This window comes from Pan troglodytes, chromosome 14 (genome assembly GCF_028858775.2).
Source record: "Pan troglodytes isolate AG18354 chromosome 14, NHGRI_mPanTro3-v2.0_pri, whole genome shotgun sequence".
Lineage (NCBI taxonomy): Eukaryota > Metazoa > Chordata > Mammalia > Primates > Hominidae > Pan > Pan troglodytes.
Genome location: NC_072412.2, coordinates 45,189,917 through 45,250,864, shown reverse-complemented (window position 1 = coordinate 45,250,864; position 60,948 = coordinate 45,189,917). Strand labels below are relative to the sequence as shown.

Here is a 60,948-nt window from a genome sequence, read left to right as displayed (position 1 = left end):
TATTTTCCTGAATTGACTTAAGGAGTCTTCCTGTTGAATGAAGCATCCTTTTCTTTTCCTTGTCTTGCTAATGATCCTGCAGATGGTCCTGAAGAAGCGTGTATCATTTTTACCCACATTGCTCTGGCCAGAACTCAGTCTCATGGCCTCTGCCTAGCTCAAGGTGGGTGGGAGAGGCAGTCCACCCCTGGCTGGGCAGTGACTTCCCAGCAACATCTTCACATTATGGTGGGGTGGGAACATGCATCCTTGTTCAATAAACTGTCACTGATACAGTGCTAAATGCAGAAGGTCCTGGCACACAGAGGAGAAGGCTCATGGGATCATAGGAATTAAGGGGAAAGGAGAAAATGTTGGTTAATCTATCAAAAAAATTTTCTTGTTACAGTAAGAAAAGAGAACTCTCTGTCTCTAGCACCTGACCTCTTAGCCACTCTTGTAAATGAGTGCTTTTAAAGTCACCTGCCTGAGAGTAGTTAAAACACCACTTGTCAACCATTTGATTTCTTATTCCTTGTAAGCAGCATTTCAGTGCATTTAGGGACATAATCTACTGGATACAGTGGGACACACCAGTACAAAAGGGATTTTGAATCTAATAGGATTTGAAAGGTAAGTATATTTTTATTTTCATGTATCATGTGGGAAATTGATAGAAGGAGACATTTCAGGGTCTTGGCTCAAGCTTACATGGCAGATTAATAACTTGTCAGGGAACAGGACTCAGGAGTCCAGCAATCCCAACCACGGCTTGTGGGACCCATATACTACATGGGTAAACTACACTTTGCAGCTCCTGCAGTTAAATGCAGTGTTTTTGTTACTCTGGCCATGTGAGGAAATAAATATCTTCTGCTTTAATTCCCCTGCCCCACAACCTCCTGCCCAAACTTCTTTTCAGGTTGGGTGCATTAACCATAAAACTACTTTTGTGGGAAAACAACTTGCCATTGAACTGTGCTGTGTGATTGGAAATTATGAGACATCTTCTCCATTTAATTCCCTAGGAAAATGAGCAGTTGCTAGACCTGGAACCTGTAGCAGCAGGCAAAGGCAAGGTCTGGATTAGGTACAGACCTCCTGTTTCGCCTTCCTGGGGTCCCAGTGTTCACAATGTTTTGTATTCCTGGACATGATCCTTTTCTTCATGTCCTCCCTTTTCAGAATTGAGTTAAAATGGAATTTTCCTTAATGATGGTAGGTGAAAGCAGTTTTCGCAGAATCAATTTCAATTTTAAGAGCACCTTGAGGATTACCAGGAGTTTGTATGTTTTATTGTATTGAATTGTATTGGATTAATAGGCATTTCTGAAGCCAAGTTTCTAGAGTTCAGCCTGTCAATTTTTTTCCCCTCTTGCCTTCACTTCAATGATCATAATGGAGAGAACGATCTTTCAGTGAAACTTGTGAATGGCATGCCTTGTCAATGAATGGTGTCTGTGGAGATACAGTCTCCTTCAGCCGTTGTAATCTGATACCATTTTAAGTTGAGGGGCTGGCTTCCTGTGAAGCATTTTCAAGGAATCAGGTGTTTGTTTTGGAGCTATTGTATTTTCTACTCAGGGGGTAAAAGGACAATAATGAGTTCAAGTGTATAAAATGTATCCTTAGATTCAGCTGTCCTGTTATGCCCAGACCGTTTGTTCCCCAAAGAAGACCACCAGAGTCCAGAGTCAAAGCCAAGTGGCAAGGATCTTTACTACAAGTTCGAACCTGGTCCCTCCATTCCACAGCATACAAGAGGGCCCTGAACAATGCGAGTGTTTGCTTTTTATAGCCTGAAAGTTACAGGGGAACAAAGGAATTCTTTTGGTTCCCGCTCTTTCAGTAAAACTTTGAACGGCTGTCCCCTCATCTGTCCCCTTATCGGAGACTTTCCTGGTGGTGTTTGTACTGGGCTTGTTTGTTTTGAGCCCGGGGCTGAGGAATGCGCCCGGCTCTTTTCAGTCCTAGGGGTTGGTGCTTGAGGACAGAAAGTAACCCAATGTTTTCTTTGATAAGTGCCACTCCAGAGAGGACACTAGAATAGTACCAAATGCAGTTGCTTGCTTTATAGAAGATTCTTTCTTTCTTTTCTTCCTTCCTTCCTTTCTTCTTCTTTTTTTTTTTCAGACCGAGTTTCACTCTTGTTGCCCAGGCTGGAGTGCAATGGCATGATCTCGGCTCACTGCAACCTCCACCTCCTGGGTTCAAGTGATTCTCTTGCCTCAGCCTCCTGAGTAGCTGGAAATACAGGTGTGTGCCACCACGCCTGGCTAATTTTTCGTATTTTTAGTAGAGATGGGATTTTACCATGTTGGCCAGGCTGGTCTCGAACTCCTGACCTCAGACGATTCATCTGCTTCAACCTCCCAAAGTGCTGGCATTACAGGCATGAGCCACTATGCCCAACTAAGATGATATGGTCTTGTTGGGCCTAATCTTGTGGTGAGAAGGGATTGTGGGACCTGCTTTGAAATCTTCAAGGTCATTTGTGTGTCTCGTAAGGCCAGGTATTCCAAACGTGGTTGTGCTTTGGAATCATTTAAGATTTATTTTATTTTTATTTTTTTGGGGGGGTGGAGTTTCTTGTTGCCCAGCCCGGAGTGCAATGGCGCAATCTCGGCTCACCGCAACCTCTGCCTCCCGGTTCAAACGATTCTCCTGCCTCAGCCTCCCAAGTAGCTGGGATTACAGGCATGCGCCACCACACCCGGCTAATTTTTGTATTTTTAGTAGAGAGGGGGTTTCTCCATGTTGGTCAGGCTGGTCTCGAACTCCCGACATCAGGTGATCTGCCTGCCTCGGCCTCCCAAAGTGCTGGGATTACAGGCATGAGTCACTGTGCCTGGCCAAGATTTTTTTTTTTAACGTAAATTATTTAGGTCCCACCCCTGACATACTCTGAAATTGGGAGTGGGGGAGTCTGAGGAATTCATGTGTATATTTAAAATGTGCCTCAAGTCGATTCTGCTGTAATCAGTTTCTCACATTTGGGAACTGTGCTGGTTGTCTCCTATTTGCTCCTGGATCATCTCCTCTCCTCTCTTTGCTCCAGGACGCTGACTACATTGAGGAACTCTCTTCCCCTCTGGCTTCTTGGATTTGATCAGTGGGAACCCTCAACAGGAGATCAGAGGGTGGAAAGATGATGCAGTCATGGTACATATCTCGTGGCTCTCCCCACACTCCCCATGGTGTCTTCATGTCTGTGGGCTGGTTAAATGGGAGAGTTCCCTGATCCCCCTCCCAGGAGACCTGCTCCGTTGCCTCAAACCCCTTGCGGGAGGGGGAGCACTCAGATGGGCAGGTGCAGAGGCTGGGGTGGGTGCTTTGGGCTCTGGCCCCATGGTAGTGTCTTGGGGTGGGTGCCTGCAACCCCAATGTTACAATATTCTCTTAGCCCTGCCATCCGCAGATGGCTTTAAGTGTTAAACAGCTCAATGGACCCTCTGCCTTTTCTCAAGGGCAGAGGGCCAGTGTGACAGCTTTCTGTATCCTGAGCTCTTGCCCAGCGTCCCGGAAGCATCGGGTCACACACAGGCTTGAAGGATGAATGCGAGGTTTTAATGCACGGTGGAGGTGGCTCTCGGCAGGATGGATAGGGAGCTGGAAGGAGGGGAGATGGAGTAGGAAGATGATCTTCCCTTGGAGTGGGCTGTCCAGCAGCCAAACTCCTCTCTGACCACCCTGGCTGAATTCCTCTCGAGTTATCTCTGCTGCACTGTTCTGCATTGTCTGCTTGTCTCGTCTCCTCCTCTGCTGGTCTGAGCTGGAGCCTGGGGTTCAGGGTTTATATGGGTATAGGATAGGGGGTGTGGCATACCAAAAGACCACTTTTTGGGTGCAAAAACAGGAATGCCTGTTCTCATTTAGGGCCACAGGTGTCCAGGCTTGTGGGTGGGGCCTTTGTTGGGGAACCGCCCTCTTCTAGCATTTCTCTGTCTCCCGTCCATATCGCTGGCAGTAGCCTTTTACCTGAAGCCACTGCTTCTCTCAAGCCAGCACTGTCTTCTTTACTCTCTTCTTCCATTTTCTGATAGCCACTCCCTTTTCTTTGCTTTTTGAGCCAGGGTGGGAGCACAGGTCCATCAGCAGCCCAAAGGGGCTCACAGGTCAGCCTTCAGGGGCAGGGAAGGGCAGGGAGCTGCTCTGGAGGGGCAATCGGGAGATTGGGCCCAGATTCATAAAAAGCTACTTTCATTCATTTTTGAAACTTGTTCAAGATCTACATCTAAAGTAGTAGCTGAACCAGGCCAAATGCGTCTCCTACCCATCTCTCCAAAGCTGGAGTCTGCTTCTTGTCTTGCTAAACCCACTGAGATTGGGGCGGGGGTGGGGAGGGGGGCGGTGGTGAAGTGTCCCTCCTCTCAGGCCTGAGAAAACGACAGGACCATGAGGAAATCTGATTTTCCTGCAGGTATGGGAATGGGAGAGGAAAGCATGAAGCCATTTCCCTTTCTTAGAGTTCGTTCTGGATACTTCCTTTATCCTTAAGGAAACTCTTCTAAATGAACTGAGTCTTTGCTTCTTGGAAAAATATCCAAATCATGTCTCATCCTCCTTCTATCTGACATTTGCAGGCTCTGCACTGGTTTGTTGGCAGTTCCCCCTAATTCCATGGAGGCCTTGGTAACACGCAGCCTTCTCTGTGCAGTGTGTGGTTAGTAGTAAATCTTGAGCCATTCAGCGCAGCGTTCCTCCTGGGGTCCAATCAACTCACGCCACCTTTCAGAGGAAAATCACCCAGACACATGTGACTGGTGTTAAATTAATTTGCGGCGAGTACTGGCTAATGCATTTCAAATGATTTAGCTCTGGTTGCTTCACTGAACATGTTCTGCAGTTTGGGTTTCTGTGAATAATAAGAGAAAGGGATGTTTTAGAAATATGGTCCTATATTTAGGGACCTGCCTATGTTGATTAGCAGCCAAGTAATTTGGAGCTAGAAAATTTATGAGGGTCATTCACATTCCTGCCGCCACCTCAAATCTCAGTTTTACTGAGAAATGAAGGTCTTTTACCTTATGCTGACTTAGTGTTTCTGAAGAGGGAACGTTGCCTATTTTGTTGCTAAGTAAAACTCAAAAGTTTTCAGTTTCAGATAGAGTATTAAATAAAAAATAAAACTTAATTTCTAAATCATTTTCTCTTTTTTACATTTGGTGTGAAACTTTCCTAAGGAAAGAAGTTCAGGTTCCTAATCCACTTTGAATAGCCAATTTTACTAAGAAGGCCACAAAGACAGGTTAAAAATAAACTTTTTCTCAGTTAGGTTTTGACCAGCCTACAAAAACAACTTAATAGCAATTGCCCCAGGAAAGAAAATTAGCACAGTTTTCATTGGTTAATAGTCTATAGGAAAGCCTTTAAAGTTTAACAAGAGACAATTGCTTTTTAATGTTTTCTTTTTTAAGCGTAGGAACTCAACTTGATCTTTCATTCTTCTAGGAATTCTGTTTGCCCAGGAGCTGGGGCCAATCCTCATTCTGACATGGTAGCAGCTTTATTTGTCACCTTCTTTGACAGTGAAAAGGACTAGATCAGAGGGTGAGCCCTGAATGTGGGCTCCAAAGGATGCACAAGGTGATTCACTGATATGTGGAAGAAAATATTGTATCATCTCTACAAAAAGTGCAAAAATTAGCCAGGCATGGTGGTGCATACCTGTGGTCCCAGCTACTTAGGAGGCTGAGGCGGGAGGATTGCTTGAGCCGGGGATGTTGGGGCTGCAGTGAGCCAAGATCATGCCACTGCACTCCAGCCTGGGTGACAGAGTAAGACCCTGTTTCCAAAAAAAAAAAAAAAGAAAAAAAAGGAAATATTGTAAGTTCTGTTTATTTTCCCCAAAAAGTTAGAAAGACACTAAGCTCTAAAGTCTGCTAAAGTATAATGCATGGACAGGCACTGGCACCTTCATGTGGAGTGAATAGTGGTCCCATTTCTTGTTAGGGAAGGGGAGTGTCCTGAGAAAAACAAAATTCCACAAGAGGCTGAGGGTGCCACCTTTCCCTTGTTGCACATTGCAATGATGGATGGCAGTTTATACGTGTCAGGCAAAGTGGATTTATGGATGATGTTGTCTGGTCTTAACTCAGCAAGTCACTGCAAAATGGACACATGGTTTAAGACGATGTCAGCAAAGAGAGGGTGGGTTGAATGTAATGATAAGGCAAGCATGAGTAAACAAGAGAAAAGGCCACAGTGACAGTTTTGCTTTCAGAACTATCTCCTTTTCAGTGAAGTTGCTCAGTAGATGTATAAACACAAATTACAGCCATAATCATTAATGACGCCCCTCACCTAACTGTGTTACATCTTGATATACTGGCTAGCAAGAGTTGAAGCCATTATGCTTTGAAAAAGACAATAAAAATGTCTGCAATCTTTTTTAACTGACCTAAAATCATGTACTATTCAGTGCAGTATCTCTCAAAATGTTAATTAGTATAATGGAAAGTCCTTAAATGCCTCTTTTGAGGTTTCTTAGTAGTGAAGAAAAAAAGGGGCATATGACCATGGGAAATACTTGTTCTTCCTACTGCAATAAATACAGCTGAAATAATGCATGAAGAAATATACTGACGAGGCTTTTAATATACTGACAAGTCCTAAATTGTATTTCCATTCCAAACGCCTCCCCTGTAATGCCTGACTCTTACAAGCGACTGGTTTCTTGACACCTTCCCGGGATCTCTAGTCTTCTGCAGCTTCATGCATCCAAACTGAGTTCTTGATCATTGCTGCTTGTCTTTCCCTCAGTCTCCTCCTCCACAAGTGGCTCCTGCCTTCCTCAAGTGTTTACATTAAAAACCACATATGTAACTAACCTGCACATTGTGCACATGTACCCTAAAACTTAAAGTATAATTAAAAAAAAAAACAAAAACCATGTGTGTCCTATCTTCTTTCTCTCTTATTCTGTATCCAAAGCTGTCAGCTAATTTCATGGGTTCTATGTCAAAATATGTCCAAATCTTTCAATGTCCTACTCTCTCACCACTAGCATTTCAGTCCATCTCTCATCTGGACAATTGAAATTGGTCCCCTGTTCCTGTCCTGCCATGTTGCAGTCTTTTCTCCACAGTAGGCTGGAGAAATCTTAAACCTAAGTCAGACCGTGTTGTGCTCTGCTGAGTCCCCCACCCCGGCTTCCTGTCTTGCTCAGGATGAAATCCATCATCCTCACCCTAGCCCTCAAGGCCCTACATGACCTCTCCCAGGCTGCCTTCTGTCCTCTGGTCCTCCCAATTCCCCATCCCTCTCTGCTTCCAGACACACTGGCTTCCCGTGGGTCAGTCCCACCCAGGCAACTCCTGCCTGGGGGGTCCTTCCCCTGCTGCTGCTCCCTCTGCTGGATACAGATAATCTATAGCTTGCCCCTCCACATATTCAGGCCTTTGCTCAGACCTCACCTCCTTAGACAGGTCTTCGTCATCTGAAATGGCTCACCCTATCACTCTCTGTCCCAAGAACCAGTTGAACTTTTCTTTGGAGCACTTACCCCTGATATACGTTAGATTTTTTTAAAAAATTTGCTCATTGTCTGTTGTTCCTCATAGGAACATAGCTCCATGAAAACTTAATTTTGTTCATTACTTCCTCAGCACCTGTTAACAGTGACTAGCTCATACAAAATACTCAAAATATCCTTTTTGAATGATTGAATGAAAATACCTTTAGCCAGCAAATATTGCTGATAGATGCGGAGAACACTTTAAAGAAACAAGTATGGAAACAAATCAAGTAGTGCTTGCTTTACAGCTGGGTGAAGTACAAATGTAGCTTCTGCTTAGATAATAAAACATAACAAGTGCTGTTATTTGGTGAACCAGTTACAGAAAATATGCCAGAAAAGATGTGTTCTCAATTGTAAATAACTTCTCTACAAGAAACAATGTTCTCATGGAACAATTGTTTAAAATGACATTTGACGGAGTGGTAGCTTCCATTGGAATTAAAAGAGGATGCTGGATAGGATGTGGAGAGCATCACTTGGGAAATTGATTCGCTGGGTAGTAACTCACAAGCAAACTATTGCTGCAGAGCAGTTGAAGTCAGAAGTGCAGAATGAGCTACAGGAGATCACAGATGCAATTAATCTGATTTTGAAAAATGAGAGAGCTGGCTGGATATGACGGCTCATGCCTGTAATCCCAGCACTTTGGGAGGCCAGGGCAGAGGATCGCTTGAGCTCAGCAGTTTGAGACTAGCCTGGGCAACACAGCAAGATCTCATCTCTACTTAAATTCACAATAGATATGCTGTTATTATGCAAAAAATACTTTAAAACAGGTAAGATTGAAAGGATATCAAATATGTTTTACTTTACTCATTCCATTGAATAAATATATTATTCCTCACCAATAAATAAATAAATAAATAAATAAAATGAAATAAATTTTAAAAAATTAACTGGAAGTGGTGGTGCACACCTGTAGTCCCAGCTACCTCGGGGGCTGCGGCGGGAAGATCACTTGAGTCCAGTAAGTCGAGGCTGCAGTGAATCATGATTGTGCCATTGCACTCCAGCCTGGGTGACAGAGTGAGACCCTGTCTCAAGCAACAACAACTACAACAACAAAACCAGTGAGAGAGCCACATAAAATGAGAGGATCTTTGAAATACTTTGCACCAAGATAAATAATGATCATGAAGACCTCCTGTTTGCAGTCATCTGTTTTTACAAAAAGACAAGTGTTCTAAATTTGCTGACCTTTTCTTACGGTGCCAAGTGGCTGTTAACAGTCTCTTATTTAGGAGCCACTTTGAAGAGAAAAATAAGGCACATTACTTTTTTTCCTTCCTAGTAAAGATGGTGTTTTACCAATGAGGGAGGGAGTTAGGGTGTTTTTGGAAGAAACTTATTTAATAACAAGAATGTTTTGAAAATGGATGCTTAGAAACATTTCCATCATTCTATGCATTTATTGCCCAAATGATATAAGAAGTTAACCTATAAAAACGTTCATATCTTTATAGTGAAGAAAGTGGGAAAGATAAATTTCTAATCTGTTTTAAAATCTTCTAAAAAAACAGTTTCACTGGGTTTTGACCCATTTGTCAAAAATCTTCTGATGATTATTTAAAAAAGAGATATAATTTGCATATCAGAAAATCCCCCCCTTTTTGACACATGCGCACACATGTTTATAGCAGTACAATTTGCAATTGCAAAGATAGGAAACCAACCTAAGTGCCCATCAACCAAGCGGATGAAGAAAATGTGGTATATATACACCATGGAATACTACTTAGCCATACCAAGGAATGAAATAATGTCTTTTATAGCAACTTGGATGGAGTTGGAGGCCATTATTCTGCCATTATTCTAAGTGAAGTAACTCAGGAATGGAAAACCAAATATTGTATGTTCTCACTTATAAGTGAGGTTGCAAAGGCATAAGAATGATATAATGGACTTTGGAAACTCACAGGAGAAGGCTGGGAGGAGAGTGAGGGATAAAAGACTACATATTGGGTTCACTCCTCGGGTGATGGGTGCACCAAAATCAAAGAAATCACCACTAAAGAACTTATCCGTGTAACCAAACACCACCTATACCCCAAAAACTATTGAAATAAAAATAAAAATTAAAAATATCCCCCCTTTTAAACTGTACAACTTAGTGGTTTTTAGTCTATTCACAAATTTGTGCAGCCACCACCACTGTCTAATTCCAGAATGTCTTCAACATCTCAATCAATGAGTATTGAAGAATAACCATTGACAAGAGGAAAGATGGAAATTTTAGCAAAAACCTTTGCATTGTTTGAGGATGGGACTGTATATTGAGTATTGTGACTTAGAAATTGCAGTCAGTAATGTCTTTTCCATTTAAATCTACAGATCTCTGTGAGGTACCCTTTTCAGTGATAACAGACAGCCATTAAATCCAAAAATCCAGGGAAATTGAACTTAGAAGCTGACTTTTGGTTCACTGGGTTAAATTAAGATTTTAAGAGATAACCACAGTTAATTACACTGTATTCATTACAAATATTACTACTGACAATTTTTGTGAAAGCAAAAGATTTTTGTATTATTAATGAATAAGATAAATTTCATCTTTGTTTATCCTGTTAAAATTTCATTTTTGAGTATGCTTTATAACGTGTATAACTATGATAATATTAATAGGAAAAGCATCAAAATTTTAAATTAAGAAATATACCGGCTGGGCGCGGTGGCTCACACCTGTAATTCCAGCACTTTGGGAGGCCGAGGCGGGCGGATCACGAGGTCAGGAGATCAAGACCATCCTGGCTAACACAGTGAAACCCCGTCTCTACTAAAAATTACAAAAAATTAGCTGGGCGTGGTGGCGGGCACCTGTAGTCCCAGCTACTCGGGAGGCTGAGGCAGGAGAATGGCGTGAACCCAGGAGGTGGAGCTTGCAGTGAGCCGAGATCGCGCCACTGCACTCCAGCCTGGGTGACAGAGCAAGACTCCATCTCAAAAAAAAAAAAAAAATATATATATATATATATATATATGTAGGAATCTGTGCTCAAAATGTTGTGTTTTTTTTTCACAAAAGCATTTTTATTTGAGGTAAAGAGAAGTCTTGCTGAAAGGATTACAGTTCCAAGCATCAAAACTCAACTATTGGTGGCACTATTTTGACTTTGTACATTTTGCTTTTCCTTGGTCAGAAAAGGGTATTCAAGTTGTACTTTCCCCAGCTGGGCAAAAATAAGGGCAAAGAAAACTGGAAGAGACTTGTACTCTGTGGGTACTGCTCTCCAAACGCAACATCAAGCTAGGAAAGCCCTCAATGGTCTGTCTTCAGGTTGCTGTTCCACCTCTGAGTGACACAGGCCATATATATTTGTAAGAAAAAATGAGGTGGGAAAAACAGGTGTAGGTCACTTGTGGACAAGCAAGCCCACAGCCTCAAAATTCTTCATGGAAGAGGTAATCCTTGTGGAAGGCTCAGCTCACAAAGGCACAGACCCTCCAGTTCCTGCTGTAGCTGAGTAAGGTAGTCATATCCTGGCTGCCCAGTTCAAAGTTGAAGACCTTGAAGTTCCCAGCAATGTGTTTTGGTGTCACAGACTAGGGAATCACCACCAAGCTCCTCTGCATGGGGAACCGGATCAGAATCTGGGCTGTAGTTATATTCTGGTTGGCTGTGATTGCTTCGATCCTGGGATCTTCCAGTAGGGAAGGGTCCTTGGGCTTGGCCCGGGGTTTGTCAGGAGAGCCAAGGCAGCTACAGGCAGTCACTGTGATACCTTTGGACCGGCAGTACTGGCTAAACTTCTCCTGAGTTAGGTACGGGTGACACTGAATCTGGTTAACTGCCAGCTTACACTTTGAGTCAGGCTTGTTTAAGATCCTCTCGACCTGCAGATGGTTGAAGGTGGAGATGCCAATAGCGTTCGCCAGCTCTTCCATGGCTGCCCATGTGTCCACATGTCAGTGTTACTGGGAACCATGTTGCCTGATTCATCCAATGGGAAAAATTCCTTCCCAGGCTTAAAGCCAGTTGGCCAGTGAATAAGATAGAGGGCCATGTAGTCCAGCTTTAGGTTGCTGAATATCTTCTGGGAGGCTCCTTTTACCAGCCCCTTCTCATGGTATGTGCACCACAGCTTGTGACGATGAGGAGGTCCTCACGCTTCACCACCTGCTCCCTGAGCTTCTCCTGGGCCACGTGCACCTCATGCTTGTTCTGGTGTAGGTGCAGTCAGTGTGGTGGTACCCAATGCCAATCGCCATCTTCATAGCCTCGGTGACCTGGCCTGGAGGGGACTTCCAGGTGCCCAGCCTCAGGATGGGCATTTTGGCAGTGTTGTTGAGCTTGAGGTGGCTGGCCATGGCTGCTGAGCTTCCCAGACCCCCGCCTGGAACCATGCCCAAAATGTTTCATCTGTAAAATGTATTATGAAAAGATTTTATAGAGCACTGATTGTAGACTACGTTTGCTCATATGTAATTCCCTGATGCAGTGTTTGAAATAGTCCGAGTCAATCCATTGCAGAGAGGATCTGAAGCACATTCAGTGTCCAGGTTTTACCCAGAGAGCTTGGGGCATTTTTAGCTGGCAGAAGCTGTGGTATAAATGGCAAGGCAGATTCAAATGCATCTAAACTTTATTATATGCACAGCACATGCCAGCCATAATGCAAAGTACTCTCACTCAACTTATTTCATGATTACCATAAACTGTGCTGTGGAGAATGTGAACTCGTTTTACAGATGAGGAGTCTCCGAGTCTGAGGGGTAAAGTGATTTGCCTAGGGCTGCATAGATAGTATGAATGATTCAAATCCAGGACTTCTGATTCCCCCTTCCCCTCCATACAACAGGCAATATTAAGGGTGCAGAATTGAGGCTCATATCCTAGCTCTGGCACTTAATGAGTGACCTTAGGCAAGTTACTTAACTTGGTGCCTCAGTTTCTATCTGTAAAATAGGGCTAAAAGTCATAGTACTCTCTTTTAGGATTGTGAGGAGTTTAATGCATAAAGAGCTTATGCTAGTGCCTGACACATAGGAAAAAGCACTCAATAAATATTGGCTATTGTTATCATGATACCTGTTTCCCCCAACTTTTGCTGTCTAATTAGATTACAGTCCTTTTGAGTGCAAGGGATGATATCTGATTTCTTTTCCTCTCCTCTGCTACTTCCTTTTCCTCCCTTTCCTTCTTTATCTCCACGCCCAAGCATAGTGCCTTGCTCAGAGACAATGCTCAGGCGCTTATTAATAATGATACAGTTCAGGCCGGGCGCGGTGGCTCACGCCTGTAATCCTAGCATGTTGTGAGGCCGAGGTGGATAGATTGCCTGAGCTCAGGAGTTCATAGACCAGCCTGAGCAATACGGGGAAACCCCGTCTCTACTAAAATACAAAAAATTATCTGGGCATGGTGGTACGTGCCTGTGGTCCCAGCTACTTGGGAGGCTGAGGCATGAGAATTTCTTAAACCTGGCAAGCGGAGGTTGCAGTGAGCTGAGATCGTGCCACTGCACTCCAGCCTGAGCAATAGAGTGAGATTCCATCTCAAAAAAGAAAAAAAAAAGCAATAATGATAGAGTTCACCTAAAGTTTTCAATCAATCAATATATATTGACTACCTTGTGGGTGAAGCCTGCCTGCCACAGCTCTAAAGTCCTTCATTCCCTGTCTTATTTAATTTAGTCCTCACCACAACCTAAAATTGGAAAAACTATCATGCCCATTTAATCACCAAGAAACTGAGGCTTAGCAGAGGTCACACAGCTAGCTGGGGTTGGCAATAGGATTCCAGTATAGGAACCTTGACCTAGATTCTGTGTCTTTTCAACTACCTCTGCAATGGGGTCCAGGTGTGGAGGTGAGCATTCCTCTGACCTGGTCACCTGGAAAGTTTGTCCTTCCTTAGCATAACGCAAGTCCAATCTCAGACCCATTTTTCAAAGTCCTGACCATACTATAACTTATCAAGGAAACTGAGCAAATGGGACCCTTGTTAGTTCTTGAAGAAATGTTTTAATCAATTTATTTGGCACTATTCAGAGATCATATGCTATTTGGTAAGCATTTCATTATCATTAGGGAGCAACTAATTGACAATTAATTTACAGGATTACACACTTAACTAATCTGGTTATTTTTAATTTTGGTTAAATTGAAATGTACAGATGTGCATAAATCATGATTAGAGTTGTCCTAATAAACGAAGCCTTCAAGTTTGCTGCTATTGGTCGAAATGAAGTGGAGACCCACATGCCTCTTAATTTGGAAGTGTCCAATTCACTTCCATGGTTCCTGCCCTGCTGCGGACCCAAGGCCAGTTATCATCTCAGGATGGGGGAATGTGGAGGGGCTAGTGGAGGGGGGCAGAGACCCCCCTAGTCACCTCTTTTTTCTTTTTTCAAAATAAAAGACCATTTTTTAGAGACTGAATGTCTTTTTCATCGGCTGTCTTTTGATAGAGCCTCATTCTTGGATCAAGTAAACAAATTACCTAATATTGGGAGAATGTCAGAGCTTTAGGGCAATTTACAGCAGCTCCTGGATTCAGAAGGAAAAGTTTCATAAGGTCTTTCCTGAGTTCACCAAGAGATTTATTCTTCACCAAGATTTATTCTCGTGATTACCTCTGGAACTTGGGAGTGCCAACTGCCCTACTTTCTGACACTTTCCACCTCCATTGTTTCTTCTGACATTCCTGCAAATGTGAGTGACTCTTCTATCTTTTAACAACCACTCACCTTAGCCACGCTCCTGAGAGCTGCCATTCTATTTTTCTGCTTCCTTCCACTCTCAGACTCTTCCAACAGCTGGTCTTTACTTGTTGCCTGATAGACTCACCAGCATCCTCTCTTGCCCTTTGCTGACTCCTGCTTCCTCAGAAGGCAAGAGCTATCAGCCAGTCCTAAGAGCAGCTTGGCCCAAGACCTTGCTGTACTTGGGCTGCCCTTCCAGCTCCAGAGTAGAGCTACCCTCTGCCCTAGGTAGCAAAAATGACCTATGTTTTCAATTGTATCCTGCAATTTGGAGATGACAGGCATCCTGATGATTTGCTACACCCACCCACCTTCCCATCCCCTTTTCCACAAATGAGAATGAGAGAAGAGCCAGAGCATAGAGCCCACATCCACCTCTGACTCCTGTACCAAAAGCTACAGTTTCTGTGATTTTTCTAGGGAAAGGCAGGGAGCCCTGCACTCTGGAATGGGCCCTCCTGCTTGTTGAATTTCTGCTTGTGATTCATCATCAGACAGTTGCGGGTGGGAGAAGCCTGGAGAGTCTTGATGCAGGCTTGCCCTTTCCTTTGTCTCTGCTCTACGTGTCTGTTCAGATGAGAAACCTGTGAGGCATGTCTACCTCCCTGCTCTATGTAGCGCCCAATTGCAGATGCTCACGGAACGTGGATGATTGATGATGGTGTTAATCTCAGTAATAACAGGCATTTTGGGCATGATCTCAGGGAAGTTTCTCAGTACTGAGTTACAGATGCATGCCCTACAGAGGAGGAAGAAACCCAGCTAATGGGCAACTGCTGAGGTTGGGACCAGATTGGCCCAGTTTAAGATGCTCCTCCCTTTGAAAACAAAAAGGAAATAAATCAAGCAAGCAAACAAACAAGCCCTTACAGAAGCTGTAGTTTCAAGCCTTTTTAACAGAAGCACCAATTGTGTGTCAGCTGCCAGAGATTTTGAGTCAAAGGGTAATTTTGTACGACGGAGTCAAAACAATGAGTATTTATTGAGAGATTACTGTCAGCTTCTTTAGAATGCTATGTCAACTTAGATATAATTTCTCTACTTTGGAGAGGAGGGAACTGAGCTTTTGACAGGTGGGGTGACTTGCTCAAGTCATAAACTACTATGGACTGAATGTTTGTGTCCTTCTAAAATTTATATGTTGAGCTCTAACTCTCAATGTGGTAAATGTGAAGGTGGAGTCTTTAGGAGGTGATTAGGTTTTAGATGAGGTCGTGAGGGGCCCTCATCATGGGATTAGTGTCCTTATAAGAAGTGGAAGAGTAACCAGAACTCTGTCTCCCCACCATGAGAGACACAGTGAGAAGACATCATCTGCAAGTTAGGAAGTAAGCCCGGGAGTGTTGGCATCTTGATCTTGGACTTCCCAGTCCCCAGAGCTGTGAGAAATACATTTCTATAGTTTAAGCCACCCAGTCTGTGACATTTTGATATAGCAGCTGAGCTGATGAAGACATATAATAAGTAACTGTTTCTTGGCTTCCAGCTTTGCACATGGGTCTGCTGATGTACAGTGGCCATGACCTTGCTCTCTGTAGCCTCATTTATTCTTCTTTTTTTCTTCAACTTTTATTTTAAGTTCTGAAGTACATGTGTAGGATGTGCAGATTTGTTACATGGTTTGCTGCACAGATAAACCCATCACCCAGGAATTAAGCCCAGCATCCATGAGCTATTCTTCCTGTTGCTTTCCCTACCCCAATTCCCCCCTACCCCGACAGGCCCCAGTGTGTGTTGTTCCCCTGCCAGTGTCCATGTGTTCTCATCATTCAGCTTCCACTTATAAGTGAGAACATGTGATGTTTGGTTTTCTGTTCCTGCGTTAGTTTGCTGAGGGTAACAACTTCCAGCTCCTTTCATGTCCCTGCAAAGGACATGATTTCATTCTTTTTTATGGCTGCGTAGTTTTTCCACAGCCTCGTTTTTTTCTTATCAGTACCCTTCCTTTGGGTTCAGTAAAAGGAGCTCTTTTTACACCAATGTGTCAGGACAATTTGTGTGTCCATCTGGGCCTTCCTTATCTCCTTTAGCACTCTCCTTGCAGAACGGGATAGAAAGGGTCTTTAATCAGATCAGATGGTGAGTCTCTGTCATGCTGTGAGAGCCATCACTATCAGCCAGAGATACAGTGGTGCTGACCATGTTCCACTGTGAGACCCAGAAGGATCTGGGCTGCCCCTCTACCTGGAGCAAGGTCTCTAGCGAGAAAAAGGCAAAGGACTGTGGCAGAAGGGAGGAGGAAGGGAGATCACAAAGAGAAGGGCCTCCTGGAGGACTCTGTGGGACTGACTGGTGATGCAATTGGAAAAAAACAATTTGCACTGTGGGTCCAGACCAGTTTTCATGGTACTCTACTAGCAAGACTTCCTTTCTAGGAGCGGACTGTGCTACAGGCTTCCCCTGATATCATGGATATAACTTTGGGGTCATGCTAGAAAACCACAGAGGGACTTCAATGGGGTGGGGTGTATCTTCCTTCAGATAGAGCCTTCAGAACAGAGCCAGGGTTGGGTTTTTACTACACTGGAACTAGCCACCAGACAAACAAAAGTGTGGAGAGGCAGAGGGACTAAGAGTAGGCAAAATAACATAGCAGAAATAATAATAAATATGAATGACATAACATGTAGTAGTAATGCAGGCATACCAGGATACTAGCAGATTTCTTTGTTCATGTGGATCGTTCCAGAGTAGAGCTTGTGCACTGGAGACCTCTCCTATGGGAGGAAGTGGCTCAACTGAACCTGCTGGGGATAGGCCAGGGTGATGGGTTTAGGGACCCCAAGGGTGGGGCTATATCCCAAGAGTGGTGGGGCCTGCATACATGTCAGGAACTCAGATTTAAGTGAAACAACCACGTAAACTAGCACAGGACAAGCGCTCACTATGCTTTGAGTTAATGTTAGCTTCTATTATGGGTTGAATTATGTCTCCCCAAAAAGATGTATTGAAGTCCTACCAGGAGACCTAATTTGGAAATAGGATCATTTCAGATGTAACTAGTTAAGATGAGGTCCGACTACAGACTAGTGGCCCTCAATCCAATATGACTGGTGTCCTTATAAGAAGAGGATACCAGATACAGACACACGAGGGTAGAATACTATTCAATAAGAGAGGCAGAGATTGAAGTGCTGCAGCACAAGTCAGAGAATAGGATTGCTGATGACCACCAGAAGCTGGGAGAGAGGCAGGGAAGGACCCTCCCCTCTGATGTCAGAGGGAGCGTGGCTCTGCCAGCACCTTGGTTTTGGATTTCTGGCCTCCAGAACTGTGAGATGATACATTTCTGTTGCTTAAGTCAAAAAGTTCATGGTCCTTTGTTACAGAAGCCCTAGGAAATGAATATAGCTGCGTACCTCTCTATTAAGTCTCCCTTGCTCAGCCCCAGCGGGCGGCAAGCCCAGAGACTTGTACAGCTCCTTCTAGGCCTCCCTGCTTTGGTGACATCCGCATTTCCCTTGTGCTGTTCATAGCTCCTCTTCCATAACTCAGTGGATGTGCAGGTGCTTCTAAGAGGTGTGCGTGTAAAGGAAAATGGAATTCTGTTTTCAGGCAGTATGGGACTTAACCACTTTTATAAAAACCTTTTTTTTTTTTGACACAGAGTCTCTGTGTCACTCTGTTGCCTAGGCTGGAGGGCAGTGGCATGATCTCGGCTCACTGCAAACTCTGCTTCCCAGGTTGAAGTGATTCTTCTGGATCAGCCTCCCAAATAGCTAGGATTACAAGTGTGTACCACCACACCTGGCTAATTTTGTATTTTTACTAGAGATGGGGTTTCACTATGCTGGCCAGCCTGGTCTCAAACTCCTGACCTCAAGTGATCTACCTGCCTTGGCCTCACAAAGTGCTGGGATTACAGGCGTGAGCCACCATGCTTGGCCAAAAAATCCTTTGGAAAAATAGAAAATAAGTATTGCTGAGCATGCAGAGAAATTGAAATCCTTCTGTTGGAGGGAATGTAAAATCATGCAGCTGATTTGGAAAACAGTGTGGGGGTGCCTCAGAAAATGTAAAATAGTATTACAGTGATCCAGCTATCTCACTTTTGGGTACATATCCAAAAGAATTCAAAGCAAGATCTCAGAGGTATTATTCGCATACCCATGTTCATTGTAGCACTACTTACAATAGCCAAGAGCTGGAAACAACCCAAATATTAATCAACCAATGAATGAATAAATAAAATGTAGTATATATATATAATAAAATATTATTCATCCTTTAATAAGAAGGAAGTTCTGTCATAGGTTAAAACGTAGATGAATCTTGATGCCAGTATGCTAAATGAAATAAGCTAGTCACGAAAGGACAAATATATTGATTCTACTCATACGCAATATCTAAACTAGTCAAAATCATAGAAACAGAAAGCAGAAGTGTGGCTGCCAAAGGCTGAGGGGAGTGGAAAGGGGGAATTAGTATTTAATGTGCATAGAGTTTCAGTTTTGCAAGATGAAAACGTTCTAGAGATGAGTTGCACAACAATGCGAATATACTCACCACTACTGGTACATTTGAAAATGTTAAAATGATAAATTTAATGTTATATGTTTGTAACCACAATTTAAAAATTAAAAAAAAAATGAACCCTTGGAGAAGTTTCTTTGTAAAATGAAGAAACCTTTGGTAATGTAACTAATCACCTTTTTGGTTTTCCCATAAGTATATCTTTGAATTTTTGTATATTGGATTTTCTTCAAGCGAAGCTTCCTTGTAATGTGGGTGTGGGAGATGCAAGTGGGCAGTTATAGTGTCTGCGGATCTACTGACCCTGGTCTACCACTCCCTTCCCATCACAAAAGCATAGTCATGTGGAACCGGGGCTGTCTGGCTCATAAAAGTCTTGAGATACACAAAAAGGCTGCCATTAAAAGTCTCAAGAGGTGAATAATCTGACAGAATTGAGACCAGAGGAACTGAGCCTTGTGGTCTTGATGCAGTTTGTACATTGGTATAATAAAAACATATATTTGGCCTTTGTCCCTGGTTCCTGAAAGAGAGCTCCTACAATCCTTGAAATTTCCTGAGTGATGGGACTCTCTTTCTTTATTCATAACGAGGCCCTTTGGAACACAACTGAGTTTAAGCTACTGCGATGACTGTTGGAGGTGGGAGTGTGGTTGCCAGAGGAACCCACCGTAGAATTAGATTAGAGAGTTGGAACTTTCAGACCCTCCACCTCTGGGAAAGGGAGAGGGGCTGGAGACTGAGTTCAGTTATCAATGGTCAATGATTAAATAAACCATGTTTATGTAATGAAAACTCCACAAAAACCCTTTAAACAATGGGGCTCAAAGAGCTTCTGGATTGATGAACACTTTGAGATGCTGGGAGGGTGAATGCCCAGAGAGGTATGGAAGCTCCATGCCTCCCCATCCTCCATATCTTGTCCTATGCATCTCTCCTATTCAGCCGTTCCTGAGCTGTATCCTTTATAGTAAAACTGTAATAATGTAAAATATTTTCCTGAGTTCTGCGAGCCATTCTAGCAAATTATTGGACCCAAGGAGGGAATTGTGGAAACCCCTGATGTGTATAGCTGATCAATCAGAAGTACAGGAGGCTCAGATTTGTGATTGGCATCTGAAGTGAGGTGGGATTGTGGGACTGAGCCCCTAACTTATGGGATCTGATGCTAATGTTATTGAGCAAAAGAGGCTTGATGCCTGATGCGCTAGAAGCCAATACTATGACACTGGGCTTTTGACAAAAGAAAAGCTTTATGTTGAAAGTGAACTCCAAGAGATAGACCAGAGTCAGCAGATCCACAAACACTATCACTTCCTGCTTGCAGTCTCACACCCACATTACAAGCCAGCTTTTAATGAAGAAAATCCACTTATGGTAAAACCAAGAAGATGATTAATTACATTACCAAAGATTTTTTTCATTTGAGTCAAGGAGTCTCTCTGTGCTGTCATTAAGGCAGTATTTTTATTAGAAAAAGTTCAAGGGGTGGATTCTGAGATTAGTAGGTGATTGGTGCAAGGAAAGGGGAGGTCTGGAAAGTCCTTGGGCATGCACAGTTATTTCTTCATGTTAACTCCTGAGTTGCATGTGCAAATTCAGGGAGAGTTAGTACAAAACATGTGGTGGAAATTCGGGCTGTGACATCAGCAAGCTTATTCTGTGCAAACTCCAGTTAGCCATCTTGGTTCCAACCAATTTCAGCCAGGTTTTTCTTGATCTCACAAGTGGAGAGAGTTTCAGCAGCTTGTTTCTTTTCTTATCTGTTATCTGGCAAACTCAAGAATTTCTGTTAGTTACTGATTTCTTATTTTGTGGGGCACAGCTTCAGTTTCAGCTTTTCAGCAAGCTATTTTCTTGTCTGTTATCCTGTAAGTCCAAGAATTTAACCACTGATTTCTTTAACTCTTTGGGGCATGGTTTCAATTCCCCCTGTTCTATGTAAATTCCTCAATTGTGAAGGACGAGGGGTGACAACTACTCTAACTTCTTCCTGCTGACTAGGGATACAAGTCTGGGCCTCAGAAATGAAATTGTTTTGCATTAGGTTGAAGATGTTCTCTAACATCTGGTTTAATATTAACATTTGGTATTACTAGTACGTTGGTTTCTCTTTTTTTTTTTTTTTCTGTTGCCCAGGCTGGAGTGCAGTGGCACCATCTGGGCTCACTGCAAGCTCCGCCTCCTGGATTCATGACATTCTCCTGCCTCAGCCTCCCGAGTAGCTGGGACTACAGGCACCTGCCACCACACCCGGCTAATTTTTGTATTTTTAGTAGTAACGGGGTTTCACCGTGTTAGCCAGGATGATCTCGATCTCCTGACCTCATGATCCGCCCACCTCATAGCATTGGAGACAGAATTTGATTACCAGATATCCGGCAATAAGTATTAGAAATAGAGAAAGTCCCATTTTTAGTACAACCCTGGAGCATATATTGGATTCAGTGTGAGATCCAGGAAACTAAACCTAAGAACCAGTTGGCACCTTGTTCTTCTCTAGAAATGTGTTGTAATCAGTCAACTTACTATCTTATTTTTCTACATGTATTTCAACTTCAGGAGATGTCTTCATGTAAATACAACATGATATGTTAGCTACTATCCAAACTTCTCCCTGGTCTGCCAATATGTAGTCTAAGGTTATTCTGTTATCCATTATGATCCTGGCTGAAGAGCCTAAAGATTTTTGTTGGTTGGCTGTGGCTTCAACTGCTTCATTTGCTAAGTTACCTAGAGTGATTGACAGATTTCTAATCATATGTTCATGATTGTCTACTCCCCACCATGGCAAGAGAGTCCTGCCAAACATAGGCCAAAATCCATCTCCTTGGTTTGCAGGTAGGGTTTGTCTAGTCCAGGAAAATAATTTTAAGGAAAATAGTCCTGTCTTGAGTAACACTTGCAATATAAATAGAAAAGGAAGTAGTTAGATAACCTAATATACAAATACCTCTCATACACCAGCTGCCAGCACATTCATAAGCCCGTGGGTGGTTGACACATTGAAAAAAAAAAAGTATATCCAGGAGGTGCACATAGGGTCCCTGACAAATTCTGAAAGTTAAGGCTTTGGCCTACTGGTCAGAGACAGGTGTGTTATATATAGTTTTCTTTTGAACATAATTTCTCTCTCTCCAGTCCCCCATTTTTACCAAAGACGAATCATTGTAGGACCAATTTGTATATAAAATAAGTTCTAGTCTTATTATACCTGGCCTGATTATTTGCATAAAGTACAGCAGGAATAATGATTCACCATATAGGCTTTCGTTTTTAAATAGGCTTTGCTGGGCCTTTTAAAATAAGGAATTTCTGACTTTTAAAAGCCTTGAGATCAGTCAAGCCAAGGATTTGCCATCAGATTGTGCCTGTAATGCCTACATGAATGGTTGTATTATTCCTCTCTTCTCAGGGTCCCAAAATAGGTTGCTGGACCTGTCAGAAAGTGACATTCTTTACTTACTGCAAGGACAGAAACTTTGTAAAGGAACCTTATAGACAAGCTACCAGGCCAGTCTTTTTAAGGGGGTTTTTTATTGGTGCTTTAAAGTTAACTTCCATTCTGGTCATACCTAAAAACGTGTCATTCCAGTCAAAGCCTTAGTGAAATAACCAGTGTCTCCAATTGTGCTCTATTACAAAAGGAAATAGATTTTTATTGAAAACTAATACAAATAATATATTGCCATAAATTGAGAATACTCACAAACAGCTTCCAAATTCTGGAGAAATCAGAGAGAAAGGTAAATGCCTCAAATTTTTGTTCACAAAACTATATTTTATCTAATGTGTTGTAAGTTAAAAATGGTTCAAAAGGAAAATGTTTTCAGGAAAACAAAACATAAAGAGATCATCAATGTTTCAAATAAAAATGTCATCAAAGATCTTTTTAGTCCTCTCTCAGTTCAGTCCCATGTAACTAATTCTTGTTCGGCTTGATGTTGGGTTAGCAATTCTCATGTAACTTTTTAATCAGAGTCCTGGAAGACTTTTCCTAGTCTCATGGCATTATCTCCAAAGTTATCAGAAATCTGTATTTAAGAGTACTTGTCAGAGTCCTTTCCATGAAAAGTAATTTGGGTTGTAGCTAATTGGAAAGCTTTTTAGAGAAGAATTCAAAACAATAACTGTGGATTACAAAAACTTAGCCATGGTTAAAATCTGATAAAAGTTCTCAATTGTCAAGAAAATTAAGTTACTTCTATTATATAGAGCATTTTAAGATAACAACCAGAACCATGACTGACAGCATCACATCAAGACCATCTGATTTTTATAATAAAGTAATCTTAAGAATATTTGTATTAATTATATATCTGTACAAATATAACTTTTAAAAAGATTTAACATATCAAAATTATGACTGATAGCATATGAGATTTTTATAAATTTATGTAATTCTTAGAACATTTATATCAATAGCATACCCATAAACATAACCAAAAGAAGATCTAGTATTATTTAGCATTTGATAGTGTCTCCCATAGAGTTTTACCAAATAAATCCTACCAAAGATGTTAAAAAGTTCAAAACATTTGATCAAAACAGAACTACAGGTCATTTAAAAATAACAGTTATTCATTTAACTAGCATGACAGTCAAAAGACCTCAAAAGTAATACAGAAAGTTACATGGGAGGTTTCCCGGTTATATGAAATAATTCAGACATATCATAAGGCCAAGAGTATAAAATTATATTACATTTGAGGAAAACATTGCTTTTCTAAACTTTTAAGATAAATATTTTAGCATTATGCCATAAGAACAGCATTAGGACTGGGGTAAAAAATTGTAAGAGTTGATGAACAAGTTGAAGAGGAGAGTTATCATTCCAGCCAAGCAAAAAGATATTTTTTTTTTCAAGGGGGAAAAAACAGAAGATAATGAATGTGATCTGCAACTTATATGTAACAAGGTGCAGGAAAAGTTGAACTTCTGAGATATAAATCTGACGTTTTAATTTTAGAATTTAAACTCAATATTTCTTGCAATATCATTGAGAGCAAATCAATACTTCAAAAAATTTTGTTGCTTTAACCAAAATTTTTAGTTTTGTATTAGCGCATTTTTAATATTACAGCTAATTTTAATAAGACCTTATAAACAAATCTATTCAATCTCAATTTGTTTTGACTGCAAGGTAAGATTTCCATAAACCTTTTATAACCTCTTACAATTTGTTTTATTTTCATTCTTTCTCAACTTTCTATATTTATTTAGTTTTATCTACACTTTTTAAATTCCTTCAATTTAAAACAATCCTTTAGAACCTCTAAACTAGGCAAAATTACTTGCCCTTAAACGAAAATCATATTCCTGTCTTCTTGTGTGTTTACCAAAAACACATCCTATTTTTCATATACATTCTGCAAATAGAATTGTTTCTCTTGTATCTAGTAGTTTCAATTACATATATAAGTTACAATATTAACTCTTAGTAATCCTTATTTTAGGGATTTTAGGGAAGAACCTAGGAAGTAAGAAATCTTGAATTGTCTGCAATATATCAGTATTTTAAGATAAAATATTATAAGTCTTTCATGTATTTTAAAACCATGTTTTAATCTTTAGAAACATTTCCTTATACATTTCTAAATTGGAAGTGACCCAGCTGCTCAGTAAGTAAAGTATGATAGTAAGTATCATAACTTTAAGATTTTGAAAAACATAAGAATTTCATTTACACACATTTGTCCCATTTACATTTATCTAATTTATTTGTTTTTAACAGTTTATCTAGATTAGTTATGAGAATAGAGATATTAGACAAAGCTAGTCATCATTTTAAGTTATTTCCTTGTTAACCATTTTACAGCTTGTGAATATCAGGTGTTCACCTAAGCAAGAACTTTAAAGTGAAATACACAGATATTTTGCTGATAAATCAGAGGATTTCATTGTTTTCATTAAACCAACAATATTAAATTAGTCTTATTTATCAAAAGAATCACATAAACAAAGATTATTCTGTTTTGGCCGGGTTTGTAATTTCATAACTTTTTGCCAAACCTGGACATCTTAAAATAACTAGCAGATGCACATATCAGCTGACCAGTAAACACAGGCAAAAATACATGCTGACAATTCTGAAGACATATCTATTTTTATTTTATCAATAATTTTTTTTATTTTCCAAAGATTATTAAAGTCAAATGAACTTGAAAGCATTTGGACTTATTTATTTAATTTATCAGTACTCTTTTATTTATAAGCTAATTTGGTACCATATAGACACAACATATAACATAATGCATGTATATGCATAAACAAGACAGTTGGATCAAACTTATTTTCCTGATAAAACTGGAATCTGTTCATATGGCTAAATTTTATTTGCCCTGATGAGCAAAGCAGTTTCCATGGCACTTTGATTTTAAAAGACCTCTTTCCTTTTTTTTTCTTTAGCCAGTAACCTGAAACTAGTAATACCATGAACAGTAAGTTTTATTTCAACACCAGCAGAAAAGTCAGCAGATTCATAGTAGTCAGGAAGAAAAAATAGGCAAAGAACTTAGAAGATTACATGGTAACTCTTTAAGGACAGAAGAAGAAAGAGGGATTGACTTGTTTTACATGTGCCATTTTTCTTCAGGTTTTCTAGTTTATGGAGTTGCTTTGTTCTAATTGAGTGTGCAGGAGTCTGGAGATCTCATAAGGCTTCTGCTGTAGCCATCACAGTCTTTAACCTCTGTTAAGCCAAATATTGCTACACAGACCAAAAATACAGACAGACCAACAAAAATCAGAACCAGACTAGATTATCTTAGTGGCTGTAGTTTTTAGTATCGCCTTAATTCTTTGGGACTTAAACATACACCAGATTTAGGACTCTGAACTGACCAGAATCCCCCTTGGGTAGGACTCAAATCCACAATCCTAGACAAGGTTGGGACTCTCATCCATAATCCTAAACCACAGGGTGGGACTTGAACCCACAGTCGTTATGATGAGTTCAAAGACAATTGAAAGTACAGGTGCATATTAACAAGGTACTCACCAGAAAGATGTCTAATCCAGAAGCAATTTATTTTCCCAAAAGAGAAGTGCCAAGGGAGCCTGAAGTGCCATGGTGGAGAAGAAGGAACCCTATAGTCGAGCCTCTGGACACCCTGGTCTAGGTGGCCACTCAGGATCAGTGCAGGGGGCCTGCACACCACTAGGGGCAACAGTACCTTGGACAGGCTGTTCGTCTCACCTGGGGTTCTAGTTTGTTATCAAGCAAAAGGGGCTCACTGCCCAATGTGCTAGAAGCCAACACTGACACCAAATTTTTGAAAAAAAAGAAAAGCTTTATATTAAAAGTCACCTCTGAAGGAGACAGGAGTCAAGCTCAAATTTGTCTCTCTGTGCTGGCATTAAGGCAGTATTTTTATTAGAAAAGGTTCAGGGGGTGGATTCTGAGATTAGTAGGTGATTTGTGCAAGGAAAAGGGAGGTCTGGAAAGTCCTTGGGCATGCACAGTTATTTCTTCATGTTAACTCCTGAGTTGCATGGCAAATTCAGGGAGAGTTAGTATGAAACATGTGGTGGAAATTCAGGCTATGACATCAGCAAGCTTATTCTGTGCAAGCTCCAGTTAGCCATCTTGGTTCCAACCAGTTTCAGCCAGGTTTTTCTTGATCTCACGAGTGGAGGGAGTTTCAGCGGCTTAAGTTTCTTTTCTTATCTGCTATCTTGAAACTCAAAAATTTCTGTTAGTTACTGGTTTCTTACTCTTTGGGACTTTCCAGACCTCCCATTTCCATCCACCAATCACCTACTAATCTCAGAATCCACCCCCTGAATCTTTTCTAATAAAAATACTACCTTAATGTCAGCACAGAGAGACAGATTTGAGCTTGACTCTTGTCTCCTTGGGAGTTGACTTTCAATATACAAGTTTTTCTTTTTTAAAGAACTTAGTGTTTTAGTATTGGCTTCTATTGCATTGGGTAGTGAGCCGCTTCAGCTCTGTAACACTAACTCTGGTAGATAGCATCAGGATGAAATTGAATTGTAGGGCACACAGTTGGTGTCAGAGAATTAAGGAATTGAGTAGTGTCAGAAAACACCTCAGACTACACTTTCTCCCTTGGTATGGGAAGAGTTCAGTTTGTGTTTCTTTCTTCTTGAGTGACCCGACTCCAAGAAGATGCCACTTCTGGAGAGAGAATAGGGATCTCAACTTAGCCTGGCAGTGAGAATACGAATGGCAGCTGGAATGACCCAACAGGGGGCTAATGTTTGGGCTATTGTGTGTGTCACACTGACCCTGACCAGCCAAGTAGTCACAGCACCCACAAGCTCTTCCTGCCTGTCAGATGCCTCATTCCCACCTGTGATGCTCAGAGAGAAACCATGAGCCCTGAAAAACACCATATTGTTTTGTGATGTCACCTCTGGAATGTTCTGAGTGTTTTGGTGACCAACTTCTGCATAGGACCTATACCTGGCAACTCACATTGGTATGGCTTTTTACTTGAGATAGAAATAATCATCTTAGACAGGGAAGCAGGTACAGCTATCTCCACTTCAAAGACTTTCAAAAGCCTTTTACATCAACTATAATATCTAGCTTAATATCTGTTCAGAGATTGATAAACCATCATGCCAGATATCATCTACACGTTCTTTCAGACTCAGACTTTCATAATTGTACATAATTGACAAGAGAGAAATAAATGAGTAGAAAGTTCTGTGTTTTTTAGGCGAGCAATTGAGGCCCAGAGGATGAGCTGGGAAGCAGTAATCTTCTTTTCTCGTTTCCACAGCACTCAAGGCCAAATTATACAAGAAAAAGAGATACCAGATCTGAAAGCCTAGAAATTCCAATCAATGTGGTTCTACCTCAGGTAGGGATAATCACAGAAGGATGTAACCTATCAGTGTTAGCCAGAATAACCCCCCATCTCCTCCTTCAAAACTCTAGCAAGATGTTGTAGAATAAGCAGAGATAGTCAGGGCTTCAGATTATAGTTTGGGTTGAGTGCCAGCAGGCTGTGTGCTGGGGAAGGCCACATAGCCCCTCTGGGCCTTGGGTTCTTTTTCCCACGAATGAGGTGGCTGGGTCAGATGATCTGGTAAGAATTTCCAGTCCTAACATTCCAAGTTTCTATGATACACTGAAGTAACCCAGCCTTCTCAAAACGAGATCTTTTGGTGCTTAGTGTTGTGCAATCACTCTGGATTTCTGGGGGAGAATTAGAACTGGGACTTGGAATCAAATGCATAAGAATGAATCCATGAGAAGAAAACCTCATCCGTGGACAAAGGGGTACAGAGTTATTTGGAGCTGTCAAGAGAATTAAGCCCTGCTATGCACCAAAGACAGATGTAGGGGCCACGGGCATAGATGCTTTTTCAGTCAATGAATTGGTGAAGTCCTCACAGGCTATAGAGTCTCAGGTCTCCTCCTGCCTGCAATCAGCTGTTTCCTTAGTGGAGTCCTCTTGATTGAATTGTTTCTACTGCTGCTATGTCACAAAGGGGTGGCTTTGCTTTCTCCAGAGTCACCTAAGTCCTCATTGGAAGACCAGGGCCATGCAACCAGAGGGGTTGAAATGTAGGATGGAGGAATCCAATGCAGAGGTAACTATCTGAGAGCTCTGTCCAGGGATGTGTAGGAGGAGGATTGACCACTGGTGGGCATTCCATATATATAATTGTAACAATCTAGGCAAGTATGTCCAGCGGGAGGCAAAACTATGGAAGAAGAAAACATCCTGGATGTTTATTTTCACATTATCTTTATAACTTTGTAATGAACAGTCACTTTTCTATTACTTTTAGCCCATGAATCTTAGCCAGAATATAAGATAACTTCCCCTGATCATTCAACAGGATAACAAGCTGTAGGAATCATTTTGGGCCTGATTCTTTCCACCTGAAATACGCAGGGAGTTGTGTTAGCCACTACTCCCCCGAGAGTGGGTGTTACTGCTGTGATTCCTCATAGCCCATATAAACCAATCTTTTCTTCCAGAATCCTGGGGCCCCTCAACTTTACATGCTTTGAAAGTACCTCAGATGGCTGAATGTTCTCTGATAGTAACCCTCGGTAATGTTAGCAAAGTTGGTGTTTAAGAAACTTGGTCAGGCAGAGGATGCCAACCTAGGGGTGGGTGTGAAGGAGGGGGTAGGATTTGAAAGAGTAGTGGTCATGTGATAGAGAAATTGGAATGATGTTTCCATCAACACCCACCGCAACTTTCCCTCCCCAGCTCCCAGAAACAGCCCAACAATCAAGGAGAAGAGAAGGTGGTTTAAGACAGCTCAAGCTTGTCTTGGGGGCTGCCTGCTTCCTGTGCTGGAGGACCTGGTGCTGCTGCTGGGGTCTTGTGGGGCAGAGTGGGTGAAGAATGAGAGGATATCTCCTGTCTGGGCACGTGTACCTCACAAGGGCAGATGCAGCTTCGTGCGTACACCTGCCAAGAGGGCACAAGCCATGCACCAGGTTTTGGACACCTGTCAGGATGCTCAAGACTGGCACTCTGGGGGATGGGTGTGGGTGTCTACAACTAGATGATCTGAACCAAAATACCACCAGGCCTGCGAGAGGGACCAGTGTGCTCACTCTACCTCCCTAAATGAGATGGCACATGGCTTAGGGGACAGGGTTGATCTGGGAAGCAAGGAGAGGAAGAAATATTGACTGAATGTTGGTGCGATCATGCGTCGGGCATGGGGCCAAGCAAGTGTGAGGTAGAGATTTTACAGGTACAGGAACTGGCAACCCCAGGAACCCCACTAGTAATGGCAGAGCTCGAGGAAGGGGCTTGAACTCAAATCAGTGCCCATGTTCTCCGCTATACTAGGGCACATGCCACTAAGCTGGGCCATGCTGCATGTTAGCTCCATGGTTCTTCTGTTGCTTTTTGGAGATGGAGTCTTCTCCCTGCATCTTAACCATTCATCTCTGGGCTTCTTATTTTGTATTTGCCAAAAGCTGCTCTATTCTAGGACGGAGTCCACTTTCCATTTGTTTCAGAAAGGACTTGTGGCAGCAGCTCTGTCTCCAGAGACTGCCTCTGGCTCCCAGCTGCCAGTCCTGCTGTGCGTTTGGGCTTCTCAATTACATTGGAAATGCCTGTGATCACTACATGTTATCACCCTTAGGTCTTTTCAGGACTCATTGATTTCCTGTTTTTCTTCCTCACATTAAATATTTGTGTTTTCTGATCTCTTTCCCTCCAGCACATTAACTTGCAAGCCATCAGTGTCATTTCCAGCCCAAGCTAGCTGATCTCCTGGTTCCTTTTGTACGTAATGATTCAGTTCTCACAGACTTTCGCGTTTCCCCAATGAACGTGCTCTGTGAATTTCATTAAGGCATTGTTTACTCCTAGATCATTAATGAAAGAACTACACCAGGTCAGACTGAGCTCCAATAGCACCCTCCGGTGCCTCCTTCATCCTTCCCAATTGCCTTTTCTCCTTCCCCTTTGTTTGTGCTTGTTCCTCAGAAGCAGTGAATTCCTGCTGACAGCACCCGCCAATTTGAATTCCCAGAAAGATTTCAGGAGACTCTCTGTTAAACAGTATGCAAACATACTACATATGACATCTTCTTTATCCTCTTTGCTGTTAACGTTGTAATTCTGTCAACATCAATCACATTTACCTTGTGAATTATCCTTTTACCATTTAGTATTTATTAAAACCACCATTGACTTTGCCATGGTACCAGGGAGCTGAATTAATTTAAAATAATGATAATGAGACTCAGCCTTGTCATCTCATATGAAAATCAGTATCATATTTGGCTTTTCCTTCCAGAATCCTGGGTCCTCTCAACTTTACATGCTTTAATAGTACCTCAGATGGCTGAGTGTTCTCTGATAGTAACCCTCAGTAATGTTGGCAAAGTTGGTGTTTAAGAAACTTGGTCAGCAGGCTTGGACTCTATCAGCAGTGTTTGGACATCTCTTCTGGGCTGTGGTAGCCACATTTTTCCAGGGGTGGAGAGACATCAGTGTGTGTCAGCTAAGCCTGGCTAGTTGCTGTTCAATCCCATCCCCAAACTCTTTGGATGGGAAACCACACCCCCAGTAATTCTACCCCAGAAGGTCCCACCCAGAGAGACCTGTTGCTACAAGTCCTGTAGCACTAGTAAGAGATCTTGGTCCTTTCACTTCCCCTTTTCCCTTTGCCCTTTGGCCTTTGCATTTTGCCTCCCTTCTTTCAATTGTCCCCTTCCCCCATGTTCTTCACTTGCCACCAGGTTGGTGATCTGACAAAGACACAGTTGTTGGCAGATTTCAGGCATTTTCCTTCCAGGACCACTTATATTTACCAAGGAGGGCACCAGACCTAATGCTAAGGAAGAATTCCAATCCACAGATGGGACTTCAGGCTTCTGTGAGGGCGATGTTCGTGCCCACGGCCCTTCCTGGATCCCTGTCACTAATGCATCATTGGGTTACAGCTATGAGCACATTTCCCCTGAGGACAGAGTCTCTTGGCACCTTTCTAGCACCCGACGGGAAGGCATGATGAGCCCATGACCAACTTATTCCCCTTCTGCATCAGCTTCATATCCCATTCCTCCATGAAGAAGCCAACCTTTTTCTTTCCTACCTACTGGATCTCTATGTGAGGGCATTTCCTAGAGACCAGGAAAGAGACAATCTTTTATTTTCATGGTCAGTTGCACCATGCTACACAGGCTGTACCACCCAGGCTTAGGAGAACATTACTGGGGTGTTCTTGGGGCTTCGTATTGGCATAGACCTCTTGTCAAGGGCTAAAGGATATCAGGGCAGGTTAGCTTGGCCCATGAAACCAATCCAGTGATACCACTGGTCGAGGAGTCCTACTGAGAAGGAACTGGCTTCTAACATAGGCCAAGGAGGTCTGGAATCCTGGAACTGCATATGTTCGCTGAGCTCAGATGCTTAGTTTTTGGGTAGCCCTTTTGTAAAGAAATATACTCCACGTTGCATAGCGCTTTAGGCCGGGTATGTTTAAACCTTACCAGTAGAACTGACCATCTGTTTAGTCTTTATGACAGCTTGCCTACCACTTTCTTGTCCTCTGGCAACCCCAGGAAGTAGGCAGAGCAGCCATGTTTAGGCTTATTTTAGAGGTGACATTCTGAGAGGCAAAATGACTTTCTCAAGAGCAGTCAAAGGAAGGACTTTTGAGCCCAAAGTTACTGGAAATTTAGGGCCTTTACCCTCGTTGGATTATATATTCAAGATGATGAAAGGGACCACTAGCGTGCTTGTGTGCAGGGGGTGGTGGGACCTTCCTCTAAGGGGGTACATGGATGAACCTAGGGGTTTGTGGAATTCACATGAGGAAAACTCCATGCTTATAGATTTTACATCATACCATAACAGCTTTGCCCTGGGACTATATTAAAGTCTTAAAATGTGAATGGAAATGAGGATATAGCTCATCAAATACACTAACTATATTAAGACAAAAGAAATGGCCATTTTTGTAGGCCAAACATGGTAAAATGTTAACAGTTTCTTACGGTTCAACCTAGTATTTCCTCCCAATCTTTCAGTGTATTTTGGTTGATTCAGTTATTGCCAAGGACTCATTAAGCTTCCACCGCATGTGAAATTTGCTTTCTAATTCCCAAGACTTGGGATGTCACAAAAACAAGGGATAGGTCACTGTGCTTAGATAATTGCAACTTACTCATATGGGGAGAGGAGAGGCCTGGTTGTAAGAGAACCATTGCAAAGTAATGATATTAGCACATGCAAAATAAAATGTCTGAGCATTGTGAAGTGCTAGAATAAACATGGAGTTTGGAGTCAAATATCCTCATTTTAAACCCTGGTTCCACTCCTTTACCAGCTATGTAATCTTATGCAGAATCATGCCAGTTCTTTGGGTAAGATATTACATATGAATACAGAAATCAATTAGCATATAACCTGACACATTATAGTCACTTAGTGTTATTTTTTTTCTTGTTCTATATAATCTTTCTCTAAAGAAATGCTAAGCAATGTCTCTTCTAAAAGCCCTTCTTGCATGTCTGCAGCTCTTTATAAACAAAGAAAATGTTCCGAGTCTCCTTTTATTTCTGAACAACGAACCCTCTGAGAGAAGTAGGGCAGATGTTGGTGAGGTCATTATAGAAGGTTGTACAGGTTGTGCCCTGCAGTAACAGTGAATAGCGCCTTTTAGAGTTGGGCATTTCAAAAATATATGGGTTGGCCCTGATTCATTCATGTCAACATCCACATTTTCTAGGAACTAAGGCACAGAAATGAAGTGACTTTGTAAAGGTCATGCACTCATATAGTGCAGAGCCAGAATTCTCTGGAGATGTTATCATTTCTAGTCCCCTATTCCCCACACCGTGCTGCCTGCGTTAATGTTTCCTGCATTTTGACTTCTCTCATTTGCATCAAGAAGTAATTGGTGCTATTCACTGATTCTTCAAATCAACTGGAAATTCCCTGAGGGCAGGCTCTGTGAGCTTGGAACACAGTACATGCCAAATTAATGTTAGTTGATTCACTGACACTAATGTAGGGGAAAAATTGGTGCAATAACATCCTGAGTGGGTACATGACTAGGGTGAAGAATTTTCACAAGGCCAAGAGCTTTCCTTTAAGGATTAAATCCAGCTAGCTCTGATCAGAATCAGAGAAATGCCACAGGAAAAAACAAGTTTGTTCTGGATCAATGTTTTCCCGAAGTTCAATCATGATCCTTGTCATGTCTAAAAATGCCTGTATATTTAATATAGGTATGTTTTCCCATTACTCATTAAAATAAATATATGACTACTGAAAAATTTTTAAATGTTCTAAGAAATTAAGCCATGAGGAAACACTGGACTTGACCACTTTCTTGGTCCTGTCTGAGGATAGGGGGAAAGATAATAGGACTCAGTCATTGGAGAAGAATTTGGTTTCCTGCTGAGAAAGTAAAGGGGACTTATTAGTCCATCAGCATTTCCTGGATTAGGTGCTGTGGGCATGGAACAAGAGAAGGCACAAAGCCTGCTTGGGAAGAGTTGGCCATTTAGGGGAGAGGACGAGATGCCAACTAGGTTGGTAAAAGAGGGCTACTGGGGCCATAGTGGTGCCAATTTACAAATGCGAATCCACTGGACCAGAGACAGTTAGGCCAAGAGAGCACTTAGAGATAATGACTCTTACCCTTCATTTTACAGAAGTGAAAAAAAAAATAAAGAAGTGGAAACTAAGGTCAGAAAGTGAGTGGATATGAGCAAGATCACCTGAATGTGTGAATAAAGACCAGGGCACAAACACCCAGGTTGTCCGTGGCTAGGGATCCACCATATGTTAAGGTTTTGTTTAGTGTATTTCTGTTGAGGGGATGACAGAATGTTCCTTGGGTACCCAGTGTGGAAGGTGGATGTAGAACACAGGCAGCTGAATGCCGTGGGTTAAAAGCCATCATGGCCAAATACGGACAGGTAGAAAGCATCCATGATTCCTCTTTGGACCCTTAGTTGGATCAAGAAGATTGCCTCTCTGGCTGAAACAAAACGATCGTTAAAAAGAAATGAGAATTGGGGAAATTTGAACATGGGCTCAGTATTCGCAGATATTGAGGGATAATTGTTAAATGTTAAAGGGGTGATAATGGTATTGTGATTCTGTTAAGGAGACACATATTTATATATTTGTGGATAAGATGACACAATGTCACTTTGCTTTAAGATAACCTAGCGGTAGGGGAGTGGTTGTGGAATCAGGTTGAGGCCTGGTGAAACAAGTGTGGCCTTGATTTGATACTTGGTGAAGCTGAGTGATGGGTACATGGACATTTGTTAGACTATTCTCTCTCTTTTTGTGTATGTTTGAAATTTTCCATCATATAAATTGAAGGAAAAGACATCGTGTTCCCCAAAGTACTGCAGGACTTTTGATAAATCCATGGTGGTTTCCCATGTGTGTACTTCACACATAGAAGGTCAGGGAGCCAGAAGTGGGTTTGTGTCTTAGTGAAGGAGCTAGTGCTGGTTATTTAACATCTCTGAGTTTCAGTTTCTCCATCTGTAAAATAAGAATAGTAATAATATCTTATATGTCAGTGTGGTGAGGATAAAATGAATTTAGTATGTAGAATGCTCAGCTCAGGGCCTAGCATGAAATTGAGGCTTAATATTTGTTTCCTTCTTCCAGTTTCTTCTCAGGACTGGGATGCACATGTTGACTAAAACCACATTTTTCCATGTTGATAGCTTCTGGAGTCAAATCCTGCTGAGATAAAGTATTAGTTCTAGTGCAAGGATGGAGAGGACCTCTTAAGATTCACTCCTGCCAGGCACGGTGGCTCATGCCTATAATCCTAGCACTTTGGGAGGCAGAGGCAGGCAGATCACAAGGTCAAGAGATCGAGACCATCCTGGCCAACATGATGAAACCCCGTCTCTACTAAAATACAAAAAATTAGCCAGGCGTGGTAGCACGCGCCTGTAGTCCCAGCTATTCTGGAGGCTGAGGCAGGAGAATCGCTTGAACCCGGGAGGCAGAGGTTGCAGTGAGCCGAGATCGTACCACTGCACTCCAGCCTGGGCGACAGAGTGAGCCTCCGTCTCAAAACAACAACAACAACAAAAACCACCACCACAACAAAACATTCACGTCTTTGGCTTTGACCAGTCTTCCCAGAAATCCTGGATCTCAGGACCTTAAACCTATCAGAAAATGGTCCAGGTTATCCACAGTGAGGTTCATTCTGATCACAGACAGCTACAGGAGCCAATCTGCTTTCCCAGTTGAGAAATGTGAAAACCAGGGAGGCTGAACTTTTTTAAACTAAATAAAATTCCGCTTGCAGAATGCCCTCATACCCTTTCTATCTGGAAGATTGAGCATATCCTTACAAAGTTAATGACATGTGCTTATTGCAAAGTTAATGGCATAGAACTGCATCTTCTATTTATCTAGCCCTTTAAGTTTTAAAGAATTCTAACCAACTTTATATACCATGCAAATTGTATTTCTCTCTCTACATACACCCACACACATATATATAATGTAGTTAGCCTGACTTGTTTTTTATTTTCTCTATCTGTACGGTTGTGAAAGTAACCTAAGACATAAGGAATTGATATCTGGAGAGCATTTTGATATACTTGGATGAAGTACTTTTGGTGTATTTGGAAGTAGCTATCATGATCTGTTTACTTAAATTCATTGCTGCAATCATCACCTCTTCTCCAGTGTGCATTCCACTTGCTCACTTCTTTTTGAATACATCTTATAATTCTTGCATTAGTGAAATCTACTCTTCTTGATAATAATACCTTATGGTTCTTTGGCACTGTTGGTTTTAAAAATATTGTTGCATTCATTATCTCATTTAATCCTCACAACAGTGTTGTGAACTAAGCAGGGCACATATTATTTCTATTTTACAGGTATATTTCATTGACTTTTCAATGTTGGAAGGTGCCTTTAAGATCATGGAGCCCGACTCCCTCTTTTTCAGTCGTGAAAAGTCTGGGTCTCAAAGAGGATAAGAGAGCTCTCTGGTTTCAAAGTGCCCATCAGTGACAAAATCAGGATGAGAATTCTTGTGACCTTTCAGTCTGTAATGCTGGTGCAATCCTCACTTAAGCAAATTGCCTATTCTACTTGACTTAGATCTGTCCTAACCACCTGCAGCCAGGATCACCTGAAGGAGCTGGTTAGAAATGCAGATTCCTGGGCCACACCCCAGTCTGAGTAAATCAGACTCACAATGGGAGGCTCAGAAATCTGCATTTAAAACTCACTGGAGTTATTTTTCTGTACTGGGATGTGTGAAAGCTACCAGCTCATTGGAGTTAAGCTCTGTGGATCTGAGCCCCGTTTTATGCTGTGGTCTTGAGGTCTATGGCCACCATCATGAATTCCTCAGGGTCCTTGACTGGCTTTATCACCACATGTTGAACGCTCATTGCTCAGTGATATGTCTGGGATGGTTTTTCTTTCTTTCCAAAATTATTAGTTAGACTCTGCTTTGAGTCTAGCATTGCATTAGAAGCTGGGGTGAATGTTTAAGGGGCTGCTAGCAGAAAAGACTCAAGGGTGGCTAAGAGTGAAGGATATGCCCAGATGGGCAAGAGAGAAGGCTGGGCTGACCAACGGCACCGCCATTTTGGACACAGCAATTTGGGTGGCTGTTTGGATGATTCATGCTGCTTCTCTGCTCATGCTAAGTGTGAGTACACATCTGTGGGTGGTGGCCCTTGAGAACAGTGTTTGTTCCTCCTTTAGGGTGACAGAATGTGCCAGAGCCCATGCTTAGTGCTTTTGTACATTGCCTTTTTTAATCCTAAAAATGTCTCTATGAGGCAAGGAGTAAATGCAATTATCCCAATTTGAAAATGTGGAAATTAAAGCTCAAATAACTTGCTCAAATTCTTGTTAATTGGTAAGTAGTGAGGCAAAGACTCAAAATATTTGGTTGACTCTAAAATGAATGCCTTTGACCACCATAATATATAACTGTTTCTTATTATTCATGGATTCCATATTTGTGAATTTGCCTACTTGCTAAAATGTGTATCCACCAAATCAATACTTGTAGCACTTTTATGGTAATTCTCAGACATGCACGGAGAGGTGAAAATTTGAGTTGTGTGAAGTTGACTCCCCAGACAAGGAGCCTTCTTGTTTCAGCTCTCAGGCTAGAAAATAGTGTCCATTGCGCAGTCTATCTAGTGCCACTTTTTTTGTTTTGCCTTCTTGTGCATTTTGTTGGTGATTTTGCTGTTAAAAATGGCTTCCGTACCATTCCAAGTCAAGTGCTGTCTAGCATTCCCAATCACAAGAAGGCTATGCTGTGCCACATGGAGAAAACACATGTGTTAGAGAAGTTTTGTTTGGGCATGCGTGACAGTGCTGCTGACGTGAATTCGATGTTAATGAATCAACAATACGCACTAAATGAGGTTATGTATTGCTTGGTTGACGAAACTGTGACCACAGGCTCACAGGAACATAGCCCTCTAGTTCCTGCAGGAGCAGTGGTTCTATATTTGGTAATTCAGTATTGGAACTGACTTCATAGAACAGAACTCACTGGAATGACAAGGATCGGCCACATTTCCTTGTGAGGACCCCAAGAAGCAAAAGCGCCCACTGTGGCCAGGCCAGACAATCAGACGGGGCTTATTTGGGGATGTCCTGGCCCCTTACTTTGTCAGCCAGCCCCAAGTGTGTCAGTCCCATCGTTAACGCTGGGCTTTCCCATTCTCTCCCGCAGAGGGGCACAGCCGAACCCTTCCCGAGGCTCCACAACTTGTACAGCACCCCTCGCTGCGCGCAGCAGGCCGCCCTGCCCCGGCTGAGCCGCAGGATGGCGAGCCAGCACTCCTACCCGCTGAACCGCTTCTCCTCCGTGCCTTTAGACCCCATGGAGCGCCCCATGTCCCAGGCCGACCTGGAGCTGGACTACAACCCGCCGCGGGTGCAGCTCAGCGACGAGATGTTCGTGTTCCAGGACGGGCGCTGGGTAAATGAGAACTGCCGCCTGCAGTCTCCCTACTTCTCCCCATCCGCCTCCTTCCACCATAAGCCGCACCACAAGAGGCTGGCCAAGGAGTGCATGCTGCAGGAGGAGAACAAGTCTCTGCGGGAGGAGAACAAGGCCCTGCGCGAGGAGAACAGGATGCTCCGCAAGGAGAACAAGATCCTGCAGGTCTTCTGGGAGGAGCACAAGGCCTCGCTGGGCCGGGAGGAGAGCCGGGCCCCCTCGCCACTGCTGCACAAGGACAGCGCGTCCCTGGAGGTGGTGAAGAAGGACCACGTCGCCCTGCAGGTGCCCCGTGGCAAGGAGGACAGCACCCTGCAGCTCCTCCGGGAGGAGAATCGCGCGCTGCAGAAGCTGCTGGAGCAGAAACAGGCCTACTGGGCCCAGGCAGAGGACACGGCCGCCCCTGCCGAGGAAAGCAAGCCCGCCCCCTCACCCCACGAGGAGCCCTGCAGCCCCGGGCTGCTGCGGGACCAGGGCTCCGGCCTCTCCTCCCGCTTCGAGGAGCCCAAAGGGCCCCCGGCCCGGCAGGAGGACTCCAAGGAGCTGCGCGCCCTGTGGGAGATGGTCAGCAACATGTCCGGGCCCTCCGGGGAGGAGGAGGCCAAGGTGGGCCCGGGCCTGCCCGACGGCTGCCAGCCCCTGCAGCTGCTGAGAGAGATGAGGCAGGCGCTGCAGGCCCTGCTCAAGGAGAACCGGCTCCTGCAGGAGGAGAACAGGACCCTGCAGGTGCTACGGGCGGAGCACAGGGGCTTCCAGGAGGAGAACAAGGCCCTGTGGGAGAACAACAAGCTGAAGCTGCAGCAGAAGCTGGTCATTGACACCGTGACCGAGGTCACCGCGCGCATGGAGATGCTTATCGAGGAGCTCTACGCCTTCATGCCGGCCAGGAGCCAGGACCCCAAGAAGCCTAGCAGGGTCTGAGGCCTCGGCCTTGCACCGGGACGCCGAGTTTGGGACACCGAACACTCGGCAAAAGAGAATCCCCTGCCTTCCTTTGTCGTCCTCGCCTTCCCCAACCAGTTCGTACCTATTGAAAAGCAGCGTTAGCAGCCTTCCTAAACTCAGAGTTTTAATAAAGGTGTGAGGAGGCTGGGGCCAGTTGACACCAGCATGCTGCCTTTTTCTTTCTTTCTTTCTTTCTTTCTTTTTTTAAATAAAAGATAGACAATATTTTAGAGCAGTTTTGGGTTCACAGCTAACTGAGCAGAAAGTACAGGGAGTTCCCATAGACTCCCGTCCCACAAATGCATAATCTCCCGCATTATCACCATCCCTCCAGAGTGGTACACTAGTGACAGTCTTTGAACCTACATTGACACATAATTATTCCAAAGTCCGTAAGTTTGTATTAGGGTTTGCTGCTGGTGTTGTACATTCTGTGGGTTTGATCAAATGCATAGTGACATGTAGCCACCATTGTAGTACCATATAGAGTATTATAGAGTATATGTAGTACCATATAGAGTATTTTCATTGCGCTAAAAATCCTCTGTGCTCTGCCTGTTCATCCCTCCCTCCCCCTCCAGCCTCTGGCCACCACTTATCTTTTTTACAGTCTTCATAGTTTTGCTTTTTCCAGAATGTCATATAGTTGGAATCGCCAAGTGTGGAGCCTTTTCAGGTTGGCTTCTTTCACTTGGATATGCATTTAAGTTTCCTCCATGTCTTTTCATAGATTCAGAGACTGCTCATTTCTTTTTAGCACTGAATAAAATTCCATTGTCTGGATAGATCACAGTTTATCCTTTCATCTACTAAAGAACATCTTGGTTGCTCTCAAGACAATTATGAATCTGGCTTCTTCTCTCCTTTTTTCCCCTGGTCTCTTCTTTACCTCTGCCTTCATTATTGTCTCTGTTTTTCTCCTTCAGTTCTTCCTTTTTTTCCTTAGTTTTTTCTTCCTCCTCTTCTCTTTCTCCTATCCTTCTTGCTCCCTCATCACCTCCAATTTCTGAGGCTATGGGGGTGGGGGTAGGTCTATGGGGGAAGAGATCACCCTAAGCCAGGGCTTTTCGATTGTGCCTTTATTATTCGGGGCTGGATAAGTCTGTGCTGGGGGCTGTCCTGTGCATTGCACAATGTTTACCAGCATCCCTGGCCTCTACCCACTCGATGCCAGTAACAGCCACCTGGCTCCCAGCTGTGACAACCAAGTATGTCTCCAGACATTGCTGAATGTCCCCTGGGGGACAAATTTCAACACTACTATATGTTTCTCCAAGTACCATTGATTGAAACACAAGTCCTAGAAATACACTGAGAAAAATAAAGATTTGCACGAGGAAATGCTGCTAGAATCCCCTCGGGCAGATTCATAATCATACTCTGACTTAAAGGTCCTAACAAGTCCTACAGTGAAGTAATCTGCTTCTCCTGGGTGAACCCCTAATTACCCAATTTTATGTGATCTTGAAATCTTTTTCTGTGTTTTCTCTGTTATTCACCCAGTTTGGGAAGGAGTGCCCTGTGCTCTCCCCAACCCCAGGCTCACTTCCCTACCCCTGGATTCCCTCTACTTACTCATGGTTCACACTTACCAGTTGGCTGCAAGAGATGAGGGTGGTTGGCTGTCGGGCATACTGGGGGCAGGTGCAGAGGCTCAAGATTTGTTGTCCTGGGCTTCAATGCCCATTTCAAAGTTGGACATACTTTAGAGCCAAGAAATTGAAAGGTACTCCTAGGTGACTATAAAAGGGAGTTGGGCAGTGGTTCCTAAACTTTGCTGTATAGTGGAATCACCTGAGGGTCTTTGACAAGTATTGACACCTGGACCCCAGCTTAGACATTATGATTTAATTGATATTGGCTGTGACTGGGCAGTGGTGCATGTAAAAGCTCCCCAGGTGATTCCAATATGTAGCAAAGTTTAGGAATCACTGTAGTAGGACAGTTAAGCCTTCTGATTCTCAATGTAATGCTCCATTCACTAGTAATGAAAATAAGTGAGTAGGCACATGTTAAGGAAAGAAGTTTACCCATTTTGCTGATGGAAAACTGATCTTTGTATTGAGACAGACAAGGGTTTGGGACTGGAATATCCTCACTCCTCATCCATTGTTCATGCTGGCTAAATTTCTGAGACTTGAACAAGCCAAAGGCAGTCACCCGCACCCACAGAACTCTTTGCACACCACTTTTCACTTGATATGACCTCCAGTAATCATCAGAGCCCTGTAAGGAAGGCAGTATCATTTCTTCCACAGATATGGAAACAGGAACTCCAAGGGATTTGCAGAGGTTAGCCAGCTAATAAGAGCCAAACAGGGAATTCAGTGTAGACCAAATGACTGCAGATCTCAAATTCCTTCTATGAGATCAGATTGCCAAGTAACTCTGGTCTCTGAAAATTAAGTTTAAAAGTGGCTTTGGGGCCAGGAGTGGTGGTTCACACCTGTAATTCCAGCACTTTGGGAGGCTGAGGTGGGTGGATTACTTGATCCCAGGAATTTGAGACCAGCCTGGGCAACATGGTGAAACCCCGTCTCTACAAAAAATATATAAAAATTAGCTGGGCACTGTGGCATGTGCCTGTAGTCCCAGCTACTCGGGAGGCAGAGGTGGGAGGATCTCTTGAACCAAGGAGGTTGAGGCTGTGGTGAGCTGAGATCACACCACTGCACTCCAGCCTAGGTGACAGAGTCTCAAAAAAAAAAAATTGTTTTGGTGTCTGTTTCTCAGATTTAGGAACTTGTCAAGTCTTACTCAAAATAGCATCAGAAATTCCAAAGGAGGGAGAACAAAATGACAGGAGTATTTCCTCTTGCTGACTACACACCTAATTTTCATACAGGGCAGAAGGTGACCGATGTCTACACAAAGGCTAAATCATTTATCCTCTGTTGCCACCAAAATCTGAAAAATGGGAAGTTGTTGTTGATAGGCCTCTGGCCCTTTGCTGTTTTTTGCCCTCCTATATTTGGTAAATTAATCATTCAGGGCATCATGACGTACCATACTTTGTTTAAGTCAGTATAATAACCCTGGAGTGTAGGGTTCTTTTTGTTTTTTTGATGAAACCAAATTGACTTATGGGATTCTAGACAGAAGACAAAAGGCACACTCCCCATGTTTGTGTTACAAATATTTAACTTGGATTAATGTATATAACAGCAGTTGGATGTTTTCTCACAAGCTGACAGAACTCAGAGAACATAATACTATTTAACAGTGTCAACTTTTTCTGTCAGGCAGAATCTAAATGGGTGAAAAATTAGCAAGACGAGCCATAAAATATCATTTTTATGGAGTGGGGGAGATTTACTTCAAAACAATGTTTCATTGTGTAATGCAATCTGTCATAGATTAGCTAGCAATCTAGCAGGATCTAACCTCTTGTGGAATAGAATGAAATTTCATTCTTCAAGGAGAGTATCCTTTAAGCATCTAGGTTCCTTTCTCAGCTTTTTCTTTGTCTGCCTCCTGGTCTAACCTTAAGTCCTTCTTTAGGAACCAAAGTTGTTTCCTCTTGCAGGGCAGGTCTTGGCTTCATTCTAAACATTCAGCTGTTCCTGTCTTCTTCCATTTGGCCCTTGACTTGACTGGCTTTCTTGGTTGCTGGATTAAATCCTCCTGCTGCATTGGCTGAATCCTGTTAATAGGTCTATCTGGTGCCCTAAGTTGTGGATCAGGTCAAATAAAGAGGAACATTCACATCCTAAAACAACTAGCTAGTGTACAACAAAAATAAAATCCTAAGCCCCCCAGCCGACTGAATAGGCCTCCCCTTCTTGGCTAAGGAGACCTGAGAGGAACCTGAAAAACTGAATTTCCAGCCACGATGGGAAGGGAGGTCAGATGTGCCTCATAATACTGCCCCCTTTTGGAGTTTAGGCAGAACTGACCAGCATTAACATTGAATAGAGATCGCAAGACCGACAACACAGACGTTCTGCGGCAGTAAGATACCAAGTTCCAACCTTCTGGCATAGCATCATATGACAGCAGACCCCAAAAGAAATAAAAATATTTTACCCCAAAATATATTTCTTTGACATATTTTGAAATGGCCTGAAAAACTGTCTCTTGAGGGGAGGTGGGAGAATTTGCATCTACAGAGAATTTTCATTAATGCAACTAGGCCTTCCCTTTCTAGGTCTTTCCCAGATCTAGGAGAGATTAAATGATAACCTGACACCTTTAAGGTCTGAAAAGAGACATTTATTATCTATTCTTGCTGAAGTCTGCTACCGGAATCTTCACCTACATAATAAAAACCTTGGTCTTCACAATACCTCCTTAACGCAAGCATTCTTTCTACTGATTTGAATTTAGACAAAGCATAACTTTTTCAACCAGTTGCCAATCAGAAAATCTTTGAATCCACTTGTGACCTGTAAGCATCACTCCCATCCTACCTTTCACGTCACACCCCCCCGCCAGGTGTATATGGGATGTATACCTTCCATGTATTGATTTATGATTTTACCTATAATTTCTGTCTCCCTAAAATGCATAAAACCCAAATTGTAACCCGACTGCCTTGGGCACACTTTCTCAGGACCTCTTGAGACTGTTCCCTGGCTGTGGTCACTTATATTGGCTCAGAATAAACCTCTTTAAATATTTTACAGAGTGTGGTTTTTCTGTTAACACTAGTTAATGGAATCTCCAGAATTAGTTTGGGGAGGAAATTTCAATAGGGAAATCATTTATGCAAGGATGGTCATCCAGAGCTTAGCAGAGAGTGCCAACAATAGGAAACAGAATCAAAACAACTCTGAAGGAAATCCTGTTGGTTTCTGTATGTCTCAGATTCCATTCTTGAACTCTTCCCTTTCTGAGGAATTTCCATAAAATAGGGTGACCTCAGTCTTCATGTTGTCAACGCTTGCTGGAGTCCAGTGTTAAGCTGGGCAGAGCAGGAAGCAGCTGAAAGGAGGGTAAACTGACACAATGTATCTGATAGAGGAAGTCGAGACTCCTAAATCCTCCTTAGTCTCTGTCAGCATATTGTCCTCCATATTGAATTTCTGATTCATAATGAGAAACATCTTTTACTGGGGAGCCATGTCATTTTTAGAATATTCTGGATATACCAAGAACGGCTGCTGGGAATCAGCTTTCTTTCCATTCATAATATTGAGCCTGAGTTGGTCTCCTGGTCCTTTTGCAGCAGACAGAATGCTTGTGCTTGGAGATGCCCACCCCCTTCCTCATTTGCATGCTGGTCTTCTCCAATCTGAGCACTTATCAGTTTCTTCAGGTAAATAGTTATTTCCAGATTCCTTACCCTCTTTGTTCACTCAAACAATGGTCTTTGTAACTGAGAACAAACTTAGAAGCAGGTGACAGATTATTTTTAATGCTGTCAGGACAAGTGGCTAATTTATGACATTTTATTTCTAAGCTTGCCTTTATTCTTTGCAGATAGGATGATTTGGAACCCTTCATTGGAAATCCTCACTCAGTGGGAACATTAAGTCCAAACCTTTTTCCAGCAATTGGTCAGATGTCACTCAGGGGTGCTGTGGGATGGAAGAGAGTTTCTTGGTTGTTAGTTACTTTATATGGGGCTATGATTTGATGGTTTTCACCTTTTTCCTCTCCTTTAATCAATCAATCACCAGATAACTGTTGATCCTATCTCCTTTATGGACCTTGAACCCTTCTACTTCTTTCTATTTCCATGGGCTCAATCCCTGTCTAGCCACTGTTGTCTTCTGGGTGATTGCTGCAACTCTGAATTGATATGTCTCCAGTGTTACTTCTAGCCAATTTTCCATGTTGCAACCATACTGGTTTTCTTAAATGTGTGAATGTAATCATGTTATTTCCTTACTTAAAATTTCTCACTTTCTGTTATCTTTAGAATAAAACAAAACTTTATGATGGGTTTCTGTCTTAAATGTAGATGCTACTTAATATTCTTCTGACCTCCTGAATTGTTATCATATCACTGCTTCTCAGGACCCCCACTGGGCTCCTTTACAAGTCAACATAACTTAACCAAATGTCATCCCTATCTCATGGAAGTTATATCCAAAGAGGATAAAGATTCCTCCTCCTGGGAAGGGCAGGCAGAGCTTTGAGGGAGATGTACTTGGAGAACTGAAGACAGATGGTGCCATGGACTGAATTTTGTCTTCCCCAAATTCATGTTAAGCTCTAATCCCCAGGGTGATAGTATCTGGAGATGAGGCCTTTGGAAGATAATTTGATTTAGATGCGGTTATGAGGGAGGGACCCTCATGATGGTATTAGTGTTTGCTCTCGCTCTCTCCCTGCCACGTGGGGACACAGAAGGCAGCTGTCTGCGAACCAGAAAGGCCTTCACCAGAACCCGATCATATTGTCATGCTAATCTTAGACTTCCCAGCCTCCAAAACTGTGAGAAAATAAACTTTTGTTGTTTAAGCCACCCAGTCTATGGTATATTGTTACAGCAGCCATACCTAAGACAGACTGGGATACTTCACTTGCTAGATGGTTGTAATGAATCCACCCTGGACATGATTGTGCTGCTGGGTGTCAAAAACTGATAACCTCTCACCCTGATCCTTACCTTTAGTAGAGATCATCTACTGAACAAGTTTGAACTGGCAGCAAGGACTTCAGGGTCAGGCTTCTGGAGGTGGGTCTTAGCTCCACTGCTTACTACATCACCTTGGGTAAGTCATTTTACCTTTCTGTGTTGGTTCATCAATCAAATGAAGAAAATAACAGTACCCTCTTATATCAGGTATCTACTATTGCATTACAAACCCATTCGAAACTTGATGGTTTGAAATAACCATTGATTTTGCTCACAGTTCTGCAGTTTGCAAATTAGTCTGGGCTCAACTGTGCTGTTCAGGTCTTGGATGGGCTCCCTCATGCACCTGTGGTCAGCTGGCAGTTTGCTAGGTGGCTCTGCTTCTGGCGGTTGGCTGACAATTAGGACCCCTTGGTTCTGCTCCATGCGGTCTCTCATCCTCCTGCAAATTACTTCAGGCCAGGTCTCAGGGCAGAGGCAAGGGTCTAAGAGAGAAAGCAGCTGTGTGCAAGGCCTCTTGAATCCTAGGCTTGGAACTGATTCATCCTTACTCCTGCTGACCGCATTCTACAGGTGAAAGCAACTCACAATACTACCCCAATTCAAAGGATGTGAAATACCTTCCACCTGTTGATGGCAGGAGCTGGAAAGGACATGGATACAGACAGGGAAGCCATTGATTGGGACCATCAGTGCATTTAATCTACCATACTACCGTCTAGATTGTTGTGAGACTCAAGTGAGACACATGGAAAATGCTTAGAACAGAGCCTACTACACTGTAAGTACTCAGTAAATATTAGCTGTTATTATCATCATAATCATATTTTTCTGTATATATTTAAGAATATAGATAAAAATTACAGAAATTCATGGAAAATTGCCTCAGAGACTTTTGAGGATTTTTCAGTTTGTTAAAATAGAGTGATTTTTTGTGGTTTCTGAAAGAACTGTCTGGAGTCAGTCTCTGGGCTCCTCTTTACATGCTTAAACACAGATTCATTGTGAGGGTTGAATGAATTAATGTATATAAAATGATTAGCTCAGCCCCTGGAATGTAATAAACACTAATAATGGTAGCTATGATTATTATTTTCCTTCAACAGGGTCAATGATTTGGTAAAGAATATCCCTTTTACCCAGCTTCAATCCATTCCTAAAATGCATATTGGCTTAACATGGTGCCGAGAATGCAAATCTAACAGGTGAAGTCAATGGATGAAGTAGAAGTAGAACAAAGTTTTATGATGGAAATCTCTCATGAACACATAGGTGTATATACATTAGATAAATAGATAAGGTTGGTACAAAAATAATTGTGATTTTTGCCATTACTTTCAATGGCCAAACCCACAATTACATTTGCATCAACCTAATAGTAAAATGAGCCCCTGGCCGGGCGTGGTGGCTTACGCCTGTAATCCCAGCACTTTGGGAGGCTGAGGCGGGTGGATCGTGAGGTCAGGAGATTGAGACCATCTTGGCTAACATGGTGAAACCCCATCTCTACTAAAAATACAAAAAAAATTAGCTGGGCATGGCAGCGGGCACCTGTAGTCCCAGCTACTTGGGAGGCTGAGGCAGGAGAATGGCGTGAACCTGGGAGGCAGAGCTTGCAGTGAGCCCAGATCACGCCACTGCACTCCAGCCTGGGTGACAGAGTGACACTCCATCTCAAAAAAAAACCAAACAAAAAAAAGCCCCTACACCTTCATTATGCAGCTTCCACAGGTCAACTAATGGCTAATCTTTGTTTATTTCCCCAACATTTTTTTTCAGTCAAGTTTTTTGTTGTTGTTGTTTCAAAAAAAGCAAATTCTATACATCACCTATAAATGTTTCAGTATGTACCACTGAAAGGCATTTTGTTTCGATTTTTTATATAATCACCATGTTATCATCACACCTGTCCAAATTAACTGGAAGTCCTGAATATCATCTAATACCCAGAGCAGAATAAAATTTCTCCCAGCGTCTGTCTGATCCAAACAAGATCCATGCATTTCATTTGTTGTGATGCCTCTTAAGTTTATTTCTTAGAAGAAGAATTTTTGTGCAGTTCCTGGGGCTTCCAGAATTGGCTAGTGTCATTTGAGATCAGGCGACAGGAACATAAGACAGCCAGGCCCTGATGTGCTCATTGTAGATGTGCCAAGGTGGTTTTCTGAACTTTTTCTGCATCTCTCAGGAAATACTATGGTTCCCATTGGGGTATCTAAAGCTCCATTGATTTAGAACTATTCAGAAAGCTGCTCCCTAGAGCTATGGGGTGATGTAACCAATATTGCTCAGGTGGTGAGGCTTTGTTTATTTTAAGGTCATTTGAAAGAATTGAGACCTACACGATTATCTTGGGATCTGATGCCTTGGAAAGAAAAGGGGCAAAGGAGCTACTTATGCTGAGGAAGGCTCCTTGCAGTGCTGAAGCATCCAACAGATGACAAGGGGGCCCCAAACGAAGGAGACTTTAGTATCAGGCTGTCACACAGCAAACCAGATTGATCGATTTTCCTCCCTCCCTCAGTCCTTTCTTTCTCTCATTGTTTCTCTAAGAATGTTGGCTCTAGCATTCAAATAGGACTTTGAGAGAGAAGAGAAGATACCAGAAGCCTTCAGTGTTTTCTTTGCTTGTCAGAAGCAGGAAGCCTTTAAAAACAAAACAAAACAAAACAATAACAACAAAGAAACCGCTCTCTAGTTCAATATGTGTGGTGTGATAAATGGGGAAAGATCTCAATCTTTTGGACAAAATGGGTTTCTAAATTTATATATTAATTCAATACCTAGCCCAGAAAGCAGAGAGCTGCCCTGGACTCTGTTTTCTTATTTCCTGCAGGTGTTAAATTACCAAGTTTGGCCAATTTTACCTGCTCATTGTTTCTTGAACTTGTCCCTTTTTCTGTCTGACTGCTGGCCCAGTTCAGGCCTCTTCAGTGCCTAAACAATTGTGGTTAAATCTTAAGTAAATCAATTTTCCACACTGCAGCCAGAGTGATGAGCAATTTAAAATACACTGTGACACTATGTTATAAGTCTCCTTTCAAGCTTTTCGTGGCTCTTTATTTCTTTTAGCAGACCTTGCCCACCAGTGTGCTGGGCTGGATTATAGATATGCAGGAATATTGATCCCTTTAGCTCCAAGGGTGGCCAAGCTGTGAGCAGCCTTATTGATTTACCCCCATATTCCACACAGATAAATTTACTACATGTACTATGATGTAAAAAAAAAAGGCTTATAGAATAAAATTCAAGCTGCTCAGACCACTCTCCTCTCACCAGCTCTATCTTCTGCTTCTCCCTGCCTTGTGGGTAGTAACATGGAACCACCTTTAGCCCCCTGGAAATCATTATTCGCCCATACAATTCTCTGTATCTGGAACACTTTTGTGTTTTGCAATTCTTATTCCTTCAAGGCTAAGTTCAACAATGATCTGTTTCAGTAAGCTTTCCTGGAAATGCAAGGTTAGGCCAAGGGCCCTTTTTCGTGCTTTGCCACCCCCCTCTAATCATACTAATCATAAGTGTTCTTCTAACTGATCATTCACCATATTATCAAGAAGTAGTTTTATATATTTGTTCCTTCGTCCAGCCTGACAGTTCCTTGGGGACAAAGTTAATCACCTAGAAATTCCTTTGCCCAGCACAGTACCTGGCATATAGTAGGTGGTCAGTAAATAAGAAACTCCAGGAAAAACATTGAGGACAGTTATGATGCTAAAAACCCCATGCTTCCATGACCTTTGCTAAGGGGGTCTGATTTAAACTGTGTACCAGTACTGGGTGATGAGGCTTTAGGTCCAAAATATTGGAATATTGAAGTCAATATCATCAAGAACAGATATAGTTGTTCTAACTCTCAGCAGTCTTTATTGTTTTTAACAGCAGCTGATGAGAAGAAACATCATTTCAAGCAGAGAGAGACAGAGAAGTGAAAGTTGCCGTGTTAGAAAGGATATGATCTGACACTGGGATGCACAGTGACTTCCATTGCCACCTTAGTTGCTCTGAGCATGTATTTTGGTTGTCAGAATTTGTAGATTATCGGTTGGTGAAAAATAACCATTTCCAAGATTATATATGTATGAACAGACTAGTACAGAGTCAATATTAGAGAAAGATGCTGTCAGTTGTAAAGACCAAAATTTGTAAAATTCTCACATCTTGATACTGAGTGTGTGCACGCATGTGCGTGCACACACACACACACACACACACGAGATTGGAGGATATGCCCCTTTTAAAAACCTGATTTGTTGGAGCCCAATAGCTGCAGAAGCTTTCACCAGGGCTCTGTGTTCAGAAGTCTTCAGAGATGTTCTCCATAGGCATCTTGAGTAGGAAGGACACCAGGGTTAGGTCACAGTGGCCTCTTTACTTCACTGATTATCTTTGGTGGAACAATGGCCAGGGAGGGAGGCAGTGATGCTCTGAGCATTCGAGTAAGAAGGAGGACAGAGAAGTTCCAATAGTACATTTTTTGATAAAGGGGCTTTCTTGGTAGGGAGGAATTAGCTTTGACTTGATGTGTGTGATGTACTATGGGAAGGTATGATCCAAGAGCATGCCTGTATACCATCTGCTAGGTACAGGAGATCCTTACAGTGTGTATTAGGGCTATTCAGAGCCAGGAAGTCCCATAATCTGCTGTCTGACACCAGGAAAGCCAGTGATGTAACTCAGTTTATTCCAAAGTCCTGAGAGCCAGCTGGGGAGTGGGGAGGGGCAGGACAAAATGGGTGTCCCAGCTCAAACAGAAGCAAATTCACCCTTCTTCTGCTTTTCCATCTTTTTGTTTTATTCAGGCCCTCAATGGATTGGATGATGCCAACTCCCATTAGTGAGGATGATCTTTACTCAAATGCTAGTTTCTTACAGAAACACCTTTACACCCAGACATAATGCCTACAGATGCATCCAGAAGTAATGCTTTACCAGCAATCTGGACATCCCATGGCCCAGTCAAGTTGACACATTAAAATTTAACCATTACACAGTGTTAGAAAGGAAAGATGTAATCATTGAAACCTCATTCATTTGTCTGATTTCAGGGGCTCCAGGGACTTTCTGATATTTCAACTAACTAGTGATTCTCCATCATTAACTAATGTCAGTATCCAAGAACTGATATGCTACAATGTAGAGGCAAAATCTGTCTTACATCCATCAAGTTGAACATGGTACTATGACAAATGCAATGTTATGACTATGTGGGAGAAAATACCCACAGTCTTATCCCAACCCTAAATCTTAACTAAGCCACCAAAGTTCCACTTTCTTCACTCAGTGTGTGTCTGAGAGACCGCCAATGACCATGGCTGACATCTTTTAATATGGAAACAGTTTTGATGATATATATATGCATAGCTATAATAAGTTAACATTCATCATAAAGACAGTACAGTTGGAATATATACACATAATACATATTATATATATATATACACACATAGTATTATATACACATAATATTTAAAACATAGTATATATACACACATATGTATCTATACACACATTTTATATGTATATATACCTATATACACACACATATCTATACAAGAAAAACGAAAAGTACTATCTTAAAGAAGATTTAAAACTAAGAAGAGTAACTGATTAAAATATATGTCATGAGAAAGACATGCTAATGAGGGATATACTTTTGCATTTATTTAGTTATTCAATAATTTACCAAATATTGAATGGGCTTGCATTTATGTAGTTATTCAGTGATTTACCAAATATTTACTAAACATTCTACTATGTTCCAGGGCTTTATTATAGGTATTGGGATTCATTGAGGAACAAGGCAGACATGAAGTTTACATTCTAATAGGGGAGAGAAATGATAATCCCATAAGCAAGTTGATCTTAGGTGGTGCTAAATGCTATGAAGAAAGTAATAGGAAATGCACTGCTAGGGTGTGTCAGAATTTTAGATAGGATTGTCAGAAAAGGCCTCTTTGAGGCTCCTTCTTAATTAAGGTCTGAGCTGTTGCCTTAGTCTGTTCAGGCTGTTATTATTAGACTGGATAATTTATAAACAACAGAAACATATTGCTCACAGTTTTGGAGGCTGGGAAGTCCAAGATCAAGGTGTCAGCAGATTTGGTGTCTGGTGAGAGTTTGCTCCCTGCTTCACAGATGGCACCTTCTTACTGCTTCCACACATGGAGGAAGGGGCAAGGCAGCTCCCTTCAATCTCTTTTATGAGTACTAGCCCCTTAATCAGAACTGGATCACTTCCTAAAAGGCCCTGTCTCTTAATATAATCACATTGGTGTTAGGTTCCAACATACAAATTTGGGGGGACATCAACACTTAGACCACAGCAGACATGCAGTTCTGTAGCTGTATTCTCCTGTTGCTATACAGGATTCTACTGATGTGATGGGAAGGCATGGGGGCTGGGAAGTGTTCTACAGTCTCAGTCCTTCAGTGAGCCTGTGCCCCTGGGCTGTGACCTTCACAAGTGCTTCTCAGTACTCCCTCCTCCCCTCTAGATGGGACAGGAGGCTAGAGGGGTTAGAGTTGGATATTTCTCTTCTCCCAGGTAGGTTAGGCTCCAATAAAACCCCAACAGTTTGGGGTCTGGTAAAATAGTTTCTTCCGAGAGCAGACCTTGTTAAGAAGAATGCAATTCTCTGGCATATTTCAAAATGGTTCCTTTTCCCCTCCTCCTGCCAGAAGCACAGGGGGATTTTTCTCTCATCTGTCTTGTGAGAACATGGTGGGACTCCTGGAGGTAAAACTCACAAAAGCCTGACTGGATGCCCCTGAAGTTTTTAACACTCAGAATTGTCTATACTGAGCCTCCTGCAATTTGTCAATTACAATTCAGATTTTCCTGCTTAGGTATTGGTTCTCTCGGAGGTTTCTGTTCCTGTAAATTAGGATTCTCTGTATCCACCTGTCTGTCTCTCTCATTTTGGGGCAGAGGTTTGTCCTGTGACTTCAATTCTCTGATGGATCTAAGAAGAATTGTTGACTTTCAGTTTTAAAGTTTATTTTCTGTGAGGATGGAAATGACAATGACCAAAGTCCTTATGTGCATGACGGGAAACCAGGAGCCAAAAGGCCCCTGTGAACATCTGAGATCTGAATGAAGAGAAGGAGCTGCCATGTGAGGAATGGAGGAGGCTTTTCCAGGCAGGAGGATGGCACGTTCAGAGGCCCTGGGGTGGGTCCAGCCCAGCATGGAGGCCAATGTGGCTGGAGCCAACCGGTAAGGCAGAGGTGAGGGGAGACAGGTTCAAGACCAGGACTGAGGCAGGGGCTGGAACATGGAGGAGCAGCAAGGCCATGTGGAAAGACTAGGAAGTCTTATAATTGAAATGACTCATTTTGTAAAGATAAGCAAAAAAAAAAAAAAAAAAAAAAATGAAATAGCAGGCTTCTGATTACTTCTCCATATGTTATGGAGGTAGAAACATTACAGTAGAATTGTACCACATGTAAGCCAGACATGGTGGCTCATACCTGTAATCCCAGCACTCTGGGAGGCTGAGGCAGGTGGATCACCTGAGGTCAGGAGTTCGAGACCAGGCTGGCCAACATGGTGAAACCCTGTCTCTACTAAAAATACAAAAATTAGCCAGGTGTGGTGTTGGGCGTCTGTAGTCCCAGCTACTTGGGAGGCTGAGGCAGGAGAATTGCTTAAACCCGGGAGGCAGAGGTTGCAGTGAGCTGAGATCATGCCACTGCACTCCAGCCTGGGCAACAGAGTGATACTCCGTCTCAGGAAAAAGAAAAAATCCGACATGTAATTTCCTTTTCATATGTGTCTCCTATCACACTCTGAGCACAAGTGATAGGAACAAGCAGAATTGAAAAGTAAGGGATCGCTCATTCCAGTAAAAGAGCTTGTGCAAAACTTGGTTAAAATCTGACTTATGCAGCAGGTGAAGCGCGTGCTCCACTGGTTCGGTGACTCCACAGGGATGGGTTCATTTGAGCAGCCACGTGGCGGCCCTCAGAATAGTCTGCCCTGTATTGTGGTCATGGGGAATGAAGGGAAATGAAGCTGAGGGTTACAGATGGGGGTGGCACAGGAGCCATGCGACGTCTAGGGGCACCTAGAGAAAGGACCTCTGAGCTCCGGAGATCAGACATTGGAGCCTGCTGAAATTGTTTTATGATAACTTGCTTGTCCTGCCAGCAGAGGATGTTTTCCTAACCCTGACTAGGTGCCCCAAGGAAAATTGAGTGCATTTAAAAATGTATACAAAGGGCCAGGCACAGTGGCTCACACCCGTAATCCCAGAACTTTGGAAAGCCAAGGCGGGCAGATCACCTGAGGTCAGGAGTTTGAGGCCAGCCTGGCCAACATGGTGAAACCCCGTCTCTACTAAAAATACAAAAATTAGCTGGGTGTAGTGGCGCATGCCTGCAATCCCAGCTACTCGGGAGGCTGAGGCAGGGGAATTGCTTGAGCCCAGGAGGTGGAGGTTGCAGTGAGTGGAGATGGTGCCGCTGCACTCCAGCCTGGGCGATAGAGCGAGACTCTGTCACTCTCAAAATAAATAAATAAATAAAAATAAATAAATAAATTTATACAAAGAAGTAGACAATTGAACAATTGCCAGATAAATTCAATTCGTACAAACATCAAATGTAGTTTTTTCAGATGATAGAACTATTTTACTCCAGAATAGTTTTTTTTTTCCTTCCTGAATTATTTGTGTGATGGCCCTGATGATGTATATCCCTTCTCCTGTGTGTATCCTGCAGGCTGATTTAGCTTTAAATGTTCTAAGGAACAAGTCTTCCATCATTTACCTACAGAAATCATCTTGCAGACTGATTTTAGTTCTTTCAGCTGCGTATATGTCTAAGTATTTCTTTTCTCATTTTAATTCCATTATTTCTTTATTCCATCACTCCCCTTTGTTATGTTAACACCTTTCTCCAATAATTTAGGAAGTTGTGCCATTTTCTCTCAAGCATGTCCTGGTTCTATAGATCTTACTCCTTTCAGTTTTCTTCATGATCCAATTGAGGTCTCAAGAATGTTGCCTTTCTCCCCACCCTTCTTCCCAATGTAGGCAGGTGGGGCTGGTGGGGATGTTTGCCACACAGAAAAACAGGCTGCAGTGTGGGAGACAGCAAGACCAGAGCCTCACAGGCCCACAGAGTCTTTATTTTATTTTCTTAGAAAGGGGTCTCACTCTGTCGCCCAGGCTGGAGTGCACTGGAGCCATCACGGCTCCCTGCAGCTTCGAACTCCTGGACTCAAGTAATCCTCCTGCCTCCGTGTCTGGAGTAGCTGGAATTTACGGGCATGAGCCATTGCTCCTGACACTAGTCCTTTTTCTGAGAAGTCACAGAGAGGTGGGGGGAACTGGCTCAAGCTGCTTCTCCAAGTCAGTGCAGAAGTTAAGGGGAGCACCTCTGTGGTTGTAGAAAAGTCTTCTCCCCACTGTGGCTGTATTAGTGTCTCAGGGCAGGACTGTGTTCCCTCTGAAGGCTCAAGGAAAGAATCCCTCCTTGCTTTTCCCAGCTTCTGGTGGTTTCAGGCATTCCTGAGTTTGTGGCTGCATAACTCCAGTCTCTCCTCCATCTTCACGTTGACTTTGTCTCTGTAGCTATAGTTTCTCCTCTTTTGCTTCTCTTAAGGACATTTGTCATTGGATTTAAGGTAATCCACGATGATTTTATCCTGAGATACCATCTTAGTTATATTCTCAAAGACCCATTTTTCAAATAAGGTCACTTTCACAGGTTCCAAGGGTTAGAACATGGACTTATGTTTTGGAAGCTACCTCTCAAACCACGACAGTGGCCAGCTCTCTCCCTACTCTCTGTCTTGATACCATTTAGAAACATAACTGAAATTTAAGCACTGTATCTGTAGAGGGCCCTTATGAAAAAGTAAAGTACCTCTGAGAGAGATCATCTGAATATTCAGTCCCCATTAGTCCAGGGCTGAGAGCAGGATCCCAGAGGAAAGGGACAGATGAGGCCATGTTCATAAAGCAATAAGAGGCAGCAGAAGACCTTGGGGCCCCAGCAGACTGAACCTGTCACAAGCCACCCCAAGTGAGAAGTTAGGAAGCCAAAGGTAGAGTCTGACCATTCCTAATTTTGCCTTACATCTATGCTGGACTCACCTTCTTGGACTCCAGTGGGAAAGGTGACCACTTTCCTGCCCACTTCTATTTGTTTCTGGATTGTCCCAGAGGAAGTGTAGAGTTTGTGATAGAAGGAAGTTAGACTGTTAAGCATGATCGGGATGTCACTGCCCATTTAGCCTGTCATGAAACACAAGCTACGAGCTGAAGATCACATCCCCGATGCCAGGTAGCGCTGCAGACCCCTCACTTCCAGTTGAATGTTTCGTCTACTACATTTGGTTGTCTCTAATGATCTCAGTGGATTTAAGGAATATGTTTCATGTATACAATGCACCCTGCTAGGATTGGAGTTTATTTAGACAACCAGTTGGCATCCCCAAATCCCAAATTTGCTGAGATCCCAGTTACGTACATTGCTTGCTCTCCATGGGGTATGGATTTGATCTCTATTATACTTAACTATAGCTGACTGGAATAAGCCACTCTATAATGAATACATGAATGGAAGAATAAATAAATAAATAAATAATTTAGATCAGCTTTCCCTTTAAGGATTTTATGTATTTGCCCAATGTTCAAGGTTAAGCAAATATAGCCCTGAGGAATAGAAGTCTTATTTTAAGCACCCTTTTGTTTCTATTTGTAAATGGGAACACCAGGTCTATGAATAGGACTGCCCATGCTGTTTGCTCTGTGAGGTCCCGTGCGGCATAGAGGGTAAGTGCTTTGTGTTCTGGAGCCAGACAAACCAGATTCAAATCCTGGTCATTCCATTTAATTAGCTGAGGGACTTCGGGCTAATTACTTAACCTCTCTAGAACTCAGTTTTCTCATCGGTAAAAAGGGCAGGTGAGGGGAAGCAATGATAGTTGCTATCTCTTAAGGCTGGAGGGAGGATTAAACACAGCAAATTTAAAGAGCTTGAATTTTTAGGTAGTGTTTATTATTATTTCTCTTAGAAGAAATACTGTCCACTGCGGAGTTGGTCAGGATCAGACGGATTGGAAGTATAAAATGTGTCTGATCAATGCACTACCCTACAGGCTGAGGTAGGGATAAAATGTAACAGTTTTTTTTTAAAGAGATAAAATCTTGCTATGTTGCCCAGGCTGGAGTGCAGTAGCTATTCACAGGCCACATCCCACTACTGGTCATCACAGGAGTTTTGGCCTGCTCCGGTTCACCCCTCCTTAGGCAACCTGGTGGTCTCCCACTCCTGGGAGGTCACCACATTTGTGCTGAACACTCAGTTAGTGGGAACACTCAATTGGCATAACACACTGTCAACCAGAATCCCTAGGCTCAAGTGATCCTCCCACCTCAGCTTTTTAAAAAATTGTTTTTTATTTTTATTTTTTTGAGACAGAGCCTCGCTCTGTTGCCCAGGCTGGAGTGCAATGGCACAATCTCGGCTCACTGCAACCTCCACCTCCTGGGTTCAAGCGATTCTCCTGCCTCAGTCCCCCAAGTAGCTGGGATTACAGGTGCCCACCACTGCGCCTGGCTAATTGTATTTTTAGTAGAGACGGGATTTTGTCATGTTGGCCAGGCTGGTTTTGAACCCCTGACTCAGGCAATCTGCCCGCCTTGGCCTCCTAAAGTGCTGGGATTACAGGCGTGAGCCACTGTGCCTAGCCCACCTCAGCCTTTCGAGGATCTGGGATTACAGGTGGGTGTCGCCACACCTGGCAAGGTTACAGTTTTTAAAATTAAGGATCCAGTTCTGGTAACCCTGTTCACCTTACCCCCCACCCTAGCCTTCATTCCATCTACCCCTCCAGGCTCTAAACTCATCTTACCTATGATCTGCTCTACTTGCAGTCCAGCTTTATGTATTACATAGGTATAATGAAATTCATCGTTAGAAAGGTTTCCCCAGGCTCACTAAGCACACCGTGAGGCACGTTGGTAATTATGTGTATTGTCTGGAGTATGAGACGTTATAAAAATAGAAATGCCATACATTTTATGAAGTGAGGGTGAGCGTGGAGATTATCCAAGACTGTGATGGTTTCCAAATGCAAATTGAACATCTTTCTTTTGATCCCAAATGATGGCAAGAAACTAACATGAATCCTTGATCCTATGCCAGTGTCTGGAGAAATTATGAGGTCTCCAGAATGGGATAATAGATCCTCATCAAGACTTCCAGCTTTAGGAAATTGTTTAATCTCCATTCTCAGTGGCTGCTGCTTTGAGGCAGCTGTGACGGAAAGGTCCCAAGTGCTATTGAAAACAGCTCATCAGTTCAGAACAAAGCTGATTATGTAAATTGTGCATTAAGATGCAGCTCCAATTTAATTTTACTCAGTAAATAAATATCCCATTAACATCCATCTGTTGAAAGTCAGGTAAGGCATTCTCTAAGACTAGAGCCCCAGCGAATGTGCCTGACAGGGGAAGGATTAGGACACCCAAATTCACTATGTAGACCTTTATTTTTTTTTTCTTTAAATGGCAACTCAGCTCTAAAATCAATTTAGAGCAAAAAGAAGCTATGATTGGCCGAGAAAGACACTGCATCTATTTCTGGCCCTGCTTGTTGGAGGGCACACGAAAGCTTTCTCTGATTGCTGTCACAGAGATCAATAATAATTATAGCTCGCCAATTCTCTCCAAAAATAAAAACATTTCAGTTGATGAGAAGTGAACACTAAATTAGCACCAGCTCTTTTTGCTGCAGGGCAATTTACCCAGCCAGAAATGCCACTTGTGAGAGCAGTCTTTGCCTAATGGGCACAGCTTCCCTCTCCAGAGTTGGGAGTGGTGGAAAATTTCACCCAGCCTCTGGACTGGCAGGGGCAGGAAGTGAGACAGGCTGCCTCCAGAGCTGCCCTCTCTCAGTCTCAGGCCCATAACTACTGATGGCCCTTGAGCTCTAGGAAAAGCTCTTGATACTTCTAGAGTAGCCTATTAATATCATGTGCATCCAGGAACATCTGCTTTGTCATTATCTGCCCAGTTTTTGGTAGGGATGAATTGTCAATCAGCTGCAGTAGGATAGCTAAGAACCTGTTGTGTTTCTGGATGGCACAACTGCTGGTGTGAGGAAGTGAGGAAGAGATGAGGAGTGGGATTAGCATGGGGCTGGGGACAGGCTGAGGATGACCCATCGTGGACTTCATACTCTAACCCTTAAGGCACTGTTTTCCAAACTGTTGATCACTCTCGTGATAAAAGTGACCATTGCAGCTGGCTACAGACATCCCTGGAAAGGTATGAAATAGAGGCCATTCAGCCAAGGCTATCAGACCACATGCCACTAGCATAAGCAGTGCTTTTGTGCATACTGCAACAGGGAGACCACCTGGGCAGAAAAACCTCAAAAAATGCCCCTTTTTCCCAACTGATGAAGCCCTGAGTCAAGGCCCATGGATTTAGGAGAAGAAGGTACAGCTCTCCTCTGCCCTATCCCCCTTTCTTCACGCTATGCCCCCTCCCCAAGTGTGAGGCCAGAAGCTTGCTCCTCCTTTTCTCCTCTTCTTCCTGTCTTGAAGTGGGGTGTAATGCCTGGAGCTAAAGCAGCCATTTTACAGCCATGAGACAACACACCAACCTGCTTAGGAGGGCAAAAGGAATGATGGGTGAGGCTTGGGTCCTTAATGACATTGAATTGCTACACTAGCCCTGGGCTGACTATCTCTCAACCTCTTATTATGCAAGAAAGAGAAATCTCTATTTTAAACCAATGTAAAGAATTACAGGCAAAAGACCTCTAATCAAAACAGAGAATAAAAGAAGTAGCAGAGCTGTGATAGGCAATAGGTAGAGAAGGCTAGATTTCTGATTCTTGGCAAACTCACCTTCAGAGACACCACTCACACTTCTTTTACAGGTGGACTTTAGGATCTTCCTTCCTTGATATTTGTTGAAGACCAAATCACTAAGTCCAAAACTTCATTGTGCCCTTTTACAGAATTTCCTTCAGCTGTTCACTTCTAGGATTGCTTTTTTCTGCACTGTCACTATGAGTCCTGAGTGAATCAAGGATGTAGGTTGAATGAGGCATCACTGTGACTGTCAGCCCTAAAAGTAAAATATCAGAAATGGCTTCATGGGCAGGAATGAGATGAAAACATGGCAGCATGTGCAGGAATGACACAGCCAAGCTAAAATCCCCAGTATTAACTATCCCCGTAAGCCAAGTTCTCTATGAGACCTGTGCCGCCTCATCTAACACTGGTAGTCTGAGGTGTCACTGGAGTGAAAAAGAGCATTTCAGGTTCTAGCTCTTCCTCTCTCGGACATAAACAGGGCTTGTGTGTATGTACACTTGTGTGCATGTGTGTGCAGGAATGATTATAGGCAGGATCATGATACAGGTAATGTCTACTCCTCTGTGTCCATTTCCCATTATATGTCTTACCCGGCTCCCCCGAGACTGGCTCCTCGTGTCTTCATTCTTGTATCAGTTAGATTAGCTTGGGTCATGCTGCAGTAATGAACCAACCCAACTCTCATTTGCTTAGACTAATCAAAGGTGTATTTTTTGCTTGTGCTGCATGTCCTTTGAGGATAGCTGAGGGTCTCTCTCCACATCATTGTCATCCTCACCCCAGGACTCTGGCTGTCAGAAGTGACCTTATCTGGCACATTCCCAGTTGCTATAGCAGAGGGGAAAAAAGCTGTAGGGCAGCTCTGTGCGATAGAAATATAACGTGAGCCACAAATGTGAGCCATGTATGTATGTTCAAGTTTTCTAGTAGCCACATTAAAAAGGTAAAATTAAGTTTAATTATTTTATTTAACCTAATATTATAATTTTAACATATAATCAATATAAAAATTTGAATTTGACTGGCCGGGTGCAGTGGCTCATGCCTGTAATCCCAGCACTTTGGGAGGCCGAGGTGGGCGGATCACAAGGTCAGGAGATCGTGACCATCCTGGCTAACACGGTGAAACCCTGTCTCCACTAAAAAGTACAAAAAATTAGCCGGGCATGGTGGCAGGTGCCTGTAGTCCCAGCTACTCAGGAGGTTGAGGCAGGAGAATGGCGCGAACCTGGGAGGCCGAGCTTGCAGTGAGCCGAGATTGCACCACTGCACTCCAGCCTGGGTGACAGAGTGAGACTCCGTCTCGAAGAAAAAAAAAAAAAAATTTGAATTTGTCTCTACATGCACACACAAACAAACACAAACACAAACGCACACACATTTTTTGGTACTAAGTTTTTGTGATCCAGTATGAGCATTTTATGCTTACAGTGCATCTTGATTTGCACCGGCCATGTTACAAATGCACAGTGGCCACTTGTGGACTGCCATATTGGATAGTGCATCTCTAGGG

General features: G+C 42.7%; 1 protein-coding gene, 1 long non-coding RNA gene and 1 pseudogene across 4 annotated transcripts; 1 reads left to right on the top strand and 2 right to left on the bottom strand.

Moving 5' to 3' along the window:
- Nucleotides 1-1,673: 1,673 nt before the first annotated feature.
- On the bottom strand, nt 1,674-26,348 carry LOC112205257 (uncharacterized). Its single transcript, XR_002939160.3, has 3 exons — nt 25,673-26,348; nt 5,647-5,764; nt 1,674-4,834 (listed from the first exon to the last, which is right to left on the bottom strand). It is a non-coding gene; the product is annotated as an uncharacterized LOC112205257 (long non-coding RNA).
- On the bottom strand, nt 10,877-11,960 carry LOC467273 (aldo-keto reductase family 1 member B1-like; annotated as a pseudogene).
- A 569-nt stretch (nt 26,349-26,917) lies between the features above and the next one.
- CBY2 (chibby family member 2) lies at nt 26,918-39,224 on the top strand. 3 transcript variants are annotated; one of them, XM_063792137.1, is made up of 4 exons: nt 26,962-27,119; nt 27,426-27,506; nt 28,162-28,242; nt 37,852-39,224. In XM_063792137.1, the coding sequence occupies exons 1-4, from the start codon at nt 27,045-27,047 to the stop codon at nt 39,040-39,042; spliced, it is 1,428 nt and encodes a 475-aa protein (XP_063648207.1). In that variant the 5' UTR covers nt 26,962-27,044; the 3' UTR covers nt 39,043-39,224. The 3 variants fall into 3 exon arrangements, with proteins under 3 accessions (XP_016781169.1, XP_016781170.1, XP_063648207.1); XM_016925680.3 differs by lacking the exon at nt 28,162-28,242 and having other exon boundaries at nt 26,918-27,119; XM_016925681.3 differs by lacking the exons at nt 27,426-27,506; nt 28,162-28,242 and having other exon boundaries at nt 26,918-27,119.
- The last annotated feature ends 21,724 nt before the right edge of the window (nt 39,225-60,948 follow it).

Excerpts from the sequence above, each read along its gene's own strand:
- CBY2 (XM_063792137.1), top strand. The coding sequence starts at position 27,045 with ATGTCACCTCTGGAATGTTCTGAGTGTTTTGGTGACCAACTTCTGCAT. Across the intron at positions 27,120-27,425 it reads ATACCTGGCAACTCACATTG|CACTCAAGGCCAAATTATAC; the intron begins GTATGGCTTTTT and ends TCGTTTCCACAG. Across the intron at positions 28,243-37,851 it reads TGGAGGAATCCAATGCAGAG|AGGGGCACAGCCGAACCCTT; the intron begins GTAACTATCTGA and ends TCTCTCCCGCAG.